The sequence below is a fragment of the Orycteropus afer genome, unplaced genomic scaffold (assembly GCF_000298275.1).
Source record: "Orycteropus afer afer isolate SDZICR_OR568_19922 unplaced genomic scaffold, OryAfe1.0 scaffold00094, whole genome shotgun sequence".
Lineage (NCBI taxonomy): Eukaryota > Metazoa > Chordata > Mammalia > Tubulidentata > Orycteropodidae > Orycteropus > Orycteropus afer.
Genome location: NW_006921681.1, coordinates 8533249 through 8605337, shown reverse-complemented (window position 1 = coordinate 8605337; position 72089 = coordinate 8533249). Strand labels below are relative to the sequence as shown.

Genomic DNA, 72089 nt, shown 5'->3' with positions numbered 1-72089 from the left:
TTACACTTGGAGTTGAGGGCAGGACCAGTGTCTAGGCTGTGGATTGAGATCAAAGGTATTGTCAGGCTGTTTTCTGATGTTCTTGGGCCTGGACCTGTGACAGCCTGGGCTGTGAGAAGCAAAAGTTTCTCCCTCCTGCTCCTCTGCCCCACCTCTATGATTTGCTGCAGTCCCTATGGATTGGTGTTGGGGTGATGTACAATCATGGTCAGGGTGGGAATGCTGATGCTGCAAGGAGGAAGAGAGGTACCAGCCCCTGAGAATTCTTATCAGACTAATGAGTGTGTGATAGGACAAAAAGATCAACCTGGGAGCACACCTAACTTGTCACTTCCCCTGCTGGCTAAAGAGGGTTCTGGCAGGTATTGTCTATGCGGTCTCTTCCAACTCTCTTAGTCCTCACCCACTCATCTCCAGGGAAGATATAGTGTTATCAGAGTGGCTCTTTCGATTTTTGGGATGTAGAATCAAGGAAAAAGGGGGATAGTTAGAAAAGCTGAAGCTCAGGAGTTGGAGGCAGGCCTGAGGGGATTTTTGGAGGAAAGAGACAGGATTGAAATCAATGAAGAATGCAAGTGGCCCAGGTGAGAGACGACAAGGAAATCAGGAACTTTTTCTGACTATGTATCCTCTTTACAAGTCTCTGGGTGGTGCATGGTTAACATGCTCAGTTACTGACAGAAAGGTTGGGTGTTCCAGTCCACCGAGAGGCACTGCAGAAGAAAGTCACTCAGTGAAGTCCCCATGGAGCACTGTGCTGCTCTGATATGCACAAGTGTGTCAAGAGTCAGAGCACACTCCGTGCTGGGTTTCTAAACTCCTCCCTTTTTCCTTCTCTTTTTTTCTTTTTTTGTGTGCCCTTCACAGAGTTTGAGATGTGCAATTGAAGAGTTCTAAATAATTTCAAATAACTTTTTGGTTGCTGGATGGTGTGTCTTCAATCATTGTGTGACTGAACCATTTGGCCCATGGTTTTAGTAGTAGGGTTACATGTCAGAATAACAAGAGCAAAAAAAAAAAAAACCTAACATGTACTGAATATCGTTATAATCTACATGTGAATAAAAATGATTAAATGCCCACATTTCATTTGCTAATAGTGCTGCCTCTTTCTTTTTTATGTTGTAAGTTTTGACCTCCTCAGGCCTGCTTTATTTTCTCAGTGCTGAGTAATAGAATTCCAATATTGGTTTTAAAACTGTGAGTCCTTCCAACTACTGGGCAAAGAAATCTCAGCCAGATAAGATGTGAAAAAAAGAAAAAAGAAAGAAAAATAGTTTTCATTTCCCCTGCAGCTACATCTAGTCTACATCAAAAATCCATCCTTGCAAATGTTATTTCTAACAAAAGAGTTTTGTATGACATGCTGACTTCAGAGGTGGTTGCAATACTCCATGGTGACTACTTTGCACTCTTAAAAAAAAATATGCTATAATTCTGATTGATTGTCTTACTTAATAATTTATTACACCGGTAATAATATTTAAATTGATATTTCTCTTTTCTGAAAGGTACAAGGACATGTGAGTTTTTTTTTTTTTTTTTGTGAAACCAGCAGAGAGTGATTGGCACAACCACTTCTCCCACATGAATGCAGTAAAACAAAGCCTGGGACTCTGCTGGATTTCTTATTTAAACAATGCATCTGAGAACCTGCGTCTCATTTAAATTAACATGAGTCAAGTGCAGAGTCCTTTACTTAGGTTGTCTTCTTTAATCCTCATATAACCCCATGAGAGGGGTACTATTGTTATCTCTACAGAGATGCACTGTGAGGCTGACCAACAGGCCAAAGGACAGGCAGTTGGCAGGTGGGGTGGCCAGGCAGCGTTTTGAGACAGAGGTTGAGCTATGGGTCAGACTTAAGAGTACACATTCTTTTTCTCTTCTGTTCTTGTCTTTTTAAAATAGACTTTATTTCTTCGAGCAATTTTAGGTTTGCAGAAAAATTGTACAGAAAGTACAGAGTTCCCCTCCACGCACCCCTCCCCCACAGGCTGCTGCACAGTTTCTCCCATGATTAACATCTTGCATTGCTGTGATACATTTGTTATAGCTGATAAGCCAGTATTGATAGACGATTATTAACTGAAGTCAGTAGTTTATATTACGGTTCACTCTGCATGCGTGTTACATAGCCTTACGGGCTTGGACAAATGCATGAAGTCATGTGTCCACCATTACAGTGTCATACAATTTCACTGCCAGTACTTCACCTATGAGTCCACACGCTTAATCACAATGCTGTGCTGTCTGGAGGAGGTAAGTTTCTTTTCTACCTGTGGGTTGATGATCCTGGAAGGTAGAGAATGGAGAAATTGGGTCCTTCTTGAAAATCCAGGCATTCAAAAAAGAGGGGAGAAAATCCTTAGAGGCGGGTTAGTTTTGGAGAGGTTGGAAGGAAGGAATGACTGTACAAGAGGAACAGAATTCAGAGTATGCTCCTGAATCAGGATCCAGGAGGCTACAGGGGGAGCAGGGGAGATGAAGAGCATAGGGAAGAACTGGAGGGGTTACAGGAATGACTAGCCTGGGTCTGATGGGTGAAGGAAAGAAAGGGACCGGGACCTCAAGGCCAATGTCACTGACATGGCACAATTCAAGGGCATCACTTACAAAGAAGACCATGTGAGTGGAATACCCTGGACTTGGGCAATGCTTAGAGCTAGAGGAGCAACCAGCTCACTGGATAGAAGAAGGTCTATACCAAATATCCTAATAAGGGCTTTAAAACTCTGCCATGACAACTGACAAGGAGGCTCGGTACCTGGAACTGACCTGCTTGTACATTGCCTATGACACCGTCACTGCTCCCAGTAATGAAAGTGGGCACATTTTAAAATGGTGGATGTCAAATTTAAACCAAAAATATTCCCCGAAGGCTTCTTAAAAGCAAACAATGGTTTAGCTTAACTAGTTAAAAATGTCTTTGTTGAGTTTTGTGCTCTTGTAAGAACTATCTGTGTGGGATTAAAGTGACAACAGCAACTCAAAGACTAAATAGAAACCTTAGGGAGCAGTGAATTTATGTTAACAGGGGAAGAACAACTGAGGAAAAGACGGTGAGGATGGTTACACAACTCAGAGAATGCAGTCAGTGGCACTGAATTGTGCACGTGGAAGTGGTTGCTTGCTGTATGGTTACTATGTATATTCTCAACAGCAAAATCAACTTTTTTTTTTTTTTAAATGGTGGACACCAAGGGCAGTTCTTCAGCTGTTGGAGTTCTTGTCTGCATATTGTGCTTTCTCTTTCTCCTTCTTCTGATTCTTCTGGGGGACTACACCCTCCTCTACCATGCACACATGAGTTCCAGTTAACTTTTATTGCATAATAAATTACCCCAAAGTTTAGCATCTTATTATAACCATTTTACTATGCTCACAAACTCCCTGTGCCATAAATTGGGAAAGGGCACAGGATGGGCGGCTTGTCTTTGCTTACATGATGCAGGAGGCCTCACCCAGTAGGACTCAAAGGCTGGGGTAAGATTCATCTTGAGGCAACTTCAGTCACATGTTGGGTTATTGGCTTAGACATGAGCTGGGGCTGTTAGAATATCTGCACTCAGTCTCTCCCTGTGGTTTGGGCTTCCTCACAACATGGTGGCCTTAAACAACTTAAATGAAGCCTCACGGCTCCAAAGGCAAGTGTCTCATGTGGTGGGAAGTGAAAGCTGACCGTTTCTAAATGCTGGGCCTGGAAATGAGCACACTATCACTTTTGCCATATTCTATTGGTTGAAGTGGCCACATAAGGACCACCTAATTTCTTATTTTATTTTATTTTTATTGTACTCTGGGTGAAAATTTACAGAGTAGAATTTGTTTTACATTCAACAGTTTGTGTACATTTGGTTTCACTCCCCAGACCATTCCTAACCTAGCCCACTTTCCTTCTCTCTCTTCTCAGTGACCCCACCCCCATCACTGTGCCCTTGTTAGTTATACACTCCTGTCTGTCCAGCTTTCCCTCCATGTGAATTCTGCCCCTTTGGTTCTCCAAGGCTGATTGCTCCATAGAATAGGTGGGTGCATCACCCTGGGTTGGGTGTTCTGCATGTAAGTCTTACTACTATTAGGTTAAGAGCCAGTCCTTGGGAGTGAGTCCTATCCCAGGCCTGAAGTGTATTCCAGGGCCATAGTCTTGGGGGTCCTACCAGACTCCGACTGACCAGTAATTCTGGTCATTATTGTGTTTTTTAATTTTGCTCCACATTTTCCTTCCACTCTATCCCTGATCTCCAGTTTTGATCCCTTCCTGAGTGGTTGGCATTGGTAGCTGGGCACAATCTAGTTCTTCGGTCTCAAGGGCCATCATATCCTTGGGCTGGTTGTCTCCAAATACCCTTGGTTTTCTTAACTCTTCTTCACTTCAGATGAGAGGAGATCATTAGCAGCATTTTACATGGCCGCTCAAAAGGTTTTAAGACCTCAGTCGCTATTCACCAAAGTAGGTTGTGGAACAAGATTTTTATGTGTTGGCCTATTGAGTCTGGTGTCCCTCGATACTATGGTCCTGAGTCGGCAGACCTGGTGGTTCCCTCTCCAAAAGTGTTTGACTGTCTCTGAGGCATTAATCCAAGTCTGTCTTCTGTCACTTCTGTAATGATTGTGGTTATTTTGTATCACTAATATCTATGCAAGATTATCCTCAGCTAAATCTAGGGTATATTCATATTTGCCAACCTCCATCTGATCTTCTCAATTGTCTATGCAGTTATCTGTAGCCGGTGTTTGGTGATAGTGGTAATGCAATATTGTGCTTGTTGTTGTGTTGTTATGTGTCGTTGAGTGAGACCTGACTCATAGCGACGCCTCCTTGGGTTTCCGAGGCAGTATCATTACAGAAGTAGATTGCCCTATCTTCCTTCTGAGGAGTGGCTGGTGAGTTTGAACCGCCAGCTTTCTGGTTAGCAGGTTTGAACTGCCAGCCTTCTGGTTAGCAGTCAAGTGCCTTAGCCACTATGCTACCAGAGCTCCCTATAGTATATTGTGCATATACTGGTATTAGCATGATTTGGTGTCCTCCCTTTCCCCAATGTTATCATGCTGGTCACAGACTCTTTTTATACTGTCCTTCCCCTTACCCAACTCAGTGTGTGGCCCCCAACTAGTCCAAAATTTTCCCCTCCCCTCGCCTCCCATCCCCAGTAACCTACAAAGTGAGTTCCCTTCCCTAAGCAAACACTTCCTTGACTTTTTACAGTAATGGACTCATATAATATTTGTCCTTCTGCAACTGACTTATTTCAATCAGCACAATGTCCTCCAGATTCATCCACAGTGTCAGATGATTCATGCATTCTTCATTGTTCTTTAATGTACCATTGTGTGAATGTACCATAATTTGGTTATCCATTCATCTGTTGATGGGCATTTAGGTTGTTTCCATCTCTTTGCTATAGTGAATTGTGCTGTGATGAATATGAGTGTGCATATGTCTGTTTGTGTCCTGTCTCTCAGCTCTTTAGGTTATACTCCCAGTAATGGAATTGCTGGTTCAAATGGTATTTCTATTTTCAGTTTTTTAAGGAAATGCCATACCATTTTCCACAATGGTATCATTTTACAATCCCACCAGCAGTGTATGAGAGTTCCAATCTCTCTGCAACATTGCCAGTATTTGCTATTTTATGTCTTATTGAACTTTGCTATTGCTGGAGTGAGATGATATCTTATTGTTGTTTTGATTTCCATCTCTGTAATGGCTAATGATCGTGAGCAATTCCTAATGTGTTTGTTGGCCACCAGCATATCATCTTTAGTGAAGTTTCTGTTCATGTCCCTCACCTATTTTTTAATTAGACTGTTTGTCTTTTTGGCATCAAGGTGTTAAGGTTTTCTATAAATTTTGGAGATAAGTCCTTTGTCACATATGTAAATATTTTCTGCCAATCTGTAGGTTCCCTTTTTACCCTTTTGGAGAAGTCTTTCAATGTGCATAAGCATTAAATTTTAAAAGGTCCCAGTCATCTAGTTTCTCTTCCACCTCTTATACATTCTGGGTTATGCTTGATAGTCTATTTATGCCATTAATTAGGGCTTCTAGATTTGCCCCTATTTTATCTTTGATGAGCTTTATAGTTTTGGGTTTTAGATTTAAGTCTTTGATCCAACTTGAGTTTGTTTTTGTAACAAGCAGACTCTCAATGACTGTTACATGAACTCTTTGGGTGGTCAATGCTCTTTGGATGTTAGCACAAAAATGGAGGTCTCTCTTAGAATCTCCAAAATAGCCTCAGCTCTGTTCAGGTTTTTTTTTTCAGTACAGCCTGTGGAACTATTGGAAATGATAAAAGGCTGTCTTACAGATTTATATGTATGGGTGAATAGTAATTTCCATAATGCAGGCTCACACAGGCAGGATGCAGATTCTTCTGAGATCCAGGAGCTGCAAAGGGCTGTTGTTGTTGTTGTTAGGTGCCATCGAGTCATGTCCAACTCATAGCAACCCTATGCACAGCAGAACGAAACACTGCCCAATCCTGTGCCTGCTCCATGATCCCTGCTATACTTGAGCCCATCATCGCAGCCACCATGTCAATCCATCTTGTTGAAGGCCTCCCCCTCTTTTGTCGACCCTCCACCTTACCAAGCATGACATCCTTCTCCAGGGAGTGGTCCCTTCTGACAACATGACCAAAATAGGTGAGACGAAGTCTGGCCATTCTCGCTTCCAAGGAGCTTTTTGGGTGTACTTCCTCCAGGACAGATCTGTTAGTTCTCTTAGCAGTTCATGGTGCTCTCAGCATTCTTTGCTAGCACCACAACTCAAAAGCATCAACTCTTCTTCAGTCTTCCTTATTCATTGTCCAGCTCTCACATGCATACGAGGTGATTGGAAATATCATGGCTGCAAAAGGAATACCTACTGAATCTGCCCAGTAGAAAGCCAACATGTCCCCCTCACCTTCTCCATGCTAACAAGCTAACAGATTTCAAGTAGAGAGGTCTGGCCATGATGAGATTTGCCAGTGGCCTTGAAACTGAAATAGCAATATGTACTGAGTGGCTGTGTGGAATAAAGGTGTTCTTCATAGTCCTGGCATACCTCTTGATGATGACTAGAGAGGTTGCAGGAGAGTCAGGATCCAGCAGAGGCTGGAAGTGGCTTGATGGAGGAGTGAGAGATGTCTAAGGAGTAAGGTGGGTAAGGCCTTTCAGAAAGTGCTGCTGTCAGCTCTCTCTGGAAGAGTTAGGATTTACCTGGGTGAGTTGGAACGAGATCTAAGCCCCCTCTAGCTCAAGTGCTCTGTATATTTGTGAATGGGCCCATGTGACCTTGAGGTCTCAGTTTTTCCATCCTGAAAAATGGGAATGATGACATACTTTCCACACTTTCTTGGAGATGTGGGGAGAACCAAAGGAGATACTCAGTTGTAAATACAAAAGAAACATGGACAATACAGGCCCCAGGGCCATTCACTGCATTCAGGTACAGACTTCTTGAGCTGGAGGATCATGAAGTTCAAACCAACTCCTTTGTTTTACAGTTTCAAAGAATGAGGCCCAGGGAGAGGAGGGAATTTGCCTGAGACCCTCAAGTGAGTTAGGGAATGAGATTTTTTTTTTTTCCCACACTGTTCAGTTTTCTCCCTTTCAATATGACTGGCAGTCATATTGGGTGTGAAATCCACAAGCCATAAGCCTAGTTGGGTAAACTATACACCACTGTGCACTGTGGCCTCCCTGGGTCCTCTGGCTGGTCTGTTGTACTCAAGTTTTAAACATTCTATATATTGACATTTTTGTTCACTGCAGAATTAAGGTGTATGCACAGTCTCTTCCACTAACATCCCATCTGCATGAGCCCATATTTGCCTCTGGTTGTGGGGAGGTTTGTTTCATGATGAGCCATGAGGAGTGGATTGAATGCTCTGCAGGCCCTTCCTCCCCAAGTGGTAGCCCATGAATTGAAAGAGTTTGAGAAAAGCTGGCATAAAAAACCTAATAGATTCTATTTCTGGATGAGTCTGGTGGCATCACTGACTCTTTCTGAAGCCACAATTAATTAACACTTTCAACAATGAACAACCTGTTCTCTCATAAAACTGGTTACAAGAGGGACTGGAAGAATGGAGTGTGTAGGACTCAGGCAGTGCATCCTTAATCTTGGAGAAAAACCTGCTTGTGATAGGGGGCAAGGAGGGTGTTATGGATTGAATTGCATCCCCCTCAAATATGTGTTGAAATACTAACCCCTATATCTATACGACTTAATTGTGTTCATGAAGAATCTGTACATAACTGAAACATGGAATGTATGAAGTATGAATGTAGGAAAGTTGGAAGTTGTCAAAAGTTAAATGGAATGCATAAAGATTGATATCCCAGATATTAGTGAGCTGAAATAGACTGATTTTGGCCATTCTAAATCAGACAACCATGTGATCTACAATACCAAGAATAACAAATTGAATAGGAATGGCGTGGCATTCATTGTCACAAAGAATGTTTCATGATGTATTCTGAAGTGCAATGCTGTCAGTAATAGGATAATATCCATAAGCCTACAAGGAAGACCAGTTAATACTATTATTATTCAAATTTATGCATCTACCACCAAAGCCAAAGACGAGGAAGTTAAAGATTTTTCCAATTCAGGAGGTGGTATATTATCAAGAGCCAATGGTATTAAAGGAAGAAGTTGAAGCTTCACTGAAGGAATAGTCAAAAAACAAGGCTCTAGGAATTGATGGAATACCCATTGAGATGTTTCAACAAAGAGATACCCCACTGTAGGCACTCACTTGGCTATGCCAAGAGATTTGGAAGACAGCTACCTGGCCAACTGACTGGAAGAGATTCATATTTGTACCCATTCCAAAGAAAGGTGATTCCACAGAATGTGGAAATTATCAAACAATATCATTAATATCACATGCAAGTAAAATCTTACTGAAGAGAATTAAAAATAGGTTGCAGCAGTGTATTGACAGAGAGCTTCTAGAAATGCAAGCTGGATTGAGAAGGGGACACAGAGCAAGGGATATCATAGCTGATGTAAGGTGGATCTTGGCTCAAAGCAAAGAATGCCAGAAAGATGTTTACTTGTGTTTTATTGACTATGCAAAGGCATTTGATCATGTGGATAACAAATTGTGGATAATGTTGAAAAGAATGGGAATTCCAGAACACTTACTTGTACTCATGAGGAACAACTTGTACGTAGACCAGGAGGCTGTCATTTGAACAGAACAAGGGGATGCTGCATGGCTTAAAATCAGGAAGAGTATGTATCAGGGTTGTATCCTTTCCCCATACTTATTCAATCCGTATGCTGAGCAAATAATCCGAGAACCTGGACTATATGAAGAATGTGGCATCAGGATTGGAGGAAGGCTCATTAACAACGCAGACGACACAAATTTGCCTGCTGAAAATGAGAAGGACTTGAAACACTTACTGATGAAGGCTGAGGAATACAGTCTGCAGTATGGATTACACCTCAATATAAAGGAAATAAAATTTAAAGTTCATCTGGACTGCTAGAAGAACTAACAAATCTGTCCTGGAAGAAGTGCAGTGGAATGCTCCTTGGAAGTGAGAATGGCCGGACATCATCTCACCTATTTTGGTAGTGTTATCAGAGGGGACCATTCCCTGGAGAAGGGTATCATGCTTGGTAAAGTGGAGTGTCAGTGAAAAAGGGGAAGACCCTCAACAAGATGGACTGACACAGTGGCTGCCACGATGGGCTCTGGTATGGCAACGATTGTGAGGCTGGCACAGGACTAGGCATTGTTCTGTTCTGTTGTACATACGTTCACTGTGAGTTGGAGCTGACTTGATGCCACCTAATGACAACAACGACAACAATAACAACATATCTATACCACTTAATTGTGTTCATGAGGAACCTGTACTTAGACCAAGAAGCAGTTGTTCAAACAGAATGAGAGGGATACTGTGTAGTTTGAAATCAGAACAGGTGTATGTTAGGGTTGTATCCTTGTGGTAGTTAAGGTTGTGTGTCAACTTGGCTACACCTGGTTGAGTAGCTGGGCAGCTGGTGGTAGTTATTCCCCATGATGAGATGCAATCATCTCCATACTGGGATCTACCACAAGCAGCTGAGTAGCTGCTTTAGGGATGTAGTCTGCTTCCCATATATAAGGAGAAGCTTTGGGATTGGTCTCTAGCCTTTTGGCACGTTTGAACCCTGCATGTAGCCAAGTTGTTGTTCAGCAGCCTGCCATGCTCTGCAGACCTTGGGACTTCATCTGGACTTGAATTAGTGATCTGCCATGTTGTTTGGTAACATTGGGACTGTGCCTTTTTTACTTGTCAACCTTGAGTTTGTCAGCCTCAGTAACCAGCAGCTGTCTGAGTGAAGAAAGTGTCCAGCTTCAGTGGGCCAGGAGCAGGAGGCAGAGCTGAAGCTCAAGGTTGATGGGCTTTCATCCAGCCCTTAGATCCTGACACTTTGAACTTGGACTTAATGCCTCCAAACCATAAGAGAATAAATTCCTGTTTGTTTAAGCCATCCCATTTTTGGTATTTTCTGTTAGAGTAACACAGAGGTAACCAAAACCATCCTTTCACCAATTTATTCAATCTGTATGCTGAGCAAATAATCCAAAAGACTGGACTATATGAAGAGAACATGGCATCAAGATCGGATGAAGACTTATTAACAACCTGTAATATGCAGATGACACAATCTTGCTTGCTGAGAGAGAAGAAGACTTGAAGCACTTACTGAAGAAGGCCAAAGACTACAGCCTTCAGTATAGGTTACACCTCAACAAAAAGAAAACAAAATTCCTCACAATGAGACCAATAAATAGCATCATGATAATGAAGAAAAGATCAACATTGTCAAGGATTTCATTTTACTTCAATCCACAATCAACGTCTGTGGAAGCAGCAGTCAAGAAATCAAATGACATATTACATTGGGTACATCTTCTGCAGAAAAAAAAAAACAAAAAACTTTTCAAAGTGTTAAAGAGCAAAGATGTCACTTTTGAAGACTGAGGTAGACCTGACCCAAGCCATAATCTTTTCAATAGCCTCATATGCATGTGAAAGCTGGATAATGAATAAGAAAACTGCAGAAAAATGGATGCATTTACATTATGGTGTTAGTGAAGAATATAGACTACACCGTGGACTTCCAGAAGAAGGGACAAATCTGTCCTGGAAGAAGTGCAACCAGAATGCTCCTTAGAAGTGAGAACGGCCAGACTTCATCTCACCTATTTTGGTCATGTTATCAGAAGGGAGCAATCCCTGGAGAAGGATATCATGTTTGGTAAAGTGGAGGGTCAGCGAAGAAGAGGAAGACCCTCAATGAGATGGACTGACCCAATGGCTGCAACAATGGGCCCAAGCATAGCAACGATCATGAGGATGTGCAGGACTGGGCAGTGTTTTGTTCTGTTGTACACAGGGTCACTATGAGTCAGAGCCAACTTGATGGCACCTAATAACAACAAGAACAACAGCATGATGTTCATGAGGCTGGATTAGAAACAGTTATATTAATGAGGCAGGATGCAAGCTACAGGAGTAGATTGTATCTTGAGTCAATCTCCTTTGAGATGTAAAAGGGATTAAACAAGCTAGCAGAGATGAAAGGGACCTAGTACCACCAAGAAAGAAAGGAGTGGTACACATCCTTTGGACCCAGGGTCTCTGTGCTGGGAACCTCCTAGACCCAGGGGAAGATTGATGCTAAGACACATGTATATTTCCAAGGAACTCCAGACCCACAGATGCTGAAAGAAGATAAGGATGTCCTCCAAATTCTGAGCCAACAGAGAAAGAAAGCTTTTCTGAAGGGTCAATGCTCTGAATTTGGACTTCTAGCCTACTAATCTGTGAGACAATAAATTTCTGTTTGTTATAGCCATTCACTTGTGATATTTCTCTTACAGTAGTACTAGGTAGCTAAGACAAGCCCCTAGGTGATCAGGTTTCTGCCTATGTCTCCAACTTCATTTCCTCCACATCTCCCCTCATGCATGATACTCCATCTTCACTGCCCTTAGTCCATCCTTTGAACATACTATATTTGTTTGCACCTCAGTGCCTTTGTGGTTGCTGTAACCTTTGCCTGGAGTGCATTTCTGCTAGCTCTGCACAAGTCTGCCTCTTGCTCACTGTTCAAGTCTCAATTCAAATGTCACCTCCTCAGAGAGGTCTTTCCTGATTTTCCCAGCTAAAGTAATTCTCAACAAGTCACTGTACTTCCCATTACCTGGCTTATTTTCTTCATAGGACTTGCAATGGACCAAAATTACCCTACCTTTTTTATGTTTATGTGTTTATTGTTTCTCTTCCCCCCACTAGAATGTAAAGTCTGTGAGAACAGGGAATTTATTTGGCACATAACTATATCAGCAGTGCTTAGCAACAAGCTCTTAATAAATATTAATTGAAAGTCTGAATTAATTGATTTAAAAAAAAAAAAAAAAAAAGGCAAACTCATTGCCGTAGAGTCGGATCTGACTCATAACAAACTCTCCTTGGGTTTCTGAGGTGGTATCACTACAGAAGTAGATTGCCCAATCTTCCTTTCGAGGAGTGGCTGGTCAGTTTGAACTGCCAGCCTTCTGGTTAGCAGTCAAATGCCTTAGGCACTACACCACCAGAGCTCCTGAATTAATTGATAGTGGCACATATTTTAAAGGAAACATTTTAAAATAACTTCCCTTTTCATCTTAGAGAGAAAGATATTGTCAAGTCTAGGTTTTGGATTAAAAATAAGGTATATCCCAGGGGTTCTTTCTTCTACCCATTTGCTCAACTGACAATTCTAAATATGAGAAATCCCATTTATTTGAGCATTCCCTAAAGTGTTAATCCCCTAGGAAATACCTGGATTGGAAGAAAAGGGTGGCAGTGAAAGAGAGTTGGGTGTTTTCCAAACCAATCTTCTTCATCACATATTCATTTTTAATGCTGTCAAAATTTAATTTGTTATGCAAAGCTGGAAGCAGTAGCGTTGTGTGTAAATAGCGAACCGTGGGAAGATTGCTCTGCTCAAATACGTTTGCCAACCCAGTCTATTTCCAGATCTATTTAAAGCCAAGTCGCTGTCCGCAGTGCTGAAATAATCAGCCCAGGCGCCAGGAATTAGAGGGAGGAACACCCCTGTTCAAAGTGCTAAAATAGCCTCCAGGAGCTGTCCAGCGGCATGTGGTCATCGTGTCCTGCCACAGTGGAATCACACTGCATTGATAGCTGCTGGAAGCTACCAAGCTGGGCTATAATTCAATCTTCATTTTTCATCGCCTGAAATTCATCCAGGAGATGCTGTTGAAGCTGATGTGCTCTGCTCTAGGGAGGGTGACAGGGTTAGGGGATGATGAGCTCTTTTGGCAGCTCCATGTGGTGTTTCCACCTCAGGTGTTAAGAACCACATCAATTATGATGTGAGAAAGGGAAGAAGTGCTACGGATTGAGGTTCAAAGCCTCCATCCACCAATTCACTTTCCAGTCTGGCCTTAGATAGCATTATCTATGTTGTTGTTGTTATGTACTGTTGAGTCAGACCTGACTCATAGTGACCCCTCCTTGGGTTTCTGAGGCAGTATCACTATGGAAGTAGATTGCCCCATCTTCCTTCCAAGGAGTGGCTGGTGGGTTTGAACCGCCAGCCTGCTGGTTAGCAGTCAAGTGTCTTAGGCACTATGCTACCAGAGCTCCCAGCATTATCTATAGTGGTACATTTATCTGAGAATTTCATGCCTCAGTATCCCCATGTGCACAATGGACACATATGGTCCTATTTTCCTCAAGGTGGAAAATAAAAGCACAAGCTACTCTGTCTTATTCTTTTTTTTTTTTTTTTAATGTGCTTTGGGTTCAAATTTACAAAGCAGATTTGTTTTACATTCAACAGTTCATGCACATTTGATTTCACGGCCCTGATTACCATCCTCAACCATAAAAAAAACTCTCCTCCCCTCTCCTCCCTGTGACTGCCCTCTCCCTGTGCCCTTCTTGACTATGTGCTCCTGTCTGTCCAGCTTTCCCTCTATGTGAATGCTGCCCCTCTGATGTCTCATGGTTGATTGATCTAAGGGGTGCATCTCCCTAGGGTGGGTGGGTGCATCTCCTTGGGGTAGGAGTTCTGCAAAAGCACAGGCTTCTTGAATCTTGTGGTACCTAAGAAGTGTTGACAGATTGTGATTTATATTTTGAAGTTATGGGGATGGTCATTTAAAAATTTTTGTTAAACATTTTGAAATATCCTTGATACAAAGTACACAAATTTATGGCTCAAAGTGTTGTGTGTGTGTGTGTGTGTGTGTGATTCCATGTAACCAACATTTAGATAAAAACACATAACATTTCCTGCACCCCAGAAACCTCTCTTGCGCCACCTCCCAGTCAGCACTTTCCATCAAGAGTAATGAATTTTCTGACATCTATTTCCATAGAGATAATAGCCTCAGAAACCCAAGGAGGGGTCACTATGAGTCAGATCTGACTTGAAGTCAGTGAGCTTGGTTTTTTTTTTTTTTTTTTGGTATTACCATAGGTTAGATTTTCTTATTAGTAAACTTAGTATAAATTGGTTCATTTAGTACGTACTCTTTGCATTTGGCTTTTTTCACTTAATTTTGTATGTTGAGATTCATCCATATTGTTATATATCAGCAATTCATTCTTTTAAAATACTGTATAATACTTCTTTGTGTGAGTAAACAATTTATTTATCCACTCTACAGTTGATGGACATTTGGACTGTTTCCAGCTGGAAGAGATTCTGAATAAAGCTATGAACATTCTTGTACATGTCTTATGATGGACAAAGCACTCATTTCTATTGGGTATATATCCCTTAGTGGAATTGTTGGATTGTAACATATTCATGTTTTCAGTTACTGTATCAATTTGTAGTCACTTTTTGAAGAAATTTATTTTTCCATCCTGATTTTGTGCTTCCTGCATTCTCTTGATCAATAGAGAAGATGTTCTGGGGGAATGTTCTGTTTAAATAATTGTGGCTATAGATTATCTAGGGCACTTCATTGATTAATATTGATTATATGACTATTCCTTACAAACACCTGCCTAGAAACCAGAGACATTCCTCTCTCAGACTTTTCTTCTCTATACTTATCATCATGATGAATCCTGTTGTTGTTGTTGTTTACCCTTGAGTCAGACCCAACTCATAGCAACCCCTCCTTGGGTTTCCAAGGCAGTATCACTATAGAAATAGAATTGCCCAACCTTCCTTCAGAGGAGTGGCTGGTTGGTTTGAACTGCCAGCCTTCTGGTTAGCAGTCAAGTGCCTTAGGCACTATGCCACCAGAGCTCCCATGAATCCTGTACTGGAATCTAAATGAGCTGGTGCAGAGTTCAGAATGAGTAACTTTGCCTTCTCCCTCCACACCCCAAGCTAGAACATGAAAGAGGGGAAGACCAGGCTGGGAGATTTGGGAGCGCGGTCTTCCTCTCAGCTGGAGCACTGCAAGCTCCAGACACACAAAGGCCAGTTGAAAATCTGCAAGGAGCTTTATGCCGCAAGAATGGAATGGGGGCATGGGGCAAACGGAGTGAGGAAAAGAGCAAGCTCCTTTTCTCTCTCTATCCCTCTTTTTTTCTCCCTACTTGTCTTTTCATGAGATTTTATGTGATTTTGGGCAACATATCTATGCCTAAGGCAGAATGGTTAGATAATTTTAGGGTTCAAATTGGTATTGCATTGCAGACAGCTCATGAATCTCAAGGGCACAAGTGGAGTATATTATAGACTGTCCTAAACATTGATCCTCTCATTAGTGGATCCAGGGCCCAGAGCCTGCCTCAGCCCTTGGCTCTCTTCTCTGACACTGGGATCATGAGATTTCTCACTACACACTTACTCCTGTGTAAAATCAATCTCTCCCTCTCCTTTATTAACAGTAGGTCTCTACCATTCTCCTCACTCATTTCCTTTTGACTTCTCTTTCTCCTTTCTGCTGCTGTGTCTGTCCCCGCTGCCTTTTGTCTGCCATACTCTTTGGAGAAAAGATCTGTGGACCCAGAACAGCCAGAATGACTACTTCAGAATAAAACGAGGCTCCTATGTTATCTTGAGATAGAACCAAAAGGTCTTACATCCCTTTAGAGGCAGCATTAGAGATGAGTAATGTTTAGTACTTCATGAAGTAAGAGCCATCAATGCTATGCCAGCAGAAATCATAGACCTTCCACCCTATCTTTTTCACTTGGGGTCAGGGGGAGTTCTTGGCTGAGCTGAGAGCTAAAGGATTAAAAATTTAGGATTAGGAAAGGAGGACAGAGCATGTTTGTGGCTTACTTTGGCTTGAGTTCCCTTAGTCTGGAGAGTGGGGGGGTCAGTTAGGGATGGTGGAAAAAAGAAGGTTCATCCTGGGGCCTTGGGGGTCTTAGAGGCTCACATTGATCCTTGGTCTGCCCTTAGAGGGTTCTGAGTAGAGGCTGCAGGTCTGCAATTGAGAGCCCTGCCTGTCTCAAGGTTCTTTAGCTTCTCCATAAGCCATAAAGTCTACCTGCAGGTCATACAGGAAGTAATCTCCAAATCTGCCACAGCTGCAGGATTCTCCCTTTGCCCATCCTACCCCTCTGGCCTGAAGATGGTCACCGTCAGCATTTTCTCTCTGTGCAGATCAATAGGGCCCTTGGAAATGACCTCAAGTTCAATTATGGCTTCAATTATGGAAGAAAGAGGCTGTCATTGCACACCTACCTCTGTTAAAAACACTTGCACTGGTGGCTGGCAGAGACTGGACCTGGGGGAAATCATTAGCCCACTAATTTGAAATCAATTTAAAGTGCATTTGCTTAATGGCACTAGCATTGTGAATTATCTATAAATTGTTAATTTAGTTGAATGTCACACCATATTTTCATTTTATAAATTGCATTTTTGGTGGCAAATGTGAGTGTGTGTGTCCTTCCTCTCCCCTCCACTCTTGCTTTTACTCTTTCTCTAAAATAAAGCATAATCGCATATTCTGGTCTGAGCCTGCAATCCTTAGCTGCTCAAAAGCTTTCAGTGTTAGAAACAACTGGGTCAGGAAAGGGATGCCACAAAGAGCTTATACACCAAGGTCTTGAGGTTTTTGGAGTCTATGACCCACCTGAGTCAGTGACAATTTGGGGAGGAGAATGAACAACCTGGAAGAGTAGCAGGCCTGGTGGGGCTGACCTGCCTCTGAGGTAGCTCTGCCCCCTTCTCTGTGGGTCGCTGCCTCTGTCTGGACCAGGAGATGAGATCACCTGCCCAAGAAGCAGCCTCCCAGGGTGAGTGAGCTCAGAGTGGCCAAGGGCCTTTATGCTTTCTACAATAAGTGCCATGAGAATGAGGCTATTAGCTTAAATGGCCACCTATTCACTGTGGACTGGGCACCTTTAGATGTGAAGTGGCACTGGGTGGGCTCAGTGGGAAGGCAGTTGGAATGCTATACCAAACCAGTTGAAATTCATTACCCTTCCCAATATTCTGTTCCATGCCAAGCACTGGGCTGGACCAAAAAACCAGTTGCTGCCAAGTGGACTCCAACTCTTGACTCCATGTCAAACTGCTCCACAGGGTTTTCAAGGCTGTGAACTTTCAGAAGCAGATCACCAGGCTTGTCTCCCAAGGTGCTTCTGGGTGGGTCCACACTGCTTCTTTTCAGCTAGTAGTAGAGTGCTTTAGTGTTTGCGCCACCCAGGGACTCCATTAAATGACTGATATCCTGAAACTCAGAGAGATCACTGGCTTGCACATGTCACATGGCTACAGGTAGAATCCAGGTGGCCTGATGGTCTGATTATCACACCACGAAGACAGGATGAGCCCCAAGGGTATCAGATTTTGTCAAAGTCTCCCCAGGACGTGGGTCTCAGAAGCTGCTGGGTAGGAACTCTGGAGTTCAGTGATCCAAGGGACATGAGGGGAGGTGTCTTACTGAGCCTCAGTTTTCTCCTCTGTGAAATGGGATGGCAATATGCCTGCCTTGCAGGGTTGTTGTCAGGAACCAGTGAGATTCTGAGTGTGACAGCTTCTTGTGAGTTGCATAGTTCTGTACACATTTTAGGGAGTCTCTCTTTTTGTCACAATAACGTTATTAATGCTTTCCACGTCCTTTGACACAATCTGCATCACTGAGCACTACAGGATCATTGTGCCCTATAAAGGGGAGTTGCATGTAATGGAAATACCACTGACTTTGGGGTCAGCCTGGTCTGGGTTCTAATCCCACTACTGGGTGAAGGAGGACGAGTCCCTTTCTCCCCTATAAAATGACGATGTGCCTCCCTTTCAGGATGGGTGATGGGGGTGAGCTCATGGGCAGGGAGGGCCTGGCATGTGGGAGGGACTCCTTATATCTCAGCCTCCTTTCCTTCCTTACTCCCTCGTCTGCCCCTGCTGATGGCTGCTCTCACCAAAAAGACAAGGCAGATCTGCCCTGAAGGCAACTGGCAGCAGGAGAGCACTTGACTGGGGACAGCCCAGTCAGCTACTCTGCTCTTCTCTCCACACCAGCCAGGTGAGATAAGCAACATCCCCTCCGGCAGATGGAACAAAGTCTCCATTTACCTTCTACTGACAATTGGGATCCTTCACTTACAGTCACTTCATGAAGCAGCAAAGGGGCAGGGAGCTGGAAGGCAAGGAGGTGACAGCAGAGGTGGCTGGAGAGTAACATGCTGTGCTCACTCCTTCCCCTGGAGTCGGCAAGGCAAGGGTATCCCAGTACCTGGGAGATGATGCTTACTTTACAGATAGATAGTTGAGGGTTGAAGGGGTAGAAAAATTGTTCAGTCAATAGTCAATAAATATTTACAGTGAACATCCTATGTGCGAGAAACTAAGACACCCAGTCTGCCTTCATGGAGCAGTGGTAACCTAGAGGAGAAGGAGACAGTGGTGGGTCATTAAAAATACAGCATATATGAAGTCCTCGATCTGGAGGTGAACAACAGCAGGCATTGAAAAAGTTTGGTTAAGCTGAGGCCTGAGGTGCAAAGTAAAGGCAGGGGCATGAGATGAAAATGGGGGGGCCTGAGGTGCAAAGTAAAGGCAGGGGCATGAGATGAAAATGGGGGGAATTGTCAGTGGGATCTGAAAGGTCCTTGAAGGCTGCACGAAGAAGCTTCTGCTTCATTCTGGAAGTAATGAGTGATGCTTCAGTCAGCTGTTGTTGTTATGTGCCGTAGAGTCAGACCTGACTAATAGTGACCCCTCCTTGGGTTTCTGAGGCAGTATCACTATGGAAGTAGATTGCCCCATCTTCCTTCTGAGGAGTGGCTGGTGGGTTTGAACTGACAGCCTTCTGATTAGCAGTCAAGTGCCTTAGGCACTACGCTATCAGTCAGCTAGAGCTGCAATAATGCTGAGTAATTAACCTTATTGGGCTCTGCTAGGGCAATCCTACTTCTGTAGTGATACTGCCTCAGAAACCCAAGGAAGGGTCGCTATGAGTCGGGGCCGACTCGATGGCAAACAACAACAACAACAACAGTAGTGAGTAGATTGTGGTAGAACCAGCTGAAGACTGGGTCAAGTCTGTTCCACACGTCTCTCAACCTCTTGGGGGAGGGACCTGTGGGCTCCCTGGGGCATGTTATTCCCATGGTAAGGCAAAAGCATTGGAAGGCAAGTCCCTTTGGCTAAGCTTGCTGACACTCCTGCTGACATCCCAATGGCCAAAACAAGCCACATGGTCTGGCCCCACATCCACAAGGCAATAGAATACATTCCATCTGTGGCTGGAGAAGGAGGGTAGAAAATTATTCCTGTTCACTGAAGTGCTTTGCAACTCCAAGCACATGAATGTTGTCCTGAGTTGGGAGAAATGTGTTTTGTAACAATGATGATGATCGTAATGATAGTTTGGCAAGTACCACTGTTGCCAAGCTCTTGGCATACATTATCTCATTCAAAAGACAACATTCATGCATAATGGGTATTATTATCGTGTTTAATGGATGAGCAAACAGGTTAAGGAGGGGTAAGTGATGTGACCAAATTCACATAGCTAACGGGGGCAAAGGAGGCAGTGGTGGTTCAGTGGTGGAATTTGACTTCCACGCAGGAGACTGAGACTCAATTCTTGGCTAACGGACCTCCTGTGCAGTCACCACCTGTCTGTTAGGAGACGTTTGTATGTGGCTGTGATGCTGAACAGGTTTCAGCAGAGCTTCCAGACTAAGATGGATAGACTAGAAAGTAAGGTCTGATGACCTAGTTCTGAAAATTAGCTGATGAAATCCCTACAAATCATCACAGTCTCACCTGTAACTGCTTGTGGGGATGGCATAAGAATGGGTAGCATTTTGTTCCATTGTGAATGGGGTCACTACAGGTCAGAGTCAACTCAATGGGAGCCAGCAACAACGAGGGCAGAATGGGGATGCATATCCTAACTTCTGACTCCAAACCAGGGTGGCTGTGTAGCCCAACTCCAGCAGCTTTCTGTTACCCCATGCCGCCTCCCAAGCACTCTTTCTACCTGCTCAACTGCAGGAGGCAGAATGAGCGGAACCAGGCAGGGCCACGCCTCATCACTCTGAAGGATCTGGCTGGGACTCCCTGGCTCCAGAGCACCTGACGGTCCTGCATTCCCGCTCAAAGTCGGACAGGGAGGTTGACGGAGGTTGGCGCTGGCCCCATCAGCTCATGGTGTGGCCTGGGGTTCAGACCACTTCCAAAAACCAAAACCCACTGCCTTCAAGTAGAACTGCCCTATAGGGTTTCCAGGGTTGTAAATCTTTGCAGAAGCAGACTACCTCATCTTTCTCCCATGGAGTGGCTGGTGGATTGAAACTACCACCTTTTTGGTTCGCAGACAAGTGCCTTAATCACTGCGCCACCAGCCCTCCTTCAGATCATTGCAGCTGACATTCAGTGATGACTTTCTGGATGGGGCCCACATTCTTTTCTCCTTTCTCCTGCCTCCAGTCCTGCCCACCTCCAGCCAGCAATCAGAGTGATCTTTCTAAGGAGCAAATGAAAACCACATCTCCACTTTGCTTAAAAATAGTTGTCTAGATAATACATTCCTCCAACTAAAAAAATCTAAGACTGTAAAAAAATTGATAACAAAACGTTTTCTCCCCCTGCTTTCTGCCATCCGCCTAACCCCCAACCCCCATCTTCCATAGGTAACCAGTTTTAGTTATTTTGTGTGTCCCCTTCAGAATCTCTTTATGAATATACAAGCACAAATGAATATATATTCTCGCACCCTATCACTTTTTTTTTTTTTCACAAACAGGGTAGCATATTTTACACACTGTTTTGCAACTTTTTTTTTTCCCATTTCAATACACCTTGGCAATTTTTCCATATGGGCTCATTGAAAGTTTCTTTCCTCTTTATCCTCTTGTCAGAATAACAGACCATTATTTATTTCATCAGTACTAAGGGATACTTTGCTACTTCAGACCAGGCTGCAGTGAAAACTCTTTACTTTGCCAGTTTAAGTTTGCCAGTTTCTCTGCAGGATGAAGTCTCAGAAATGGGATCACACAATGGAAGGAAATGCTGCCAGGTCTTACACCATTCCATGATCGGTTGGGGATCATGGACCATTATGATCCAGAGGGTTCTTACTGGCTGATTGGATGGCCAGGCCTTTCTTCCTACTCTCAGTCTGGAAGCTCTGCTGAAATCTGTTTGGTGTCATGGCAACACACAAGCCTTGACTGACAGATGGATGGCAGCTGCACGTGAAGTATCTTGACCAGGAATCAAATCCAGATCTCCGGTATGGGAGGTGAGAACTCTGCCATTGAATCACCAATGTCTCATGTAATTTTGATAGTTACTGCCAACTTACCCACCCCCCATGGTGGCTGAACAGTGTACACTCTCACCAACAATGTATAAAAGAACCTCATTCCTCAAAGCCTTGACCACAGAGTATGTTACCAAGCTTTGAGAATGTTAGAAATTACGTGGGCATAAAAAGGCCTCCTCCTTTTGAAAACACTTCATTGTATCCTCAAGATAAAATCCAGACTCCTTGGACAGACATGAGGGTGGGCACAGCTCTGTTTTTTTCTCAAGGACTTATTGTCAGGCAGGGAGGTGGGCATGGAGACAGTTCACTATAGAGAGACACTCCATAGGACTTGATGTCCCAGCATAGGGCTATGAGAGACAAGAGGGAAGCCTTCATGGAGGAGGTGGCATCTGAGCTGAGCCTTGAAGGACAAATCAGACTTGATAGGTTTTAATGGGGGGAGGGGAAAAGGGATATAGGGGCACAGATGGGAAGAGGGTGGGGAATATCTCGGGAGGGTGAGGAGCCCAGGGTGGCTGGAGCACTGGATGCCTGGAGGACCTATAAAGAGATGAGACTGGAGGTGGATTTGGGCCAGGTCATGAAGAGCCTTGAATGTCATGTGAAAGAGTTGGGGCTTTAACCAATGGACCAATGAACCAATGAACAATGAAACCAATGAACAATGAAACCATATGGTGTGTGTGGGGAGCTCTGGTAGTGTAGTGCCTAAGGCACTTGACTGCTAATCAGAAGGCTGGCAGTTCAAACCCACCTGCCACTCCTTGGAAGGAAGGTTGGGCAATCTACTTCTGTAGTGATACTGCCTCGGAAACCCAAGGAGGTGTCACTATGAGTTGGTCTGATTCGATGGCAAATAACCACAACAATAAATGGTGTGGGGGAGAGAGACTGTTTAGTTTGGACTCTTGATTTAAAACAAAAGAAAACCTTACTCAAATAGTCTTAAGGAAAAAGGCAATTTATTGGCTGTGTCAGTAAAAATCCAGGGGTAGTTAGATTCAGGTGTGGCTGGATCCAGGGGCTTATGATGTCATCAGCGGTCTGTCTTTCTCCCTTAGCTATGCATTTCTCTGTGTTGACCTCAACCCCAGGCAGGCTCCTAGCTCTTTCTACAGCTGAGAAACTCCACCAAAAGAGAGCGAATTTTTCCCAATAATTCCAGCAAAAATCCCAAGGAAGTCCCTCACTGGGCTGACACGGGTCAAGTGCCCATCAATGCACCAATGGAACACATGATGGCCAAACATGGGCCACATGCCTTCCACCTGAGGGTGTATATGAGGGTAGAGGGGACTCAGTTTCACCTACACCACAAAGACTGTGGTAGGGGAAGACCCTCAAAGAGAAATTAGGGTGCAGTGACTAGAAGCAGGAAAAATGGGCTTTCATAGGGGACAGATTACAAGTGCATGAAGTCAGAGGTGGGGAAAACAAATAGGAGACTAGGTAGAGAGGATGAGAGCTTCTTGTCTGGGAACCTGAGTGCCTTTAGTGTCTGGGAAGTGCATTCCACCCATTGTTGCATCCTGGTCCCATTGCAGAGCAAGGCTGTGCAGAAGCCTCAGGCCCGAATGCCCCACCCAGCTGTAGCCTCTAGGACTGGTGTTGTGTGGACCCAGGGATCCTCCTATTAGGCTTTGGTTGGCCTCTTGGGACTAGCATTTCACAGGTCTCCTCTGAGCCTAAGGAATCCTTGGTGGCACAAACTCTTAAGTGATCAACTACTAGCTAAAACGTTGGCAGTTTGAATCCACCCACCCACAGGGGTATTAGAAGACAGATTCGGTGATCTTCCGGAAGGTCACAGCCTTGAAAACCCAATGAAGCACAGTTTTATTCTGCACACATGGAGTCATCATGAGTTGAAACTGACTCCATGACAACTGACAACAACCTGTAAACCTTGACTGCCCAAGGTAATGGTACTTAGCTTGGAGAACTCCCCTGGAGGCTCCAGGAGGAAAAGGAAGTTCAGTTCTTCCTTGGGCTCTGCAGAGACCAGGCTGGTCTGAGAGCCTGTGCAGAAGCATACTACAAGCTCTGCTCAGTCTTCCTCACTTGGTGGTGGTGGTGGTGGTGGTAGTGGTGGTGGCGTGTGTCTCTGAGTCTTGTAGGACTGCCAAGCTCCTGAAATGGCCAGATGTTTGCTCCTGACCCAGCATGCCAGCCCCTTTCCCTGCCTGCTCCCTCAAGAAGGCTCCAGGCTTTATCCTCTCATAAGATGCAGTGAATCCCTTCTTTTATGCCTAAAGCCAGCCTATGGGGGAATATCCTTTTGCAACTTCCCAGAGGCAAAACCCAACCCAATCCAACCCATTGCCGTTGAGTCAATTCCAACTCATAGTGATCCTACAGTACAGGCTAGAACTACCCCATAGGGTTTCCAAGGTTGTAATCTTTATTGAAGCAGACTGCCATATCTTTCTTCCTTGGAGTGGGCTGGTGGTTTGACCTGCCAACCTTTTGGTTAACAGCCAAGTACTTAACCACTGTACCACCAGGACGCCTTTCTTAGAGGCAAGGGGAAGTTTATATTCTTTTAAAATCTTAATGCATAAGCCACTTCCCCAGGGAACGCTTGACAGTCCCTGCCGCAGTTTGTACCCTTACACACCACTCTTCTCCCTCACAGCCCTCTGGTTGTAGTTGTTTATTTAGGTAACTCTTTTAGAAAAGTTGTTTTCCCCACTGTCCTTGGGTGGTGCGAAGGATTAGCATGCTCTGCTGATAACTGAAAGGTTGGAGGTTTGAGTCCACACAGAGGTGACTGAGAAAGGCCTGGAGATCTACTTCCAAAAAATCAGCCACTGTAAACTTTATGGAGCAAGTTCTATCCTGACACACATGGGGTTGCCATGAATTGGAGTGGACTCAATGGCTGTTTTTTGGTTTGGTATTTTCCTCACCTAGACTGTAAGGCCTGTGAGGTCACAGTCAGGGTCTCTTATTGTATGTCTTGTATCACCGAGGACTGGAACAGAGCCTGGCACATACTCAGTAAGTAGCTGTCGAGCAAATGAATGAACAGACAACAGCTCCAAAGGGCAATCGCCTGCTTCTTGGGTGTGGACAAGAATAAGAGAGACTCTGGGATGATGGCCTGCAATAGTGGCACTGAGAACACCTTGGTTTTAGGAGTTTCAAAGCCTGGTAGGAAGGAATCACAGCACTAGTCATCATTTTGCTCCCTGCCCCAATACAGGTGATGACATTGAGATCCAGAGATATATGGTGACTTGCTCAAAGTCACACAGGCATGAGTGGAGCTGTGACTCAGACACTGGACTTCTGCCAGTGGGTTCCAACCCAGCATGCTTTGGGGAGACCCAGGAAAGATGACACTTTTTTCTCAGTGTAGCATGCAAGCAGGTGACTGTAGTGGAAGGAGAATCCCAACCCTTGGCTCACTGGGGGCTGGCTGCTTCTGCAAGTTGAATCTGGTTGCACATTGGGTAGACAGTACAGCCTTGAGAGCCTTTGGCTTTGGGTGGGAACCCAAGATCTGCCACTCGCATGCTGGCCTGAGGTCAGTTACTTCAGGTGTCTAGGCTTCAGTTTCTTCAGTAGTGAAACAGGTCAAACATACCCTCCTCTGCAGGATGCTGTGAGGGTTCTCAAGAATGGGTGGAGAGGGCCTGGATGTGGGAAGTGCAAGGGAAGCGGGTGAGAGAAGCAGGGGCTCAGGGAAGCTTGGCAGGTGATAGAGGTCTCTCTCCGGGGCACTACTTGTGCCCTCTGCCCCTCCCTGGGATGATGCCTGCCATCTCACACTGAAAACCTGTGCCTACTCACAAAACTCAGTTAGCTGCTGTGCTCCAGCTAACAAGGAGCATCTCATTAACACTGGCAGAAGCTCATTAAGCTGTGAGCTGCACATCAGTGGCAAAGAAAGGTCAAGGTTCTTTTCATGGGAGTTAGTGTCTCCGGGACCCTGTGGTGCCACAACTCACACGAGATGAAAGAGCCTTATTTGTAGACAGCAGCCAACAGTGTGGCCCAAAATACCCCAGAGCCCTCAAGTATTCACCCACGCCATTCCCTGGGTATTGCCCGGGTCTCTGTCCCTGGGAAGGAGAGGATTGCCGCCTAGGAGCAGAACAGATCAGTCACTATGCAGGGACTCAAGGGACCACGACAGGTCATTTGAGGAGGGGAAAAAGACCTGCGGTTGGGAACGCTATCATGGAGAGGGAGCCCAGAGAGCAGGTGCAGGGGGGCATGGGCCTGCCCAGCCATGTGACGTGGGCACTCTCTTCCCTGCCCTGCACCACAGTGTGCTCATCTATAAAATGGTAACAGAACTCATAGCAGTCATGGGAGTCAACAACATGGTCATGGGAAGACTGCACAGACTTGGGGGGGGGGGTGGCAGTGTCACCATGGCCCTGGGCCCCTCCACCTTATTTCCAGCTGTGCTCAGCTTTGACTCACTGGCCCAGCACCCACAACCATCTAACCAGAGGCCAGGGGGAAGAGGAGCTGCTTCTTAAAAGCCAGGAAATAGACTGTGGTTTCTTGACCAATGGGCATGATTGGACTGCATGCAAATTATATGCAAATGAATCTACCTCCACATCAAAATTAGGTTATTAGGAAGGGCTCAGGACAAAGACTGGGAGATGTCAGTCCTTTTTTGGAAGCACCTTTTGGGGTGTCTTGCCAATTGCTGGCTCCTCTTCTCCTTTGCCCCTCCCATTATCTTGACTGGGTTTTCCTGAAGCACTGCTGGGTGTGAAGCCCACCTGCAGAGGCCCCCACAGGAGGGCTGCCAGAGGCCCTGGGTCAGAGCCCCACCCAGCCCAGCAGCATCAGAAGTGTGTGGAGATCAGCACTCCCCACGACCACAGCCCTCCTTAGGGTAGGGTGGGACTCAAGACTAAGGCTTCACAAAAGGCCAACAAGAAAACATTTCAGAGTGAAGCAGTGCAGATACAAGGGTTTCATTCTAGGTTTTCCAAGAACAGGCTTCTTGGTTTGACCACCAACTTAGGTGGTTCATTGTGACCTTGGCAAACCCCTTCATTACTCTGAGCCTGGGTTTCCCCACATGTAAAACAGGGATGACAGCATCTATCCTCAAGGTGAAGAAATGAGCTGATACATGCTGGACCCAAGAAGACTGTCTGGCATGGGAAGTGCTACGTATCTGGTGGCACCATTAATTGCTTGATGTCTGTCTTCATCAGAGACCGGGAGTACAAAGGTTTGAGACTCCCTCCACAAACATGTACCATACAACTGCTCCATGCAACAGAGTGGTGCTCGCCTGCCCTGCACCCCAGCCTCCAGTCAACATTTACAGATGAGGGGAGCTGGGCTGGAGACCACCAATAACTTCTCTCCCATGCCTGGGGAACCTTCCCAGCCTGGCCCACCCAGTATTTAGCTCACCAAAGCCCAAGGGGTCCTGTCTGCTCCCAAAGAAAATGATCAGTGTCCAGCACAATGCCAGGCACACTGGAGGTGCTCAAAAAGGGCCACAGAAGAAAGAACTATCTTTGAATCTGCTCCCACAGTACGATTCCAGAAGTGGCTGCCAGCACCTTTACCTCACCTCCCATTCATCTGGGCCCAGCCCCACCCTTGGTGCCAAGTTCTGACTGGACAGTGCCCACTTAGTTATTTAAATCTTAAGAACATGATGGAACCAGTGATACTTCAAATGCTCGTGTTAATGGAGGTGGTCTGCAGTTTCATTTCACTTTAATAGGAACCATCTGCTGTGAGCTGGGGGTAGGTATGGCCAACTCCTCTCCCCAAGGGCCATCACCCTCAACATAAACCACCTCTGGGTGGGTGGGGAGATGGGGGCTTGGATCTGTGAGGAAAGCTCTGCTGGGACCCCACAGCCACCAGGAAGGGTCTTAAGAAGAGCCACTGAAGCTGGAGCCAGGGTAGGACATGCAGAACCTCAGGCCAGTCCCTCTGTCCTCTCTGGCCAGATCCAACAGGGCTGTCGAGACTCATAGGGCCACCCAGCACAGGCTACTATAAGGCTGAGAGGAGGATAGAAGGAGAGAGGAGGGTAGGAGGGGCAAGGAGGGCAAGGTCCCTGGCCTTGAACTCACTGTGCTCTTCCTGCAAAGTGCCAGAGGGGGAAGTGGGGCTTGGGAGGCAGCTCTGGCTTACACAGAGAAGCCCTGGCTCTACTATTGACCCAGCTATAGGTCAGTCACTTTGCCTGTTGGTGCCTCAGTTTTCACATCTGTAGAATGGACAACCCTATAGCAGTCACATCAGAAAGTTGCTGTGAGCTCTGAGGCAGTGTGAATGCTTTGCAAAGAAGGAGGCTCTCTATGAAAATGGCCTGGCTCCGGTGGTGACTGGGGGGCTGGGGGAGGGCTGGCCCAGTGTGGGTGCTGGCAGCTTGGCTGTGTGGGGTGGTAGCTGGCTTCACCACTCAGCTCTGGTTCAGTGCTGTGATAAAAGCCATGTGGGTCCATCTGGTGTGGCCTCAGCTCCCATGCTGGGCAATAGGGCGCCTCCCGGCCCAGGCCTGGGAACATAACTAGCTGGAGCCAAACTGGACCACATGTGCCTCTGGGGTCCGAGGAAAGTGCCTCGTCCACCTCCCACTGGGCCACAGATGTGCAAGAGTCAGGCCTGGTACAGGGCTATAGGGAGGCCCCGGTAGGCAGTGGGATCTTGTAACCGTTGCGGAGGAGCACGAGGCAGGCACCCAGCCCCACGGCCCCTGCAAGCAACACAGCACCCAGGGCTTTGAGGAAGGAAGTCCTGGTGCGTGTGAAGGAGCTGGGTGCCATGATGCCGAGCAGGGCGGTGCTGACGGTGAGTGTGTAGAGGATGGAGACGCCTGTGTTGAGGGCGACGATCTTGCCAAATTTGGCAAAAGGTGCGATGATGCAGAAGAACAGGGGCACAGTGGCGATGACCGTGGTGAGGGCGCTGGAGACGATGGCCACGCCCACATGCCGCACAGCCTCCAGCGTCCGCCACTGGCGCTGCGAGGGAGGGTCCTGGGGGCGGGTGAGAACAGAAGCTGGGGGCCCAAAGCCTGGCATGCCAGGGGGACCCCTTTTCTGCCCAGGACTTGGACACTGGGTAAACATACACATACCTATCAACACCAAGCTTGCCCTGAGGCCTCTAATTCCTCCTCTAAGGGGGGAGGGTAACCACAGCACCTGCTGCAGAGGGTTAGTGTGAACACTAAATGATTCCCACACAACTGTGCACAATGCACAGAAAGGGCCTGCTTAATGCTGCCATGATGATGAGGACGCTGATGATTTCCATAGTAGGTCCTCATGGGACCCTAGAAGTGATCTGATTTTTTTCTTCTGACCCAAAGCAATGAAATGTATAACTGGCTTAAGTTTTACACATTTATGAATGTCTTCATCTTGATAAAATTCCAAACTAGGAAAAAAAAAAAACCTTACCAGACCCAGAACTGGTTCTGGCACTGAGTATACTGCATGCCCACCACCCATCTGTCAGTTTGTCCTACTGTGGTGGCTTGCATGTTGCGGTGATGCTGGAAGCTATGCCACCAGAATTTCAAATGCCAGCAGGGCACCCCATAGTGGACAGGTTTCAGCGGAGCTTCCAGACTAAGACAGACTAGGAAGAAGGATGTGGTGGTCTACTTTTGAAAATCCTGGCCACTAAAAATGTTATGAACAGCAACAGAGCACTGTGTTGGAAGATGAACCCCACAGGTTAGAAGGTATTCAAAACACAACTGGGGAAGAGCTTCCTCCTCAAAATAGAGTAGACCTTAATGACATTGATGGAGTAAAGCTTTTGGGACCTTCACTTGCTGATGTGACAAGAAAGAGCTGTAAATCAACATTCATTAATAATTGCAACATGGAATGAATGATGCATGAATATAAGAAAATCGGAAATTGTAAAAAATGAAATGAAATGCATAAATTTAGATATTCTAGGCATTTGTGGGCTGAAAGGGACTGGTTTTGGCCATTCTGAATCAGATAATCATATGATCCACTATGCTGGGAACAACAAACTGAAGAGGAATGGCCATCACATTCATGGTCAAAAAGAACATTTCAAGATGTATCCTAAAGTAGAATGCTGTCAGTGATAGGATAATATCCATACACCTACAAGGAAGACCAGTTAATGCTACTATTATTCAAATTTACACAGCAAGCACTAAAGCCAAAGATGAAGAAATTGAAGAGTTTTTACCAATTTCTGCAGTCTCAAATTGGTCAAACGTGCAATCAAGATGCATTGACAATTCCTGGTGATTGGAATGAAAAACTGGAAATAAAGAAGGATCTGTAGTTGGAAAATATAGCCTTGGTGGTAGAAATGATGTCCAAGATTGATGACAGAATTTTCCAAGACCAGCAACTTATTCATTGCAAATACCTTTTTCAACCACAAAAATGGCTAAGGGAGTGAGCCATTGGGCCTGTGGGCTTGGGACCATGGTCACAAGGGGCATCATGTTCAACTGGCATAACATACTATACAAAAACATTGTTCTATATGCTACTTTGGTGAGTAGTGATTGGGGTCTTAAAAGCCTGCAAGTGGCCATCTAAGGTGCAACTACTGGTCTCCTTTCATCCGGAGCAAAGAGGAGTGAAGAAAATCTAAGAATCAATTAGTCCAAGGGACTAGTGGACCACATGAACCTCAGCCTCCACGACCCTGAGACCAAAAGAACTAGATGGTGCCCAGCTACCATTCTCAACCACTTGGAGAAGGATGAAATTGGAGATCCTGGGTAGACTGAGAGAAAAATGAGGAATAACACACAAAATCATAAGAGAAGACCAACCTTACTGGTTTGAAAAGAGACTGGTGAAACCCCTGAGACTAAAGCCCCTAGTCACCTTTCTGGCCTGGAATTGAACTCACTTCCATGGCTTAACTTTCAGCCAAATAATAGGCCTAAAAGGTGAACAATTATATCAGGGAGGTGCATTCCTTAGAACAATCAACCACAGGGGATCAGAAGGGCAGCATTTGCTCAGGGAGAAAGTTCAGAAGGCAAGAATGCATAGAAAAGGAGGACACAGGGAAAAGGTAATGACAGGGAGGAAGTGGGAAGAAAACTGTTCAATTTTCGGATTGCAATCAATATCTCAAAACAAAATGTGTATGAACCGCTGAATGGAAAATGAATTTGCTCTGTAACTTTCACCCAAATCACAATAAAAAGTTAAAGAAAAAAACAACCACCATAAATGGCGACTATACATGTGAGCCTCACCAGACGGAATACGTGGGAATCAAACTAACTACATCTGTGGGATGAGGCAATGGAGAAGTTCAATACCATCAATTAGAACAAGCCTGGGGCTGACTGTGGAACCATCAATTGCTCATACGCAAGTTTAAGTAGAAGCTGAAGAAAATTAAATCACGTCCAGGAGAGCCAAAATATGACCTTAATTATATCCCACCTCAATTCAGAGACCATCTCAAGAATAGACTTGATGTATTCAACACCAATGACTGAGAAACTGAAGAGAAACTGAGACGAATTGTGGGATGACATCAAGGACATCATACATGAAGAAAGCAAAAGCTCATTAAAAAGATAAGGAGGAAAAAAAAAAAGACCAAAATGGATGTCATAGGAGACTGTGAAACTTGCTCTTGAACTAGAACAGCTAAAGCAAATGGAAGACATGAAGTAAAAGAGCTGAAGAGAAGATTTCAAAGGGTGGCTTGAGAAGACAAAGTAGTATTATAATGAAATGTGCAAAGACCTGGAGTAAGAAAACCAAAAGAAGTACATTCTTGACATTTCTTAAGCTGAAAGAACTGAAGCCCCTGGGTTGTGCAAAAATTCAAGCCTCGAGTTGCAATACTGAAGGATTCTATGGGCAAAATATTGAATGATGCAAGAAGCATCAAAGGAAGATGGAAGGAACATAGATAGTTACTGTACCAAAAAGAACTGATCAATGTTCAACCATTCAGGAGGTCTCTCTCTCAGGAGGTACCATATAAAACACTGATGGTATTGAAGGAACAAGTTCAAGATGCACTGGAGGAACTGGTGAAAAACAAGGCTCCAAGAATTGATGATCCATTGAGATGTTTCAACAAATGGATGAAACACTGGAAGCACTCACTTGTCTATGCCAAGAAATCTGGAAGACAGGTACCTGGCCAACTGACTGGAAGAAATCCATATTTATACTCATCCCAAAGAAAGGTGATCCATTAGAATGTAGATACTGAACAGCATCATTAATATTACCTACAAATAAGATTTTGCTGAAAATAATTCAAAAACGTATGCAGCGGTACATAGGGAACTGCCAGAAATTCAAGCCAGATTCAGAAGAAGACGTGGAATGAGTGATATCATTGCTGATGTCAGATGGATCTTGGCTGAAAGCAGAGAATACTAGAAAGATGTTTACCTGTATTTTACAGACTATGCAAAGGCATTTGATTGTGTAAATCACAACAAATTATGGATGACACTGCAAAGAATGGGAATTCCAGAATACATCATTGTGCTCGTGAGGAACCTGTATACAGAGCAAGAGGCAGTTGCTCAAACAGAACAAGGGGATACTGTATAGTTTAAAATCAGGAAAAGTGTATGTCAAGGTTGCATTTTTTCACCATACTTATTCAATCTGTATGCTGAGCAAATAATCCAAGAAGCTGCACTATATGAAGAAGAACATGGTATCAGGATTGGAGGGAGATCATTTAACAAGCTGTGATACACAGATGACACAATCTTGCTTGTTGAAAATAAAGAGAACCTGAAGCACTTACTTATGAAGATCAAAGATGACAGTTTGCAGTATGGATTACACCTCAACATAAAACAAAAATCCTTACAACTGGACCAATAAACAACATCATGGTAATTCAAGAAAAGATTAAAGTTATCAAGCATTTAATTTTACTTGGATTCATAATTAATGCCCATAGAAGCAGCAGTCAGGAAATCAAATTACATATTGCATTGGGCAGATGTATGCAAAAGACCTCTTTAAAATGTTAAAGAGCAAAAATGTCACTTTGAAGACAAAGGTACGCATGACCCAAGCTATGGTATTTTCAGTTGCCTCATATGCATATGAGACCTGGACAATGAATAAGGAAGACCAAAGAAGAGCTGATGCATTTGAATTATGGTACTGACAAAGAATATTGAAACTACCATGGACTTCCAGAAGAATGAACAAATCCCTCTTGGATGAAGTATAGCCAGAATGCTCCTTAAAATTGAGGATGGTGAGACTTTGCCTTTTGTACTGTTGTCATGTTGTCAGAAGGGACCAGTTCCTGGAGAAGGACGTCATGCTTGGTAAAGTAGTAGTTGTTGTTGTTGTTGTTGTTTGCCGTGGAGTCGGCCCCGACTCATAGCGACCCCTCCTTGGGTTTCTGTGGCAGTATAACTAGGGAAGTAGGATTGCCCAACCTTCCTTCCGAGGAGTGGCTGGTGGGTTTGAACCGCCAGCCTTCTGGTGAGCAGTCAAGTGCCTTAGCCACTATGCTACCAGAGCTCCCTGGTAAAGTAGAGGGTCAGTGAAAAGGAGGAAGACCCTCAGTGAGATGGATTGACACAGTGGCTGCAATGATGGGCTCAAGCGTAGCAGGGACTGAGGATGGTGCAGGACCATGAAGTGTTTCATCTGCTGTGCATGAGGTCACTATGAGTCAGAACTGAACTCAATGACACCTAATAACTTACTGCATGTTCTCAGAGGAGCCCCTGGGTTGTGCAAATATTCAAGCACTGACTACTAGCTGAAAGGCTGGCAGTTTGAACCGACCCAGAGGCACCTCAGAAGGTGGGCCCAGTGGTCTGCTTCTGCAAGGTCACAGCCTTGAAAACCTTGTGGATTTCTGCTCTGCACACATGGGGTCACCATGACTTGGAATCAGCTTGATGGGAGACAACAACAACAGCTGACTCAAGGTCATGACCAGGATGGCCATGCCTGCACCCCAGGCTGGAGAGTAGGCCACAGATGTGGCAACATGAAGTAGAACAATGTGGGACATGAAGCAAAAAGGGCCCTTTGGTATCATTTGGTCCAGTTCCCTCAGCACTCTACTGAGGAGACTGAGGCAAGAGATTGAAGACGGGGGAAGTGGACCCACTCCAGGTCACACAGGGCTCCTTTGGCCAAATGGCCTTAACATTTGAGTGCCCTGAGGCTTGGGGACCAGCTCTAGGAAATCTCTGGTTGGGGGTTTGTTCCAGGGTGGTCAGTCTCCTTGGGGGTTCCTGAGCTGCACTGAAGTGGGAGAAGGTCCATTGAGGGGGGTGGTAGGGCAAGCAGAGTGCTCACCTCAGCCTCATTGGGGGGCAGGTTCTCTCCGGCCAGCAGGTAGCCTTCAACCAGATGGACGCAGTAGTCCACGGAGGAGCCAACCAGGATAGACAGGGAGATTGCCTCCACGGCACCCATCTCCCAGCCACTCCAGTACATGATGGTCACGACAAGGCAGACAATGCCTGCAGGCAGGTAGGGATGGTGGCAGAGGCAGCTTGGCCTGGCCCTACCCACACAGGCCTGGAAATTATAAGTTCAGAGGACCCCTGGGGAATGGTGAAGTCAGAAAGCAAGGGGCCCAAGGGAGGGGACAGGCACCCATGGGACAAGAGCTGCCATCTGGCAATGAGTAGCTACCATGGGGTTGCACGTAGATGTGTGGGTGGGACAGTCCTGTGAATGATATCTGAGAGAGGCTGCACTGAGCAGCCTCTCTCTGCCTGAGGTGGTAGTGGGGGCCGGGGGAAGCTTCACAGAGTGGGAAACTTGGCAGTTAAGGTTCTAGGAACTTGCTGAATTAAGGTCATCTGTAAGATGTATCTGTTCCTGTCCTCACTGCCTGACATGCCCCATCCCCACATACCCAAGATGCTCAGGAGCACGGGCAGCAGGAGCAGGATGTGAGTGGTGAACACAGCTACCGCAGCAACACAGATGAGCAAGGAGAGGACCAGGCCGTACAGGGCACTCTGTACTCCTGGAAGACAGGAGAAGGGTCCTCAGCAGGGCTGCTGGGCCTACAATTCCACTCCCCACCTACCTCCAATCCCAGTACAGGAGTTACTGGGTTGCACAGATGAGTAGTCACAACAAGCTGTGTCACTCTGGGCAAGCTACTTGACCTCTCTGAGCCTCCATTTCTTCATTTGTAAAATGAGAGACTACCCGATAGGCCTCGTATAGAGTTTAAAGTGATTTTGCAGGTGATGCTCTCAGTACAAGGCCAGGTACCCAAAAAGGGCTCCTAAGTGACACCTGCCGTACAATCATCACTATTATTTTTCAGATGGCCAAATTCAAGAGTAGAGAACGTGGCCTGATGCTCCAGAGCAGGAGCCTCAACCTTCCGTCTCCCAATCGGGGTTCCTGTTCATGTTGTGGTGATGTCTAGGATCATTGGCCAAGGCTGAGAAGGTGGCAAGAATGTGGCTCAGAGGCCATGTCCTCTGTGCCCTGCACCAGGTCTCCTATTTCACCCATGGACATTAGCTCTGCCACCCTACCAGGCCCACTCACCTATGATCTCCATGAAGATCTGCTTCCAGTGCTCACAGGTCTGGAAGCCGCGGCGCAGGGCTGAGTCCTCGGGAAATGTCTGCAGCTGCTGCTGCAAGAAGCTCTCCCAGCGCAGGTAGTCCGAGTAGGTCTGGAAGGAGGACTTGCCCTTGTACGTGGTCTGTGGGGGACATGAGCTGGTGAGACAGGCCAGGGGAGTGCCCCTGTGGCCCTTCCAAGGTAATACTGGTTTGCTCTGTGGCCAACCCAGCTGCCTTTGGGCATCTGCAAATGGAGTCTGTTATGTATGTAGGTGCAATGGATGATTCACTCCAAATTACCTCCCATCAATCGTTGGGCCACTCTTTGGAAGGAAGATGGGGCAATCTACTTCTGTAGTGATACTGCCACAGAAACCCAAGGAGGGGTCGCTATGAGTCGGGTCTGACTTGACAGCACATAACAACAACAATCATTGGGGGATTCTTACAGCACCAGATGGAGATGCACCCAATGCCCACACCCTTGTCCCTTTCCAATGAAGCCATGCTCAGTTCCCAGAGCCCTCATCCTCTATACATGCTGTTCTCTCTGCACACATCCCTCAAGGCTCACTAGTATACCATCTCTTCCAGGAAGCCTTCCTTGATATCCCAAGATGGGCCTCCTCTGGGCTCTCCAAGCCCTCAGTGTTCCCCCAGCACAACTCTTGTCATATGGAAAAGTGACTGCCTGGCAACCTGCCTGTCTCCAGGTTGGACTGTGAGCCACGAAGACAGGCCTGTCTTGTTCATAGTGCCCTGCTATAAGGTGGGTATCCAAGGAACTGCAAGTCAGAGAAACAGGCACTGCCTCTGCTCTGAATTTTTCTATTTGCTCTCTTGCATAACCAATTCTACTCTGTATGTGAGTGGTGGTAGAGGGCACTTTGGAAGCAGCTCATTGAGGGCTTGTAGGGAAGTCTCTGAACCCTTCTGGCTGATGGCCAATGGCTTCATTGCTTGTGCAGGAAGTGACATAGATGGTGGGAAGGAAGACAGGGCTGGGGGCCAGAGAGCAAAGGTTGCCTCTCACTTGTAACATTGTCATTATTCTTATTCCCCAATATTTCCACATGTTATCTCATTGTTTCTTCTCATTAATGGCCAAAGGGAGGCCAAGATCTTTAACCCTATTTTATAGATGAGGAAACCAACTACTATTGAGTGAATTCCAAGAAAGAGTACCCGGGTGCTGCAGATGGTTAAAGCACTCAGCTGATAACCAAAAGGCTGGAGGTTCGAGTCTACCCAGAGGTGCCTCAGGAGATAGGGCTGGTGATCTAGTTCTGAAAGATCTGCCACTGAAAACCCTATAGAGCACAGCTCTACTCTGACACACACTAGTCTCCATGAGTCAGAAATCAATTTGATGGCAACTGGTTGCTGGTTATAGATGAGGAACTTCAGGCCAGAGTTAAATTTGTACCCTTGACTGATTTGCTCAAGGGCCCAGGGTACATGAGGGCTACCAGGACTGGGTCTCCACAGGCAGGCAGCGGGGAAGATCTTTGGTAGAGCCTAGTGGGTGTCCAGAGATGACAGAGGCAAGAGTCAGGCGTGTAGAGTGGCCAGCTGCCTGGCTTCCCAGGAGCTCTCCTGTCCCTCAGCCACCCTGGGGAAGCCAAGTACCAGGTCTGTGGATCAGACTCCAGTCTCCCATGGTGACAGGCCATGATCTAGACTTACCCACCTGCTCCTAGAATCCAAACCAAATTTACTGCCATCAAGTCAATTCTGACATATTGCAACCCTTATTGGGTTTCCAGGGAGCTCTGGTGGCTTAGTGCCTAAGGCATTTGAGTGCTAACAGAAGGCTGGTGGTTCAAACCACCGGCCACTCCTCAGACGGAAGGTTGGGCAATCTACTTCTGTAATGATACCACCTCGGAAACCCAAGGAGGGGTCACTATGAGTCGAATCAACTTGATGGCAGTGAGTAATAAGTATTGGGTTTCCAAGGCTGTGAATCTTTATGGAAGCAGACTGCCCACCTTTCTTCCGTGTAGCAGCTAGTAGGTTTGAACCACCAATCTTTTGGTCAGTGGCCTGGGAGCTCTGGTGGCATAATGCCTAAGGCATCTGCTAACCAGAAGGCTGGCGGTTCAAACTCACCAGCCACTCCTAGTAAGGAAGATTAGGCAATCTACTTCCATAATGATATCACCTCAGAAACCCAAGGAGGGGTTGCTATGAGTCATACCTGACTCAATGGCAGTGAGTTTGGTTTTTTTTTTGGTTTAGCCAAATGCCTTAAGCATTCCATCACCAATGCAAATGACACAGACTCTGGGGTTATGGGGTATTATGGATTGAATCGTGTCCCCCAACACATGTATAGAATTCCTGACCCTTGTACCTATGGATGAGATACTGTTTGGAAATGGGGTTTTCTTTGGTTATATTAATGACGTCATGCCAATGTAGGGTAAATCCTAAACCTAATCACTTCTGAGTTATAAAAAGAGCAGATTAGGTACAGAGACATACACAGGAAGACAGAAACCATGTGAGGATTACCTGCAAGCTAAGGAACACCCAGAGATACTAACAAAGAAGGAATCGACATGGATGAGACCCTGATTTGGACTTCTAACCTCCAAAATTGTGACAAAATAGATTCCTGTTCTTCAAGGTCACCCACTATTATGGTAACCTCCCCCCCCCCCAAAAAAAAAAACAAAACACCTCAAACCCATTGCCATGGAGTTGATTCTGAAACATAGTGACTCCCATTGTGCTTCCGAGGCAGTAAATCTTTATGGATGTAGATTGCCCAGTCTTCCTTCCATGGAGCGGCTGATGGGTTTGAACTGCCAGCCTTCTGGTTAGCAGTCAAATGCCTTAGGCACTGTGCCACCAGAGCAGATAACTAAGACAGTGAGGGGATGGGTGATGGGTAGCTGAAGGGTAGCCTGTGGTAGAAAGAGCAGAGCTCTGCAGCCAGAGAGACCTGGCCAACACTTGATGCTCACATTCACTAGCTGTGACCATCTCTCTAGTCCTCAGAATGCTCCTCTGCAAAGCAACCCCTCTAAGATGGGACTAGAGGGTGTCAGAGGGATCCACAGGAGGCCCACAGTCCTCAAGGTGCCTAGGTCCAGCCAGCCTGCCTGGGCTCACCGATTCGAAGGCCATGGAGATCCACTGCACGCGGCCCTCCTTGACGCCCACTGCCCCATGGGATAGCTGTCCTGGGAGCAGGTTGGGCTCGGGCAGCTCCTTGCATTCAGGGTGTAACATCTGCAGGAAGGAGGAGATGCTGTAGCCTGTGGGAGAGGGCAACAGGGGGTCAGGTGGTGGGCTGGGGCAGGAGGACAGGTCCTGGAGTGGAGTGGAGGCCCTGGAAGAGCACCCATTCCCCTCTCCATACCATCTGTGACACCTGTGTGTGAGTATGGGAGGGGCACACACCCTTTGACCCCAACTCCCAGATGATACAAGTAGTTATGACCACTGGCAATGTCACTGTGAAACCTACAAGACACATATTTTTGTCACTGGGGTGGAAATGACATTTTGTACCTGAGCCTCCTCACTCAATTTTGGAAAAGCTACTCCTGTAGCTGCACCCAGAATGTGCAGCTGCATCATAAGCAGACATCCCCACTCATGTGCATCTCTGTGCCATCGTGCCCAGGCACAGCCTGCTCCCATTTGGGAAACATCAGTGCAGTCACCCCTCACCCCTGAGTGGATACATGCAGGCACAGACATGCCTGCAGAGAGCCCCTCACACTGGGCGCATGTGTCCTTTGGGCTGTCCATGCTCAGGCCATGGCCTCCCCAACCCACACTCTGCCCCAGAGAGCTGAGCCCAGGCCCCACGTACCTGAGGGCAGGCACTGGGCCCCGCCTGGCTTCACCAGCTCTGTGTTCCCCCCGATGGCCTTGCAGAGGCGACACAGGTGCCCTAGTTCTTTGAAGAGGTCAAAGCTGCTGTCGTAGATGACGCTGCCCTTTCCCAAGGAGACACAAGCCAGTGTGGCCGCTCAGTGAGATGGGGCCTCTGTCTGGGCCTGTCTCGCACCCTGTGCCTGGTTAGACCCTCCAGTAGTGCCCTGCTACCATCAACATCATCATGTGGGGACCCTTGGCATGACCACCCACTCTCCCCGTAACCATATTCTCCCTGCTGTGACCTGACACTTTCTCCTCCCATCACTGCCCACCGTGCACAGGCACCTCCCCCTCCACACTCTGGCCCACACTTTTCCTATCTGGATGCCCACTCTGCTCCCTCATCCATCCAGCCAAATCCTCCTGTTCTCTAATGTCTCCCTTGTCTCCTCCCACCCCTTCCTCTAGACACCTGCTGCCTTACATGGTCTGGATTGAACACATCTCTTCTCTGACTCCACCTTGCTCTTAATTAGTTGATGTGTGAAATCCCTGTACACTCAGCTGGACTCTGCTTCCAAAAGCAGGAATGATGTCCACCAGTCCTTCTTACCACAAGCTCTGAGCACCCATCATGTGCTACTCACTGAGAACACAGCTCAGTCAGCTTCCCTCTGTCGGAAAGCTTGACTCCATGCAGGACGTAAATATACACGAAAGGAGGGAGCCAGCACAGAGTGAGGGCACCACAGGCTTGAGGACAGGGCTGCGGAGCTCAGAGGGCAGCCCACTCCAAGGGCAGAAAGCGGGGTCAGGCTTCACACAGTGTTACTTCCCTCATCTCTGTTCCAACCCCTACAGTAAGGCCCAGCAGCCCAGCTCACAAGTCTACCCATATTCCTGAGTGACTCTCAGAGGTCAGCCCTGATCAATCCTTGAGAGAAATGCCCCCCCGCCCCAGAGACCCATGGGCATCCTGGCTGGGCTGGCGAGCAGCCAAGGAGCCAGGTAGGGTAGAGTGAGGAGCCAGGCTGGTGGTCTGAGGGCTGGTCCTTGTTTGAAAGTCTGCTGTAGTGGGGCTCTTCCCGCTGCCTTAAGTGGGCCTGTGTACCGGGTCTCCAATGACATGGTTGTCCACCTGCCGGGTGCGGTTGATGCCAATAATGCCGAAGACCACGAAGACCATGGCCCCTGTATCCACCAGTGGCCGCACAGCGGGCTTCCCGCACCCTGTGTTCACACAGGGGTTGAAGCCGAAGGTGGCTGAGAGGCGGGCCTTGGGGACTGCAGAAAGGGAGACACAGCTATGAAGGAAGGTGGGGGGCAGGGGCCCCAGAGCCCCACCACGGTGCTCCTCACAGGTACCTTTCTCAATGGACACATAGAAGAAGCCTCTGGTAGGACCATCAGGACTGGAGCTGAGCAGGCAGCCAGGAGGTGCTGTGCACACACGCCCATGGAAGGGGGGCTTGTGGGACTGGGCAAAGTACAGCTTCCTATGGAGGCAAGGGAGGCCAGGACTGAGGCTGGGCAGATGGAAGTAGCCAGGGGAGGCCAGAAAGCACGGATACATCAAGGGGCTGGGAGGTGCAGGGAACACACCCAGGCTCTCCTTACACAGGCATATGGTCTCAACTTGAGGCTGAAGGGAGTGCTCAGAGCTAGGTGTCTGGAGGCCAGTTCTAACCCCTCCCCTGCCAAGCATGACTCCTCTCTGAGTCTCAGTCTCCCATATGTGACATGAGGTGTGGAGGAGATCAGCAGTTTTCCAACTGCCTTCCAAGGAGTGTAAGAGTACATGGAGGGGCCCCAAGGCCAGCCTTGGGGGGCCCTGCTCAGAAGCCTCCAGCCTTGCCTCAATCTGAACAGTAGGGAGACTCAAGATTCTGCTTGAAGGAAGGGTTCCACAGCCAAACAGCTTGCTAACCATTGAACTTGATGCTCCTCAAGGTTCCTGCTATAATGTTCTATGCTTACCTAAAGAGCCTGACCCCGGTCACTGATGTGTGTATGTCCTGGGCTTAGGAGAGGGCAGGCAGAGGTAACCCCCACTCTACCTCACTCTCTGGGTGAAGGTGTGCCAACCTGGTAAGGACCCAGTGAAAGCCATCTTGGCCATCCCTCTGCCTCCAAACTGCCATCCCTCTTGGTCCCAAGCCTGATTTCAGCTTCATGTGGGTGACTGATGCCCTGAAGACAAGCCCCTGCTAGAGACCATGTTTCCCACATGTGACTGGCATGGGGCCTGTCACCATTCTGGCACTGGGTGTTTCTTTCAGAGCACATATTGAGACTGTCACGACACTGCTGCTGATATACTGCCTGTCTGTCTCCTCCCGGACGGCCTGTGTGCAGGAACTACACGTGTCCTGCTTACCTCTGTCTCCCTAGCAATTGTCCAGTGCAGGGCACACAATGCATGTTAAAGGAACAAGGGATGAGAAAGCAGACCCTTGGCTAATACAATTTTGGAACATGGGGGAAGAAACCTGAGGAAAGATGCCCATCTGGCTCAGAGACTCTGTGAGGCACAGAACCCAGTCATTCATTCAACAAGGACTCTAGGGGCGCTTGCTTCATGCCAGGTACTAGGCAAGGGCAGAGTACACATCAGGTAAGAATAGCAGGCATAGTCCCTCCTCTCATTGGCCTTACCAGTCTAAGGGAGAAGAATATTAAATAAATATTTTCAGAATGAATGATACAGTTAGGGTATAGATAAGAGCCTTTGAGAGGAAGTGCAGAGTTAGCTAAGCAAGTATTTATCGATTGATTGATGACCTGCTATATGCTAGATGCTGGGGTGACAGCCTCAAACAAAGAGCCAAGGCCCCACTGCAGAATGCTATGTGCTCCCAAGGTAAGACAGATAGTAAGCCAGTAGATCAGTATGATCTCAGGGGGGATGAGGACCAGAAACAGAGACTGAGAGTGGCTATGTCAGATGGGGGAAGGTTCTGGTCAGGCCTCTCTAAGGGGGTAATGTCTGAGCAAGGACCTGAATCTTGAGGTGTTAACTACCTGAGGAGCTGGGGAGGGCATTCTAGGCAGAGGGAGTGGCAAGTGCAAAGGCCCTGCGGTGGAAATGTGCTTAGCTTAAGACTGCTATGGGAGATCAAAAGGGAGAGTGGCAAATGACAGGTGGGGAGCAGATCCTAGGTCTGCAGTCTTTTTCAGAGTGTCTCACTCCCCAGCCCGGGGCAGAGAAGTATCTGAGCAGGCGTGTGGAAATGGACAAGGCTCTTTAAAAGATGTCTGTTGGCATCTCTCTTCTGTGTGTGTGTGTGTGTGTGTGTGTGTGTGTCCGAGAGCGAGGAGGGCAAACAAGTGGGCTGGGCTAGTGGACCAGGCTAATCTGCAAGGCTCTGTTACCGGCTGTGCTGCTGCTCCTTGGAGGCCACATAGAAGCTGAAGTCAAATTTCCAGCCCCGCTTGGTGTCACAGGCCAAAGTTGTCATCATCCACTTGCGAGAGGGGCTCGCAGCCTGGAGCAGCCCTACTGTAGACATACAAGCGGTCAGCTTCTTGGTGAAGTTACCAAAAGGCGCTCTATACACCTAAGCAGTGGATTGACAGAGACAAGACACGTGACTCTGGGAGGCTGCCTCGGCCTGGGCCCAGCCTCAGGCTCTGTTCCCTCCCTCCTCAGCAGGTCCCTACCCTGTCCTGGCCTCCAGGGTGGGGAACAGTCTAAGGCTCAGGAGGTCTGGGTTCAAGTTTGAAGACTGGGTAAATCCTTTCCTTTCTCTGAGCCTCATTCCTTCATCCACCAAATGTTCACTGAGCATCAAAGCCATGCCAGGCACTGTGCCAGGCTCCAAGGATACAGCAATGAATAAAGTGGGCACAGTCCCTGCCTCATGGAGCTGACAATTATGATGCCTACAGATTCTGTTTAAGGCTATGGATTACATATTTAGGAAGATTAGACAAAGGATAAACGGGGGTCGGGGAGAGAAATGGCAAAGTGAGAAGTTGGCCAGGACAGGGCTCAATGAGGACAGAGGAGGCAGCCATGCATTAAGCTGCTGGGAAAAGTTTCTAGGCAGTAGGAACAGTCAGTAAAAGGCTCAGAGACAGGTAAAACCTCAGAGATCTCACCTTTCAAATGGAAATAGAAGCCCTGAATAAACAAGTTGACACATGTAATGTGTAATTGTGACAGGTGTAATGTGTTATAGAAACACCCATGTCCTCTGCAAGGGAAAAATCAGAGCCTGGATTGGCCTTTGGAGCCTGGGGTGCTGGAGCAGCTGCTAAGAGCAACAATAAAACTAATGTTGATCATTTACTAAGCACATACTATGTCCCAAGATGTTATATACTACTGTACAAGCCTTACCTCATGTTACTGCCCAACAGCCCTGGATTATAGTTGTCATATGCCTATTTTACAGATGAAGAAAATGAGGCTCAGAGAATCTGCCTAAAGATAGACCATTTATAAATGGCAGTGCTAGGACTTGAACCCAGGGCTGGCTGACTCAGGAGCCCATGCTGCCACAGACCTGTCCAACAGGGGTGGGGAGGGTCTCATCTGCCTGGAGCAGCTCCATCTGCACACACTGTGCTCTCCCTCCCCACATGGCCCAGGGCCCATGGTGTGGCCTTGAGATCCCCCCTCCCCAGCAGTGGCAGTTCACCTCATGACAGCTTTGGCATACCTGGAAGGAGGGCACCTCCCCATCCCCAGAGGACACGGTCTGCCAGGGGGCAGGCAGGCTGGCGTTGAGGGAGAACCTGTAGACAGTCGGGTGGCCTTTATTCTTCACCTTGGAGACGTATACAGTGCCCAGGGACTCTAGGGAACAAAGGAGGGATGGAGGAGGGATGGACTGCCACCTCAATTGCACCCCCGACCCTGGAGTAATACACTCTCAGGCTGTCCACTGAGGAGCTGAGGCCTGACCTTGGCTCCATCTCCCAATGTTGGCTTCAACCTTCGCTACTAGACCAGGCATATGATGATGATGGTGGGGGTGGTGGCAGTGATAGTGTGATTGATAATGGTGGTAGAAGTTGCGAAGGTGCCCAATGCGGGGCCAGGGTCACATCAGAAATGTCAGTGATGGGGACAACAGTGTGAATGGTGTGGCTGGTGCTAAGGACAATGATGGGGACAGAGGTGGTGATAGCCATGGTACATACATAACTGCCTCATGCTGCAGGGGGGAGAGGGAGCTAATTTACACAGTAAACTATCCTAGCACCTACCCCCGATGAAGACCTCATCAGGGACAAGTCAGCCTCCAGGGCTCAGGATGCTCCCTCCTCTTACCTCCACAGGACATTGAGGATGGGTTTGCCCAAAGGGTAGGTTCAAAGAGCACCATGGGCTAGGTGGGGGACAGAAGGCAGGACGCGACCCTACTGTTCTGGCCCAGGAGAGCTCCAGGGATGGAGAGGTGGAGCCCGAGTTCATTCCCTCAGTTCCCCTTCACAGGGCCAGTAACAGGCTGTGGTTCTCTGGGTGAATCCACTTCCTTACCAAGCCCCACCCACAGCACCAAGGAGGCTTTCTAGATCCCCAGACCCACCAGCCCACAGTCCCTACTGACCCTGTTGGGTGGCTTCAGGCTGACTGGCCCAGGAAATCCCTGAGCCATGCTTCCTCTTCTCCAGGGATGTCCGGATGTTGTTCTGCAGGCTGTGGGGCTTCTCCTGGAACAGACCTGCCCCCCACCCCCATGCCATGTCAGGGACGGCAGGGCTTCCGTGGCTGGGCCAGGCTGGCCCTGAACCAGGTAGAAGGAAGGGCAGAGGCTGGGATCTATCTATGCAAGCCCCAGAACCATGCCCCCAGGGCCCTCAGCCTGGGAGCCGGGGGGTCAAGAAACTAGATAGAACTGAAAAAGCATCAAATACTGACTTCATGGCATCTTAAGCGGAAAGAAAGGCACCATCTGACCCAGCCTAGAGAAAGACACTCTAAAGCCTTCCCTACTCACCCTCCCTATGCCTTACCCTCCTCCTCTGTCAAATGGGCACCTTCCAGGGGGCAGCTGAAGGACTTAATGAGATGTTGCATCTCATGCCCTTAGCAATATGTCTGGCACATGACAAATCCTCAGTGAATGGAAGCAATTTGAAAGGGATCATTATCAGTGAGCAAGAATGATGGACAGCCCTGTTTTGCCACAAACATTGTGGATTAGTTGCTGGTTTGTTTTCAATGACAGAAATTTTATAGCTCAAAGTTTTTAATCCACACAATAATCCCAGGAAGTTGCAATTATTAACCCCATTTTATTTTTATTTTTATTGTGATTTGGGTGAAAATTTACAGAGCAAATACACTTTCCATACAGATCACATACACTTTGTCTCATGACATTGACCACAATTTAGCACAATGCAACATCTCCTCTCTCACTTCCTCCTGATAGGTACCGCTACCCTGTAACCATCCCTCCATGTACTCCTACCCCCTGAGCTGTCTCCCTGTGCCTGAGCAGCCCTTCTTTTTCTCTTGCTTGTTTTCTCCAAGGAGTGTATCTACCTCAGGTAAATGCTCAACTAGTATGCCTGTCTACTGCTTGGCTGGAAGCCACAGGTGTGCATTCAATTCCAAACCTGAAGGGCAGCGATAGGGGTCATAGTCTCAGTGGTTCCACCATGCTCCATCGGGCCAGTAAACCTGTTCCCCGCTTTTTTTTTCCCCCAAATGATTTTGAGTTTTGCTCCACATTGTTCCCCGTCTATCCAGAATCTCCTACAAAGATTCTCTTCCAAGTGGCTGACAATAGTAGCCGACACCGTCTATTTCTTCTGGTCTCATAGTCGTATAGGCTGCAGATTGGATGGTGTACCAGTCGCTAGGACTGTTTCCATGAATTTTGGGTTTTCTTCATTCTTCTTGGCCCTGGACAAGGAGAGACCCATCGTTGCCATCTAGATGGCAGCTTGCAAGCTTTTAAGATCTCAGTCACTACTAGCCACAGTAGAAGGTGGAACAATGATTTGTGTAGTATGTTATGCCAATTGAGCTTGATGTCCTCTGGGACTATGATCCCGAGCTCATAGGTTCAACTACTCGGTATCTCTGGGTAGCTGGCTGTGGCCAAGCAGTGACTAAAACCTTGCCTCTTGTCAGTCCCATTATACATCTGGGAATTCAGATCAATGAGTCGGGGCCGACTCGACGGCAAACAACAACAACAACAACACACATAAAGTTATTGGACCACTGTCTGCCAACCTATTAACCCCATTCTAAAAGAGGAGAAAACAGAGGTTCAGAGAGGTCAAGTGACCTGTGCAAGATCACACAGCCTGGAAAGAGAAGCAGAGTCCCCACTGGAATCTGATCTGGTCTGCTCCTAAAGCCAAAGCTCCTTCTGCCGTGGTCCATAGCCATCGAATCTATTTGGACTCATGGTGACCCCAAGTGTTCACGTCCATGAGGTTTTCAAAGGCTGTAATCTTACAAGAATAGATTGTCAGGCCCTCCTTCTGCCTATAATTTGAAGAGGGGCCTTTTAGATGGCTTTAGGATTTGGGGGTGGGAGTCTGGCTAGAGGTCTGGCTCTTCTCCAGATGTGGCCCAGGTACTTCGGGAGCATCTCAGTGTTTGTCCGTCTGTGAAACGAAGTGATACAGCTTCTTTCAACAGTGAAACAATGTAATTTGTCCACCAGGCAGTCAGGGAGAAGAGCTGGGGATGTGGCCAGGGCTGGCTCCAATTTAGGAGGGGTTCTTCAGGCATCTCTCTCAGTTGTAGCTGATTATCATGCATTTGGCTAATGTCATTACCAAGGGGAAGACCAGGTTAATCTGAACACTGCCCTAATTAAATGAAGGTAATTACAGCAGTCAACGGAGCTTCTCTCCAGAGTTGCAAGCACTCACCCAAGTATCTTCTCATCTGGTTTCTAAATGCCCGGGGAAAGCTATGTGAACTTGGGTAAACTTCCCTGCCTCCTAATGGGATCTCAGGCTCCCCATGGTAAAAGGAAGGCCTGGACCAGGCTAGGAGCTCTGGTAGCATAGTGCCTAAGGCATCTGACTGCTAACAAGTAAGGCTGGCGGGTCAATCCACCAGCTACTCCTAGGAAGGAAAGTTGGGCAACTTACTTCCATAGTGATACTGCCTCGGAAACCCAAGGAGGGGTTGCTATGAGTTGGGTTCGACTGGATGGCAGTGAGTTTGGTCTTTGGTTTGGACCAGACTACCTCTAAGGCAAGGGGGCTTCTTTCACTCACCCTCTTGCTCATCCCCACCACCTACTCCTGTCACTAAGTCCTATGGATCTCACCTCTGAAAACTTCTTGACTCCACCTCCATCAGCACCCTGCCCCAGCCCCCACCACTGCCTCTCTCCTAGATGTCTGCACCAGCCTCCTACCTGGTCCCCCACCAGTTTCCACCACCACACAGCAGCTAGGGGACCCCATCATGGCTCTTCTCAGCTTAGATCCTCCACTGGCTTCCAATGACCTTGGCCCCCCAGGCTCTGGCCCAGCCCCCCTGGAAGCTTCATCTTCTGCAATGACCTCTCTCAAAATCAGCCCTGGTGCTCCCCTTTGCCAAGGCCACTTCCTTTCTCCCCACTCCGGGCCTAGCTCTTACCCATTCGTCAAGTCTCGACTTAGATGTTACCTCCTCCAGGGAACCTTCCATGATGTTGTGCTACCAAGGCTCCTTGTTCTACTACATTGGTAGGTCCCTACGCTGGGATGCAACCTCTGACTCAGGATGCCTGCCTCTCCTGTCCACTGCAGTCTTCCCACAGCCAGCACATAGTAAACCTAAAAACTAAACTCACTGCTGTCTGATCAATTCTGACTCATAGGAACCCCACGTGTCACAGAGAAGGACTGCTCCACAGGGTTTTCTTGGCTGTAATCTTAATGGAAGCACATCACCAGGGCTTTCTTCTGCAACACTGTTGGGTGGGTTCGAACCACCAGCCTTTGGATTAGTAGTCGAGTGCAAACTGTGCCACCTACCTCAATAAGCATCTGTTTAATGAAATGTGGAAGTGCTGAGACTCACTGTTAAGTGACCTGCTGAAGTCATCCAGCAATGGTAAGCCCAGGTCTTGCATTGCCTAGGTTAATGGTCCTCAACACTGGGACTCCAAAGGGTGCAGGGACCCACAGGGGGCACCAGGCTGGAAACCCTCACCTGAACAGGTGATACAGGAGATGCCCTCCGCACTCAGGTTGTACTTGAGGTCCAGCAACACCTGGATGTTGGTGTCAGGTCGGAAGAGGAGTGGGGCCCGGCTGGCAGGGCGGAGCCGGCTGGCGAACACCAGGGACAGAATGAGGATGGAGACAAAGAGGCCTGTAAGGAAAGGGCATGCAGTAGGTGGACTGGGGCCCTGCAGCATTTTCACAGCTGGGGCCCCAGAAGCCCTGGGAAAGAGCTGTTCCTTTTATTGGGGGTAGGCGTGTGGGGGGGTGTCCCAAGGGAGTAGGGAAGGGCTTTGGGTGAGGTTGCAGGACACAGGAGAGGGAGGAGTGAGGTGCCTACTTACCCACGATCACCCAGCGGCTCTTGACAGCTGACCATAGGACCCAGTGATGCAGCAGCTCCTGTAGCTGGGCAATGAGCTGACCCCGGCTGCCCCTGTCAGGGGCTGGCTGCAGGCCCTCAGGGGGCACAGACACGAGGGACACATCTCCCAGCTCCAGTGACACTACCAGGGCAGAACAGGGGCCTATCACAGGATTGCCCAGACCTAAGTCAAAGCCCCACCCCACCCCTTTTCCAGGGCAGCCCAAGCTCTTACCTGGTGGCTCCTCCTCCACATTTAACAAGGGGATGTCATCATCTAGGTAGGGGATGGGGCCCTGGGCAGGGCTGCCCCCAGCTGGCTCAGGAGTAGCAAATACATCCCTGGGAAAGTGTAGGGAGCTCCGGCGGCCACAGTTCTGGTGGCAGCTGAGGAGAGAGTGGGGAAGGGGTGAGTCCAGAGGGTCGCAGGCATCCAGGGAGGGTGTGGCCAGGTGCCCAATATCACACTGTTGCCCACAGGCTTGGCGCCACCCCTATCTCACAGAGGAGAGTTATCTCAGACTCCTGGGAGCTTGCCACCTGACTTCCTTCCAGAACCATCCACCCAGGGGCCTCTGGTGCCACTCTTCTTCTGGGGAGACAAATGGTGGCAGCAGCCATTACCCAGGGAGAGGGAATGACTACACACAGCTACTCAGTGAGGAGGTGACCAAAGCAGGGAAGTCATTCCTCTGCTGTCATGTGGCCCAGGGAATTCTCTGGGGAGCCAGAGCGGGGAAAGCAGGGCCAGCAGAGGCCCTGGCTGGAGTGACAGTGGGGAGGGAGGAGGCTTGCCCTAGGGACTGGGATAAAGATCACATACACACTAACACTCACAGGGTGTCATGTACAGGCAATGTGCCACGAACACTAGAGATTATTCCACTTAATCCTCCCAAGAATCCAACTGGGATTACACCCATTTTACAGAAAAAGAAACTGAAACCCAGAGAAGTAACCTGCCCAAGTTCCCAGAGCTGAGACTGCAGTGCACATCTGACTGACTCCACAGACCACTGCATCCATAGCTCCAGATAAAGGGCTAGGGATCAGGTAGAAGATATTAGGCATTTTTGTAGAGATTAGAAAATGGAGCCCCTTCTCCAGGACACTTAACTTCTATGGCACAAAACTGCCATAGTAAATGTACAAATCTGAACATCCATGGTGCAGATGGCAAGGCCTTGACACGTCTTTGTGCAGTGCCCAATGTGCACCATCATACATGGGGACACCATCACACATTGAGGAGAGGGTGTGAGTAGGGAAAGCTGCATAATCAGTCCTGGGCCCCAAGTCTGAGCTCCTCACCAGCTCCTGCCTCCCTCCTGCCCCTCTTGAGCTCCCCATAGTCAGGTGGACATAGTCATGGAGCCCTACACACCACTGACATTCCTGCCTCTGTGTGCCCTGTCCTGAGCCAAGAGAACCTACCATTGTCCCTCAGAACTTCCAATCCCGGGTAACCACCAAGTTCAACTTCCATTTGACAACCCCTCCCTCCATGCCACCTTCCCTGATCACTTGGCCCATATGACCCCTCAACCTCCAGCAGCAATTCTGGACTGAACCATTCAACTGAGCACAGCACAGTTTAGCTATGTCTAAAGATTGTGTCTCCACCAAGACGAGAGCAAAGGACGTCAAATGTGTAGTTAACAGCCCAGGACGCAGAGGCAGATGATCTTGGGCTTCAATCTGGCACTGCTGCCTACTAAAGGGGTGATCTTGAGAAAGCTGCCTAAGTGCTCGGAGCCCTTGTCTCCTCATCTATAAAATGTTGTTGTTATGTGCCGTTGAGTAGGACCCGACTCATAGCAACCCCTCCTTGGGTTTCCGAGGCAGTATCACTACAGAAGTAGATTGCCCCATCTTCCTTCCAAGGAGTGGCTGGTGGGTTTGAACCGCCAGCCTTCTGGTTAGCAGTCAAGTGCCTTAGGCACTACGCTACCAGAGCTCCCATCTATAAAATGGATGTAATAAAAAGGCCAAGCTCCCAGGGTTCTTCAGGGGAGGGTGCCACTTAGATCTTGTACAAAAGAGCTTTGCCCACTTCCTGGTACATATTTGTTCTTAGTTGCCCTTGAGTCGATTCCAACTCATGGTGCCTCTATGTACGACAGAATGAAATTACAAAAATCTGAGATGTTGCCCAGTCCGTTCCATCTTCATGACCATGGGTATGCATGAGTCTCCTGCTGCAGCCACTGTGTATTTTGAATGCCTTCCAACGAGGGGCCTCATCTTCCAGCACTATTAGACAATGCTGTTGGAAGCAGACCACCAAGTATTTCTTCCTTGTCAGCCTGTCTGGAAGGTCCACTAAAACCTGTCCACCATAGGCTACTATGCTGGCATTTGGAATACTGGTGGCATAGTTTCCAGCATCATAGCAACACAAAAGCCGTAACAGTATGATAAACTGGGTGGTAGCCTGGCACCTAGGTGATCTCAAATAGTAATTACTGGACTGGATTATCTTCTCCTTCCCTTGTCCCTAATAGTGCCTACTATAGGACTAGGCATACAGTAGGTGCTCAACAAAGAATCACAAGTGTTTCTGGAAGAGAGGGCAGCATGCTGAGTGGCCCCTGAGGCCCTGTTACTGACATTTTCGGAGAGGCCAGCCCTCCCCCCGACTTGCCCAGCTCACCTGGTCTGACAGGAGCTCTCCAGTGGCGCCATGTAAAGGCTCCAGAGACCCAGGGCGGCAGGCATGGTGAAGAGCACAGCCAGCCAGCAGCAGGACACGATGAGAGACATGAACAGGCCAAAGTCATGGACGGCCGGGATCTGGGACGAAGAGGTGGAGGAGGATGGGGGCAGGTCAGGCCAGATGAGGTAGGATGAAGAGGCCCGGGATGCCAGCCACTGGTCTAGGTAGGATACCAGAGGCCAAGGGCTGGTGCCAGACAGCAAAGCAGAGGAGGAATGGTCTCCAGCTCTAGTTAGAGTGGAGGCCTTTGTCTGTGCTGCAGCCCAGTGCCTGGAACTGTATCTGGCAAAAGATAAGTGCTTGATAGAGAGAGAAACAGCCCCTTAGACCAGGCTGTGTGTGGGTGAAGGGGAAGGCTGCCATGGGACAGAAGCAGGGACTCCAAGGTGTCAGAGGAAGCTACACAAGGATGTACCAGTCATTAGAAAACGATGACCAACAAATATCCTTCACTGCTCTGACATACATTCACAGTCGTCATCTACTTCAGTCCCTGATAAATCCACGTACGAGGAAAATGAAGCTCAGAGAGGTTACAGACCTTGCCCAAAGTCACTTAGCTGGTAAGTGCTTTCATATCCTGTGCCCCTTCTAGGCCATCTGGCTATGGTTCTCCAGGAAGCCCTGGAGAATCCCAAAGCATCTAGTGTTTTCTATTTGTGAGGCACAGTATGGAATACTCTGGCCAAGTCATAAAACTAAAGACTTCGGCAGACTCACCACCTTTCAGGTTCTGTCAGCACCAAGGACCCAGTCCAAATCCAATGCCTTCTTCTGAGCCCAACTCAGAGGCTGTGAGAGCAGTGGGGCCAAGAAGAGGGGCAGGTGGAAGACAATGATTTAACATGAGGTGGGAGGTGGAAAGTGCTCTGGACCAGGGATCAAGAGAGCAGAGGCTAATTGAGGGTAATGAATGTCCAAGGGCGATCTCTAAGTCCACCCCCCAATCCCTGCCAGCCGTGTGCATGTGCGTGTGTGTGTGCGTGTGTGTGTGTGGTTTGCCTCTGCAGGAGACTTGGTCAGGCAAACCACTCACCAGCTGTGTGACCTTGAAGAAATCACTTTAGCTCTCTGGTCCTCAGCTTCTATGTTAGGAAATAGGAATGGTATTTGTACCTTTGTCATAGGTATGTTGTGATGATCAAATGTGAAAAAGCTTTGGAAACTCAAACAACCTTCAGGGTGGAAGTTGTTTTACTGTTAATGAGCATTAATAAAAACAGAAAAACCAAACTCACTGTTGTTGAATCAATTCTGACTCAGTGACCCTATATGGGACAAAGTACAACTGCTGCCACAGGGTTTCCAAGGCTGTAAATCTTTATGGAAGCAGATTGTGACATCTTTCTCCTTTGGAGAGGTTGATGGGTTCAAACTGCTGACCTTTTTATTAGCAGCTGAGCTCTTTAACCACTGTGCCACCAGGCCTCCCCTAATGAGCTTCAATAATAAATGGTATTTGTGTTATTATATTTTCTACTGAAGTTCTGCTAAAGTGTAATTACTAACAAAAACAGATTCTAGGGACACAGCAATGCCCTGAAGCAAAGGCTGCTTAGCACAAAAGAAGAGGCAAGGTGGGCAGAGCAGGAAGCAGTGCCTAGGTATGTATGGCTAGGGGTGGCCAGGACAGGATGTGGGGTGGGTCTCCCACCTGGGAGAAGACGTTAGCTGCATAGGCAGCGGCCGTGGTCAAGGAGGTGAAAAAGGTGGCCTTGCCAGCCGTCTGAATGGTGTGGATCATCCGCAGCTGTGGGTCTTCCAGGTGGGTGGCCTGGCGGTAGGTGTTGATGAACACAAAGACGTCGTCCACACCTATAGGACGGAGTCCCAAGCCAGCAGGGCAGGTTCAGGATTGTGCTGCTGTCTCCACAACAGGGCTGACCTGGGCCTAGACCAACCTTGAGCAGCACCCTGGGAGGTCAGGCACCAGGAAGAGTCCTGCTTCTTGGTGTGGACTTTAGAAAGACCCATCCCACTCTGCTCCCACTCCCAGGAATCTATATGCTCCTTGACCCTATCCCCAGAACTAGGCCCCTTCTTCTAAATCTCAGCCTCCTTCCCACCCCTCCTAGACCTTTTCTACCAATCCTAACCTCAACTCAGCAAACCTCCCTGTTTCTCTCATCCTTAGGGGGTTCTACCCACCACATGCCAAGGATCCTCCCACAGCTCATATTCTAACCTTCCCCATTCCAAGGCTTTGAGACCTCACAGGGGACTTTTTGGAGCCCCCATGGAACTAGGATTTCCCTCCAAGGAGAAGGCCGTCTTTGGGGGAAGGGTCAAGGTTCCCAAGTGGGAAGCCCATTGCCATGGCAACAAAAGCAACTCACCAATGCCCACTATCACGAAAGCAGCCACCCCGTTGAGGATGCCCAAGTACTGGATGCCAAAGACCACATGGTACAGGAAGAGTGCCACCAGGCAGCTAAGGCCAATGCTGGCAATCCCAAAGAAGGACAGGAACACTGGGTAGGGCAAGAGGCACAAGGGGATAAAATGGGGAGAGCTCGAGTGGAACACAAACCCCTTTTAGTGTTTTTGACATTGGCTGGGTCCTGCCTTGCCCCACAAAGCCAGCCACCCTTCACTACCTGTCTGTCCCAGCACAGGCAATATGCCAATTCATAGTTTTCTATGCCTAAAGAAGGCACAAAGGAAGAGGCCCAAGTGGTGGATGAAGTCATCTCTGAACACCTAGATTAAGTCATGTTGGCTGTGGTACTTCATTTTTGTAGAACTAGCTCAAATGCTAGTATATAACTATAAACAGTATACATTTCGGGCCTGTTACCCCAGTTAGACTAGAGGTTCCACAGGGGTAAGAACTGTGTCTATTATGTGCTGGATCCATGACACCTTTGAATATACGGCACATAGGTGGTACTCAATAAACATATTTCATGGATAAATTGATGTATTTTCTACTTTTGGAAGGTATTATCATCTCTTGTTCACCTAAGCAATTCAGAATGCCTACTGTACACAGCAATAAGAAGCAGTTAGTGTCCATGGGGAGGTAGTGGTGAACTGGGAATAAAAGGATGGTTGACTTGATATTGTGAAACAGGCTACAGAATAATCCACAGTATCCTCGATTACCTAAAACAAGGTCACCAGCAGGAAAAAAGATAGTCAAAGATCAAAAAGCCAAACTATGTGAGGTCCTCGGGGTGGGGTCTCTGGGTATGGCCCAACCTGCCTCTGGACTCCAATCTACCTGCCTGGGGTTAGAAGATACTTCTGAGCCCCATCTTCCCTCCCCCAACATTCTGATGTGTTGGAGTCAAGACTATGTCTGGCATTCTTGTGGCAGAAGGCCAGACACGAGCAAAGTGGGAGGACAGAACCCTACCTGAGCAAGAGGTGAGAATGTAGACGAGGGCGGCGATGCAACTGCTGCTGATGAAGGCCAGGAGCATGTCATTATTGAAGGTTCTGCGCACCTCATAATCAAAGAGGTCTGTTCCCCCATACAGAACCTGGACTTTGCTAGGGAAGGAAGGATACAGGGAGAGGAGAGACGGGAAGGCGATTAGAGATGGCTGTTAACACGCACAGGAGGGCCAGGTGCTATCCACCTCACCAGTGATTCTTCACATTAAAATCACTTAGGGAATTTAAAAAATCTTGATGTCCAGCCCATACATTAGACCAATTTAATCAGAATTTCTAAAGTGGGGCCAAATCATCAAGGTTTTTAACATCTCTTAGGTGATTCACCTTTAATTTCTTGGGTGTATGATCAAGGCTGAGAACTACTGCTCTAGGCTGGTTCAATCAGAATCATTTCTGTTATCTCCCAATTCTCAATTATCCACAGTTAATGTCTCAATTAAAATTGGCTTCCAGACATTCAGTTTTACACTGCTGTTCAGTATGCACTTAACAGAAGTTATTTCTAATGGGAACAAAAACAACAACAACAAATCATAACCAGGCTGGTCAAACTAAGGTTTAAAATACAAACAGGAATGACATCTATTTCTGGCCAAGATGGAGTAACAAGGACTAGATAACTTTCCACGGGGGGAAAAAAAACCCTAAAATGAGAAAATATTTGAAACAAGACAGTAGACATCAAAAAACAAAGGATAGTGATTCCTGAGGATCCTATGATTACTCAAACTTACTGCTTTGAGAGTTTCTGGGCATCATTGCAGCTCAGTATATGGGTTAGTTACTGGACTCCCAAAAAGTAGGGGTTCACAGAAAAAATATTTGAAGAAATAATGGCTGAAAAATTTCCAAGCTTGATGGAAATGATACATCCATTGACCCAAGAAGCTTGTGTAATGAACTCCAGGCACACACACACATAGAAAAACTACAAATAAAAGCATAACAATGCATTTCATAATCAAATTCCTTGAAACCAGTGATCAAGAGAAAATCTTAAAAGCAGTCTTGGGAAAAAAAGACACATTATGTACAAAGTAAGAAAGATAAGGATGACATAAAACTTTTTGTCAGAAACAATGCAAATGAGAATACAGTGGAGCAACATCTTTTAAGGTAATGAAAGAAAAAAACAGTCAACTTAGAATTTTATACCCAGCAAAAATATTTTCAAAAACAAAGGTGAAATAAACACTTTCTCAGACTTACAAAAGTTGGAAGAATTCATCTCCAGTTATACCATACCACAAGAGATGTTCAAGGAAGTCCTTCAGGCAGAAGGAAAATGGTAACATATGAAAACATGGATATGCATAAAGGAACAAAAAGCACTGGAAATGATAATGACATGGATAAATATGTAAAACTTTTTCTTAGTATTTAAATCTCTTTAAAATATAATTGCCTGTTCTGGTTACCTAGTGCCGCTCTGACAAGAATATACCACAAATGAGATGGCCTTAACAAACAGGAGTTTATTCTCTTACAGTTCAGGAGGCTAGAAGTCCGAGTTCAAAGTGCCAGGTTCTAGGGGCTGTGTGAAAGCCCCTGGACCTTGGGCTTCAGCTCTGCCTCTTGCTCCCGGCCCACTGAAGCTAGAGGCATATCTTCACCCAGGCAACTATTGGCTGCTGAGGCTAACAAGCCCAAGGTTGACAAATAAAATGGCACAGTCCCAATGTTACCAAACCACATGGCAGGCCATTAATTCAAGTCCATTGTAAGTCCCAAGGTTGGCAGAGCATGGCAAGCTGCTGAACAATGACACGGCTACATGCAGGGTCCAAGCATGCCATAAGCTAGAGACCGTTCCCCAAGGCTTCTGTTTATATACAGGAAACAGACCACATTCCCTAAGGCAGCTACTCAGCTGCACACAGTAGATTCCACCATGCAGTTGTTTACCAGTCTCATCATGGGGAATACTACATCCAACTGCCAAGCCACTCAACCAGGCCCAGCCAAGTTGACACACATACTGAACTGCTACACTTACCATTTAAGCAAAATGAACAACAGTGTAGTGTGAGATTTATAACATGTAAAAAAATAATGTATGACACCAATAGCATAAAGTCCAGGAAGGGAAAAATGAGAGTCTGCTCTGGTGGCATAGTACCTAAGGCATTTGACTGCTAGCCAGAGGGTGGTGGCTCAAACCCACCAGCCACTCCTCAGAAAGAAGACTGGGCAATCTAATTCTGGAGAGATATCACCTCGGAAACCCAAGGGGTCGCTGTGAGTCGGATCTGACTTGATGGCAGTGAATTTGGTTTGGTTTATACTATACATGAAGAGGTATAATGTCACTTGAAGTGACACTAGTAATTTAAAGATATATACTATAAACTCTAAAGCAATCATTAAAATAACTAAACAAAGAGTTATAGCTAAAAAGCCAACGAAGGAGGTAAAAACAATTGTTATGTTATTTGCCGTCAAGTCAGCCCCGACTCATAGCAACCCCTCCTTGGGTTTCCGAGGCAGTTATCACTATGGAAGTAGGATTGCCCAACCTTCCTTCCGAGGAGTGGCTGGTGGGTTTGAACCGCCAGCCTTCTGGTTAGCAGTCAAGTGCCTTAGGCACTATGCTACCAGAGCTCCTAAAAACAATTAAAAAATAATAATAACCCTCAGTCCCAAAGAAGGTGAAAAAAGAGGTGAAGGGAACAAACAATATATGGCACAAATTGAAAACAAATAAAAAGACAGACCTAAGCCCAACCATAGGAGCTCTGGTGGTGTAGTGCCTAAAGCACTTGACTGCTAACCAGAAGGCTGGAGGTTCAAACCCACCAGCCACTCCTCGGAAGGAAGGTTGGGCAATCTACTTCCATAGTGATACTGCCTTAGAAACCCAAGGAGGGGTTGCTATGAGTCAGGGCCGACTCGACAGCATATAACAGTAACAACAACAAGCCCAACAATATTGATAATTAAATGGAAATGCTCTAAACACTCCATTGAAAGGCAGAGACTGTCAGACTATACAAAAAGGCAAGACCCAGCTGCCTACAAGATACCCACTTGAAATATAAAGACACAAGTAGGTTAAGAGCAAATGGATGGAAAAAGATACAGTGATTATCCATGGGGCATGAGGGAACTTTTTGGGTTGAAGGTGTTGAATGTGGTGAAGTTTTCACAGGTGTATATAGGTATGTCAAAGCTAATCAAACTAAACTTTTAAGCATGTCTGCTTTATCGTATGCAGTTATACCCCAACAAAGAACTGCCCCGTAGAGTTTCCATAGAGTTTGCTGGAAATCTTTATGGAAGCAGAATGCCACATCTTTCTTCCATGGAGCGCTGGTTGGTTTAAACCACTGGTCTTTCTTTTGGCTGCTCAGTGCTTTAACCACTGTGCCACCAGGACTCCCTTTGTTAAAAAATACAAACAGGACATTTGAAAGTAGAAAAAATTTTGGATTGTCTATTTTGTTGGATTAAATAGGCTAATTGCACTTTAATTAGTATAGAAAACTGAAAGTCCAATAATTCATTTCATAATTCAGTCACTCATTTGTTACAGCATTTATAGACTGATCTGTAGGTGCCAGGTACTACCATAGTTGCTGGCTGTAAAAAAACCACAGACCCAAACTTCTACTTCTGAGTAAAATGAATAGCTCATGGCAAACCAATGTTCCTACCTAGAACTACTAACAAAACCAAAAACTAAACCCACTGCCATCAAGTTGATTCTGACTCACAGCGATGCCCCACTGGGTTTCCAAGGTGGCAAATCTTTATGGAAGTAGACTGCTCCATCTCCTTCTGCAGAGCAGCTGGTGGGTTTGAACTGCTAACCTTCTTTTTAGCAGTCAAATGCCTTAGGCACTGTGCCACCAGAACTCCTTAACAAAGACAGATAAAATTCAGAAATCAAGTGTTTGAAGACAGCAGAGAATTGCTGGGCAGTAAGAACTAGAGGACTAAGACTCTAAAAGTGGAAGAACCTTGGAAAGGTAAACTGCCTTCTATAGCTGCTTTTGCTCTACAGGCATCTGCTGATTCTGGGTATGGACAGGAGTCTGGAAATCTTGGCTGGAAGTCAGACGAATTAGCTAAGCTCTTGGCAGAAACTTAGAGACTCAGAGAGCATATAGCTGCATGGGGTAAAACCTATAAAGAAAGCCTCTGAAAAGCAGAGTCAAGTTTCTCAGCAATTTTGAGAGACAAGGTTTAGAGTCTGTGATCTTTAGGGTAAAGGGTCTCTGCAGAATACACCAGGTTCTCAGTTGAAAATCCTGGAGAAGCAAGGACCAACTGGAGGTAGACTGAGACTTTTCAGGCAGCAAACCAGCTTCAACTCAGTGTACTCATGGACTGTTTATGGTATCAGTCACAACTCTATCTGACTAGTGAAGGAAGGATAAACCTTCTCTGGAGGAAGATAACATCATTTGGACCCCTATTTTTTAAAAATTTTATTGTTATTTGGGTGAAAATTTACAGACCAAATTCATCTTCCACACAGCAGTTCACATATACTTTGTCTCATGACATTGACTGCAATCTCCCACAATGCAACAGCTGTTCTCCTACTTCTTCCCCATAGTTACCTCTTTCCTATATCTTTTCCTCCCCTGCACTCCTGCCCCCCTGAGCTGTCTCCCTGTGCATACAGAGCCCTTCTATTCTCCCATGATTGATCTCTCCAAGGAGTGTATCTACCTAATGTAAATGTTCAGCTCATATGCCTGTCTTTTGTTTGGCTGGAAGCCACAGGAATGGATTCAATTCCAGACCTGATGAAGGGCAGCTAGGGGCCATAGTCTCAGGGGTTGAACCCTTATGTATTTTATATACAAGGTTTATCATTCAATAAAAAATGATTAGACATATCAACAGATGGGATCATATGACCAAGTGAAAGAAAAGATTACAGAAACAAATTCACAGGTTGCACATATTGAAAGTCAGCTGATGAGAACTTTAAAACAACTATGATTAATGTTTAGAAAAGAAAGGAGGATGGACAAAACAAACAAAACAATGAAGAATTTCACCATTGCTTAAGAATCTATAACAAAGAATTAAATAGAAATTCTTGAACAGAAAACCATTAACACTGAAGTGAAAAAAAAAAAACAACTCTATAGACATTTATAAGCAGGTTAGACAATATAGAAGACAGAATTAGTAAACTGGAATATCTAAATCAAAGCATAGGAAAAAAAATAACGAAGAAAAACTCAGAAAAGAATGTTAGCAACACATGCAATTTAGTGGAAAAAAAAAATCAAATGTGTAACTAGAATCCTAAAAGGAAAGGGGACAGATGAGGTAGAAGCAATATTTGTAGAGATAATAGCCAAAAGGTTCCTAAAAGATATGAAATCTATCAACCCACACATTCAAGAAGCTCTGTGTACCCTAAGAAGAACAAATACACAGAAAACTATACCCACAGACATCACAGCAAGACTGGTTAAAACCAAAGACAAAGAGAAATCTTAAAAGCAGCTAGTGAAAAAAGAATCTTTCAAAGGAGCAACAAAAAGTTTAACAGCGGACTCCTTCACAGAGATGATGGAAGTCAGAAGACGATGGATACTATAGAGTACTGTAAGAAAATAACCACCAATTTAGGATTCTACACTAGGAAAAATACACTTCAAAAATGAGAGTGAAATAAAAATATTTTCAGATAAACAAAACTGAGAATTTATCTCCAACAAATGCACACGAAAAGAACACTAAAGAGAGTTCTTTAAATATAAGGAAAATGATCCCAGAGTAAACATGAAATTGTAGAAGGCAATGAAGAGCTACAAAAAGGGTAAATATATGGGTAAATATAAATGAATACTGGCTCCAAAAAAATGAAATGTAATGTCTTGAGGGGTTTAAGATGTATGTAGCAACAAAACTGCAAAAAGCTGAAGGGGAAGAAATGCAATGAATGTGTTTTAAGATTTTATTATTATCAGGAAAGTAGTAAAAGTGATGATTTGTAGTATTCTGTAATGAGTCAAGGATGCATGTTGCCATCTCTAGGGTAGCCAGTAACAGAACAAAAAATATTTTATTAATCCAAAAGAAGGTAGTAATGCTAAGTCTACAGAAGCCCCAGTTGTCACCACATCTATGAAACTTTTGGGACTGGGAAGGGTAGAAGAGGCTTTTTTACTCAGGTCAGGGGACTTGTCTGAGCCACTGGACATATGAGGCAGACCCTTCTACTGTCAGGCCCTCCCAGCTTTCCAATCCAGCCAAGTATCTTTCCCCAGGGCATTTCCACTCACTCACTTAGTTCATTCCTTAGATAAATTCCTATTAAGGGGTGCCTGACACTGTGCTAGGTGCTAGGCCTATAGACATGCACAATTCAAGTTCCAATTCACACTCTCTTAAGACAATTAAAACAGACTTTTCTCAAACTTCAATGCACAAACAAATCACCTGAAGATACTGCAGATCTGGGAAAGGGCCTGAGATTCTGCATTTCTAACAAGCCCCCAGGTGATGCTGATGCTCCTGATTCAAGAACTGCACTTTGAGTTACAAGGAATTAAAATGAGAGTGACAAGTGCTATGATGAAATTGTAGTTCGGAGAGGTGAAAACAGCTTACCCAAACTCCCACCACTACTAAGTAGAGCAACTGGGATCTGACTTCAGATGTATCTAATTTTAAAGTCTGTGTATGCTTTTTCTGCCTTCCTTTGGGAGAAAGAAGGGAACTGTGGGGAGAAAAAAGGTAGGGTTGGCCATTTAATCTAATCTCAGGAAAAATTACTTAAATTGGATCCTAATGGTTGAATAGATGTTTGTCTGGCAAAGAAGTAGTGCTCGGAGAAATGGTGAGAGCTCTGGATTAGAAAGCCTGGATCTGAATCCCATTCCACAACTGTGAGCTTCAAAATTCTGGACAACTCACTTAAACATGCTGTGCCTCAGTTTCCTCAAATATAAAACCAAGATAATCGTAATAGCACCTACCTCACTAGGTTAATGTGAGAATTAGAGATACTTAATGAATGAATAATGGAAGGACAGAGGGCATTTTAGGCAAAATGATGCCTCCTGTGCCTAGTACTAGCCTGTCAGGGTAAAGGACTGCGAAGGCATTGGATTTATTGCTCAGCAGTGTCTGATGTCCTTTCCTGGAGGGGTGGGTGCCCAATTACATTCCTGGACATACCATCCGAAAGCGTGGATGACAACCAAAGTACCCACCATCCCCAAACACCTTCACATTTGTTAGCTCATCTACTCCTAATACTCCAGAAGGGTAACAGGAATCATTATTCTCACTTCACATGTAGGGAAACTGAGGCACAGAGAAGTTAGCTGACTTGTATACTTTCTAGAAAGTGCTCTAGCACCATCCCAGGAAGAAAAAAAAAAAAACCCCAAGAGCTTCAGAGTGAGAGGTCTAGCATTTCCTATCCCCCTCAAAGCTGTCATGTTTACTAACCATTAGCACTGATCAAGAACAGGGGTCTTTTTGGTCAGATGAAATCTGGTGAGACCCCCAATACTATGACCCTGGAATACATTCTGCACCTGGAATAAAACACACCCCTGGGAGCTGGCTCTCAGCCGAATAGGTGGGGGCCCAAGGAGCTCAGCAGCAGACCCATTGGCCTTCCCTCCTGGTCACCCTGCCTTCTTCCTCACCCCACCTGAAGCCTCAAGCCCCTTTCTAAGCAGATGGGATACACCCTCTCTTACTGAGAGCTACCCTGACCCAAATGGGGCAGTTACTCAAGAAGAGTGACCCTGAGATCTGTTCAGGTGGCCCCACTTAGTTTACACTTTCATTCCATGTACATGCAGACCACTCAACCCAGGATGATGCACCCACATTGTTGTTGTTGTTGTTAAGTGCCGTCGAGTCGTTTCCGACTCATAGCGACCCCATGCACAGCAGAACGAAACACTGCCCAATCCCGCGCCAGCCCCACAATCCCTGCTATACTCGAGCCCATCATCGCAGCCACTGTATCAATCCATCTCCCTGAAGGCCTCCCCCTCTTTCGTTGACCCTCCACCCTATCAAGCATGACATCCTTCTCCAGGGAATGGTCCCTTCTTACAACATGACCAAAATAGGCGAGACGAAGTCTGGCCATTCTTGCTTCCAAGGAGCATTCTGGCTGCACTTCCTCCAGGACACATCTGTTAGTTCTTTTAGCAGTCCACGGTACTTTCAGCATTCTTCGCCAGCACCACAACTCAAAAGCATCAACTCTTCTTCGGTCTTCCTTATTCATTGTCCAGCTCTCACATGCATACCAGGTGATTGGAAATATCATGGCTTGTGTCAGGCGCACCTTAGTCCTCAAGGAGACATCCTTGCTCCTCAGCACTTGAAACAGTTCCTTCGCAGTTGACTTCCCCAATGCTACACGTCGTCTAATGTCCTGACTGCTGCTTCCGTTGGCATCGATTGTAGAACCAAGCAACATGAATTCCTTGACAACCTCAATCTTCTCTCCATTTATTGTGATGCTGCTCATTGGTCCAGTTGTGAGGATTTTTGTTTTCTTTATGTTGAGATGTAATCCATACTGCAGACTGTATTCTTCAACCTTCATCAGTAGGTGCCTTAAGTCATCCTCACTTTCAGCAAGCAAAGTTGTATCGTCTGCATATCTCAGGTTGTTAATGATTCTTCCTCCAATCCTGATACCACCTTTTTCTTCATATAGTCCAGCTTCTCGGATTATTTGCTCAGCATATAGATTGAGTGGCATATATTATTTGCTCAGCATATAGATTGGTGGCCCCACTTAGTTTACACTTTCATTCCATGTACATGCAGACCACTCAACGCAGGATGATGCACCCACATACTCTATGGTAATACATCCCTTAGAAGAATAGACCACCGGACACCAGAGGACCAACATTCAAATTGAGGAAATGCAGGACACACAGGATTGCATAAATATGAGGGGCCTGGGGGTGGGTTACAGGGTAGGGAGGGGAGGAGACTGGGTTGGAGATGGACATGGTGAATGGGGAATGAAACTAAATGTACACTCAAGAATGTATCTGGCTCTGCCCCAGATTTGGGAAGACTTCTAGGAAGGAAGGAGATCTGAGATTCATGAGTTGAGGCACCTGGAAACCAACTCCCTACACCAATGCAGCCCTTTACACCCAATGGTAGGCATAGACTGGGTTTTGTGGGACTTCCTACCTAGTAGACTGCTTGGCCAACATGGCCACATAGGTGACCACGAAGCTCTGAAACTTGGCCCGCTGCTCTTCCCAGCGGTCATCCACTGAGTAGTAGTTGGGCAGGGGTGCTCCAAACAGGATTTCGCTGCGCAGGAGGGAGCTCTTGAGGTTGTCTGCAGAGAGGCCCTCATCCACATACCAGTAGAACTCAGGGTGAGTCATGGCCAGCTCTAGGGAGCCTGCAGGGGTGGGGGCCCAAGGAGCTCAGCAGCAGACCCACTGGCCTTCCCTCCTGGTCACCGTGCCTTCTTCCTCACCCCACCTGAAGCCTCAAGCCCCTTTCTAAGCAGATGGGATACACCCTCTCTTACTGAGAGCTACCCTGACCCAAATGGGGCAGTTACTCAAGAAGAGTGACCCTGAGATCTGTTCAGGTGGCCCCACTTAGTTTACACTTTCATTCCAGTTTGAACTGCACCTAATTCCAGGGCTCAGTCTCTACACAGTCCCTATAATTCCATCTCCTCATTCCAAACCTGCCTCCATTTGCCTAGAACTGGGGCCATGCCCTCCCTTAAAACACTCACTCAAGCCCCTTCCCTCAGTCCCTGACTTGCCCCACCATTCCTGAAGTCCCGCCCCTACTTTACTTCAAACTAACCCCACCCTGGTCCTCTTTCAACCCTAGCCTCTCCTTCATCATTCTCTGACCACATCCCCCATTCTCTGTAACATCCTTTACCTCTCCCTAACCGATCTCACGCCCAAACCCCATCCAATAATTTCTCTAACTCCAGCCACAGCATAACTCCCAACCTTCCTCCAACAGGTCTGTGCCCAAACTGCACACTTAAACTCCATCTCACATCCCCTGCTAGCCCAGCGCTTCTCAACCTCGACCACACAGGTTACGTTAATCACTGGCTCCAGCCTGACTCCGCCTCACTCCCAAGTCCCACCTCATTCTCCTTCAGGTGTTAACCCACCTCCAAGTCTCTTCCAAGTCTCCAAATACTAAATCTAAGACCCCCCGCTCCCAGCCTCCTTCAGATCCCAGCCCTTACAAACTCCACCTCCAGCCCCTCAGGCCCCACCCCTTTCCAGCACAGCCCCTAGGTCCCAGCTCCCTCACACTCTGCCCTGTCCAAATCCGGCCCTAGGCCCAGCCAGATCTCACCCCGGATGTCAGCCAGGTCCTGCCCCATGCCATCATAGTATATTTTGCCACCTCTCTCAGTGGGAAAAAAGTAAGTCATGAGCGAGCTGGGTGGGGAGCAGTAGGAGTAGGAGCCCAGCGGCACGTCCTTAAGGACCTCGTGGGGCTTCCAGCAGAACTCCCGGAAGCCTGGGTGGTCCATGATCTTGCGCTCAATCTCATGGATTGTGACCAGACGCTCACTGGTGAAAATGTTGCGCTCTGCGTCCCCACGCGCCAAGAAGATGAGCTCAATACGCCAGTGCGCATGCGTCTGAGTGTTGGCGCTCACATAAGCACGTGAGTAGTCCCAATGCGAGGCTCCCCGACGAGCCCGGCTCTGATTGGCTGCGGCCACCATGGGGGGTGGGCCACTGGGCTGGCACCTCCCAGTCTTGTCAGGCCTTGGGTTCCGCGGGGCTGCACTTTGGTTGGCTGCCAGTTCTACCAGGGGTGGGGTCTCGCGCGGAAGACGCCTGTACCGAGTGACTGCTGGCTTTGGGGCGGTGGAGATGTCCCACGAGAAGGTTGGGCCACTGACTTGGACAGCGTGAGGGGACCTGGTGGCTGCCCGGGAGCGATTTCCAAGGTGCAGCTGCTGCAACTGCTCTGAGATGAGGCGCTGAAGCGTCTCAGAGGTGAAGTCGGCCAAGTCACGCCGGTTGCGCCCCCAGGACCCAAACTGGGACTTGAGTGCCAGAGCTAGGGCGTCAAAACGCTGCGAGGCCTCATGGTTGCGGATCTCGAAGGCATTGTAAGAGATGTCAATGTCCAGCGGTGGGTAGTAAAGAAACATGAAGGCAGACAGAGCCATGGGGATGCTGCAGCCCAGGAAGAGGACCAGCCCCGCACAGCATGGATTGGTGAAGGCCCAGCCCAGGGTACTCCAGAAGCCGGAGACTGGGGGCCGGGAGGGCCAGGTCCAGCGCCGCCAGCAACACTGCCCGCCTACCCCAGGGCGGGGCCCCAGCTTCTGGACTCCGCTGAGGGCTTCTCCAGTCGCTTCCTCCTCCTCCTGCTCCTCCTCTAGCCACACATCCTGCAGCAAGGGGTCATCCTCTGAGTCCATAGCCTACAGAAGAGGGAGAGAGGGTCAGTGGGCTAGAGAGAGGAAGGTGATGTGCCCTGTGACAGTATTCACCCAGTCCTGGGCATTAACTCTGCCCACTCATAACCAAATACTCATACTGCAATGGATTTGCATTGAGCAGGCATTTAATGCAACTGAATTCAACGATCTGTGCATCATACAAAGAAAAATCCTATTATTTTTCCATCACTTTCAACAAGATCTTGGTTTTCAAGGCCATGGAGGTGAGGGTGGGTGAGGGGTTGGGGGTTGGGGTGTGGAAGAGAATCACAGTCCAACTACCAACAGAGAAGATGTTCCTCCCATGTAAGGGGTGTTCTAGGGGAATTTTGATTACCTAGGAATTCCCACTTTTTGATACATTCTCTGACTTTAGAACCCAAGGTCTAAGAAAGATGTAATTGTATTGCAACAATTTTTGTGTGTGTATATGTGTGTGTGTGCATGTGCTATTCCATTTGCATGTGTATATTTCAGTGACCTCAATTATGTTTATCATGTTCTGCAACCATCACCACTATCTGTTTCCAATTCTTTTTCATCACCCTTAATAGAAGAAACTCAGTACCCATAAGGCCACAATTTCCCCTTGCAACCACTTTTATATAATGGATAACTGTAAAATACCTTCAAGAAGTATCAGACAGAGGAAAAAGAACATACCTTTGGAATCAGACAGACCTTGGTTTGGGTACTGGCACTGTGGTTATTGGCAAGGCAGTGGTCCTTTCAGAACCACAGAGTCCTTGTTTATGAAGTAGTCATTCCTGCCTCCCCTTGTAGGGAAGATCGAAGGTGGAAGCACTTTGCAGCCTGTGTGGTACATTGTCTACTATCTAGCACAGAAGCAGATTTCTTTGCTCTCCTCCACAAAGTGCTCAGCCATTGCCCATGGGGCTGTGCCAGGACTAGGTGCCTGCCACAAGTCTCCTCAAGAACCCTCAATAGCTCCCCACCCCCTCTCCGGGATGCAGCAGCTGCAGCCACTGTTTGTCAGGCTCCAACCACTTGATATTCAGCTCCAGCACCATCAAACCTTTGGGCTCGGGCAGGGGCCAGGCATCTGCCTCCTCAAGATTTGGTGACAAGCAGCAAGAGAGGGCAGGGTTGGGCAACCCGAGGACTCCAGCGGCAGAGCCTGAAGTAGGAGGCAGGGAGAACGGTCTTCCGGCATCGTGGCATGGCCTGCCCCACTGTCTTGCCCGCCCTCCATTTGGACGGAGAGAGACTCATTATCCAGTTAGACACCAGGCAGTGAGAGGAGGAAACTAATTATTCCTGAGCTGACTAATTAGTACTGCCTTTCCCATTAACATTCTCTAGAGTGCTCCATTTCAATTAAACAGTCTGTCCGGGAAGAGGTGGGGGGACTGCCACCACCTCGGAGAAAGTGAGAAAGAGAGGGCGAGGGGAAGGAGGAAAGCCCAGAGAGACAGACAGATGGGAAGAGGAGTGACACACAGAGGGGAGTGGAATGGGTGGAGGGCAGAGAGGCAACTAGGGAAAAGAAAGAGGAACAGAAAGAAAAAGCGAGTGAGGGGACACTGAGGGAGGGGTTGAGTGGGATGGGAGGGGTGCTCACTGCAGATGATTTGGAAGGGAGAGCAGAGGAAGAGAGAAAACCAGTCCTGTAACATGCAAGATAACTAGCAGCGACATGACTAAACTTCCTGTTTGCCATTCCCTAAAGCAAGCCTCTGGGAGTATAGTGCCTAAGGCATTTGACTGCTAACCAGAAGGCTGGTGGTTCAAACCCAGCCACTCCTTGGAAGGAAGATGGAGCAATCTACTTCCGCAGTGATACTGCCTCGGAAACCCAAGGAGGGGTCGCTATGAGTCGGGTCCGACTCGATGGCAAAATAACAACAACAACAACAAAGCAAGCCTGCTGAGGATCTAACTGTTCTGAGGCCCCCAGGTGTACTCACAGAAACCCCTGAGCGTGAATTATAGGCAGCTCAGACTCATCCCTTCTCTAAAGGGTAAAACCAAGTCTGCATGTGGAGGCGGGGTGGTTTGGGAGCCTCTGCTCATTCCCAGCCTCTGAAAGAGGTAAAGAGGTAGAGAGACGCAGAGTCCACTTTTGCACTTTTTCTGGCAACTAAGTTCGTCCGTCTTGCCCCTAAACTCAGCCTGCCCATCAGGAGGTAGGGTATGCATCCCTTACCCTTTTATCTGGGTGGGCTATGACAGTGGAAAAAATAATGCTCTGTGACTTCTGAGGCAAGGTAATAAAAGGAGATGCAGCTTCACGTGGCTCTCTTGGGACACCTGCCCTTGGAACTCAGCTGCCATGCTGTGAGGAAGCCCAAACTAGCCCATGTGGAGAGACCACATGTCAGAGTTCCTGCTGACAATCCAGCTGACAGCCACAATCCACTGCTGGATTTGTGAGTGAAGATGCCTCCAGATGATTCTAGCTCCCCAGGCACCAATAACCCTCAGCTTTCCAGTCTTTCCAGCTGAAGCCCGAGGCCCATGGAGTAGACAGAAGCTGTCCTGTCTGTGCTCTGTCCAAATCCCTGATCTACTGAATATAGGAACACAATGAAGGGTTGTAATGCATCACTGCATTTTGGGATGATTTGTTACATAGCAACAGTATCTGGAACAATTGTAATGGAGTTGTTCCATATGTGTGACTCAATGCTCTGCAGAGAGGATTTGCTGAATTTAAGTGACCAGAAAATTGGGCACAGCCACTCAGCCTCCCCATGAGAGCCCCAAAGCTGGGTGGACATGAGCTCCAAAGGAGCAGGCACTTGGTTGTCATGTTCCCTGCTGGGTTCCCGTAGCATAAACTACCCCCGGATGGGGTCAGTGCTCAGTAGATATTTGTTGAATGAAGGGAGAAAGAGAAATCTCTGAAGAATTTGGACTAGATATTAGATGGAACTTCTTCCTGGACAGAGAGGAGAGTCAGATACCAAATAAAATAAATGTATGGCTGAGAGTATGGGTCCTTCTGCCTGGCCTTGAAGAGTCTTCAAAAGCAGAAAGTGAACAAGGCAGGAAGTCGACTTGATGAGCTCTTTGTCTATCCTCTCCTTACCCCCTTCCCAGGTCCCCCTAAAAAGAAAGTCTGCCACAGGGGAAATCACCAACTAGTGGCTCCAGGCCTTGATGAGCCACCAACTTCCTGTGTGGCTGTGGGCAAGTCTCATCCCCTCCTGAGGTCCTGTCTTGCCATCTAGAAGTGGGATGGTAAAAGCACAGGTCCCTGCAACTGTGAGACCCTGGCATTCTCATTTTCCACTCTGAAGCCAACAAATGTGGTGCACCCTGAGAGTCCTCCACCAAATTGAGAGGCCCACCTGGCAGGTGGGAGTCTGATACCAGATGCCTTGCCGACAACCACCTCCTTAGGCTCTTCCTCAAAAGGCAGAATTGGCAGCAGATAGAACATTAGTTGTCCTTTCTCAAACAACAGGAATTGATTTGCTTAGTGAGGAGCTCTTGTTGTTTAGTGGAAAGGTGGCTCTTGTGGCACCTGTCACTGACTCAGACAAAGAACTTGAAATAGGACCATGATCATGGGGGACTGTGATCATGTCTCATGACTTCCCATTAGGGTGGGCCCTTAGAATTTTCTCCTTCTATTGACCCAGCACCCATGATGCTCTCTCCATCTCTCTTTTAAACACACACACACATACACACACACATATTGTCAAAATTGAAACATTGAACTCCCACAGGACATGTACTAAGGCAGACAGAGATCCATGAAATTAAGGCCCCCTCCTCTTGGGAAAGGCAAATAGGGCAGCTGCCTATTTGCTGCCTAGGAACAGCAGACCCTAGGGAGCCCTGAAAGGAAGGATCTTACCCAGTTTCAAAAGCCAGGCTTGGGGCAACTCAAAACCACATTTATGGCATAATCCCAATTTTATAACAGAATAAAACCTGCTTCCATGGGAAGTACAGACAACAAATATGAACCCTTTTGCATATACAGTACTGAGTTGTCAGTGAAGGCAAACAGGGGTATATGGACGGATAGATAGGTGGACAGGCTAAACAATTAGGTATGTCTAAATGGGGATTGTATCCAAGATCATATATAGGGTTGGCAGACAATGGTCCTATAAGTTTATGTGAGTGATCAGAATTCCCAGGTGTATAGTAGAGCTGACAAGGGGCAAGATTATGGTCATTGCTTGGTCACAGCCAGCTACCCAGAGGGACAGAGTAGTTGATCCTGCGGGCTTGGGACCATAGTCGCAGGGGACATCAAGCTCAATTGGCATAACATACTATACAAAACATTGTTCCACCTCCTACTTTGGTGAGTAGCGACTGGGATCTTAAAAGCTAGCAAGCTGCCATCTAGATGCACCAATGGGTGTCTCCTCATCAAGAAGAAAGAAGAAAACCAAATGAATGGAAACAATCAGTCCTAGCGACTGGTACACCATCTGATCTGCAACCTATACAACTATGAGACCAGAAGAACTAGATGGTGCCCGGCTACCACTGTCATCCACTTGGAAGGGATGTACGAGATCCTGCATAGAGAGGGAGAACAGTGTGGAACAAAACTCAAAATCATTTGGAAGGAAAAAAAAAAAAAGAAGAAGGTGGGGACCAGGTTTGCTGGTCCAGTAGAGCCTGGTGAAACCACTGAGACTATGGCCCCTAGCTGCCCTTCAGGTCTGGGATTGAACCCACACCTGTGGTTTCCAGCCAAACAAAGAACAGGCAAGTGAGTTAAACATTTACCTCAAGTAGACACACACCCTGGAGAGAACAATCATGGGAGAAGGAAGGGCTGCTTATGCACAGGGAGACAGCTCAGGGTGCAGAAGAGTATGGAGGGATGGACACTGGGAGGAGGTAACTATGGGGAGGAAGTGGGAGGGGAGCTGTTGCATTGTAAATTTTGGTCAATGACATGAGACAAAGTATATGTGAACTGCTGTATGAAAAGTGAATTTACTCTGTAAATCTTCACCCAAATCAAAATAAAATTAATAATAATAAAAAAAAAAACCTGCCTCTAGATGCATTTTTGAAATACTGACAACATGCTGGAAGTTATGCCACTGGTATTTCAAACATCAGCAAAATCACCTGTGATGGACAGGCTTCAGAGGAGCTTCCAGACTAAGACAGACTGGGAAGAAGGACCTAGCCATCTAATTCTGAAAGAATGGCCAGTGAAACCTTATAAATAGCAGTGGAATTTTTCCAGTACAGTGTCAGGGCAAGAGCCCCTCCAGTTGGAAGCCACTCAAAATACAACTGGGGAAGAGGTGCCTTCTCAAAAGGGTAGTAGTTGTTGTTGTCAGGTGCCATCACGTCGGCTCCAACTCAAAGTAGAGTTGACCTTAATGACAGGAATGGAGTAAAGCTTCCAGGAATGTCATTTGCTGATGTGGCATGATTAAAACGAGAAGAAACAATTGCAAATATCCATTAATAAAAGGAACACAGAATGTACGAAGTCAAGGAAAATTGGAAGTTGTCAAAAATGAAATGGAACACTCAAAGATCAATATCCTAGGCATTAGTGAGCTGAAATGGATTGGTATTGGCCATTTAAAATTGGACAATCATATGGTCTACTATGCGAGGTGTAATGGTTAAGACTATATGTCAGCTTGGCTAGGCTATGATTCTCAGTGTCTTGGTGGTTATGTAATGACATAGTTAGCCTCCATTTTGTGATATAATGTAATCACCTCCATGCTATGAGCTGATGTGATCAGCCAATCAGTTGTAAGAGAAATTTCATTTGGGTGTGGCCTGCATCTGTTATATATGAACATTCTGGCAAAGTTTGCCAGCTTTTTGCTTGTTCTATATCCTGCATCCAGCTTATCATCTGACCTCCTGTTCTTGGAACTTGAGCCAGTGGACTACTGTAAAGTCTGCCAATCTTGGGATTTTTTAGCTTCTGCAGCTCATGAGCCAGCAGCCTGCCACCTGACCTGCTAATCTTGGGTTCACTAGCCCCTGCAGCT

At 47.0% G+C, this 72089-nt stretch overlaps 1 protein-coding gene across 1 annotated transcript; it reads right to left on the bottom strand.

Moving 5' to 3' along the window:
* Nucleotides 1–28342: 28342 nt before the first annotated feature.
* DISP3 (dispatched RND transporter family member 3) lies at nt 28343–66102 on the bottom strand. The gene is made up of 20 exons (XM_007942628.1): nt 65016–66102; nt 63858–64077; nt 54658–54794; nt 53636–53770; nt 52954–53114; nt 51237–51376; nt 48819–48970; nt 48564–48725; nt 48209–48370; nt 44640–44753; nt 43746–43882; nt 42454–42638; nt 40447–40577; nt 40193–40365; nt 39074–39200; nt 38365–38510; nt 35225–35384; nt 34572–34685; nt 34004–34170; nt 28343–28705 (listed from the first exon to the last, which is right to left on the bottom strand). The coding sequence occupies exons 1-20, from the start codon at nt 66100–66102 to the stop codon at nt 28343–28345; spliced, it is 4173 nt and encodes a 1390-aa protein (XP_007940819.1).
* Nucleotides 66103–72089: the final 5987 nt, after the last annotated feature.

Bases quoted from the DNA above. Each gene is read 5' to 3' on its own strand.
- DISP3 (XM_007942628.1), bottom strand. From the start codon at position 66,102: ATGGACTCAGAGGATGACCCCTTGCTGCAGGATGTGTGGCTAGAGGAG. The intron at 54,795-63,857 runs GTAGGAAGTCCC...TTCCTTCCCTAG, and splicing joins TTGGCCAAGCAGTCTACTAG to CAAAGTCCAGGTTCTGTATG. The intron at 48,971-51,236 runs GTGAGCTGGGCA...CTCTCTCCTCAG, and splicing joins GAGAGCTCCTGTCAGACCAG to CTGCCACCAGAACTGTGGCC.